The sequence below is a fragment of the Bos mutus genome, chromosome 21, assembly GCF_027580195.1.
Source record: "Bos mutus isolate GX-2022 chromosome 21, NWIPB_WYAK_1.1, whole genome shotgun sequence".
Lineage (NCBI taxonomy): Eukaryota > Metazoa > Chordata > Mammalia > Artiodactyla > Bovidae > Bos > Bos mutus.
The window spans coordinates 20498700-20567077 of NC_091637.1; the positions used below are offsets into that span (position 1 = coordinate 20498700).

A 68378-nucleotide genomic window follows, 5' to 3' on the forward strand; every position below is an offset into this window, starting at 1 on the left:
AGACTCAAATTAGACAGTGGTCAAGCCTTACCTCCTGTGGCAAAGTCGTCAGGGCAGTGTATCAGAGCCGTTTCTAAACAGTCTGCCTTCCACCACCCTGACCTTTCATGTATCCAGCAAAGAATTCTTTTCAGGAGCATCAGTCACCCCAAGAGGTAGTCCAATTCATTGCACTGGTGGGAGCTTGCACCAATAGGAGCTTGCTGTCTATTTATCTTAGGCAACATAAGTTGAGAGGGACCACAGCTATGCGTCCCAGTAGGATAATCAGACCCACTTGCAGGTTAGACCACAGCCAGTCTCCTTATCTGTAGCCAAACCACTGTATCCCAGATGCTACTGGGGATCAACCGTAGAGCCTCCCTATTTATGTCTCTATCAAGAGATAGAGTTAGGACTTTCCTGGTGGTCCAGTGGTTAAGGGTCTGCCTGCTGGTGCAGGGGGTACTCACTGCATCCCTGGTCTGGGAAGATTCCACACGCTGCAGGGCAACTAAGCCTGTGCACCACAGCTACTGAAGCCTGCGCATCCGAGAGCCCGTGCTCTGCAGCAAGAGAAGCCACCACATTTCCCTGCCTTGGGTAGGTATTGGGCTATCCTGTCTAGGGCAGTTTGAACTAGTTAGTTTTTCTAATGAGGAAGTCATCGATAGAATAATACCAAGGTGCTTCTAATGGGATTCCAGGCTACTCCATGTCTTGGTCTATCCACTGGTGGCAAATCACAGGGGAATTCAGGTAGACCTGTGACAGCACTGAAAAGGTGTATTGTAACCCAAGCCAATAAAGACAAGCTGATTTTCATTATTTGGGTATAATGGAATGTTTAAAAAGACATTAGCAAGGTCTGTCCTCTCAGAGCCCAGTAATGAGAGAGAGTTTTCAGAGGTCCTGGTGGTCCAGGGGTTGAGAATCTGCCTTGCAATACATGGCTCATGGGTTAGGGTTCCCATGTGCTCTGGAGCACCTAAGACCCCTTATGCTGCAGCCAAATGAACAACTAAATATTCAAAAACAAAACAAAAAAACAAGAGAGTTTCTCTTTATGGAAAAACTATCACTTTCCTCTTTTGGGACCCCTTGTATAATAACCAAACCCACGCAGCCTTATGGCAGCTTTCTCTCCTTACCCTGGCCTGTAATGTGTTACCTTGACCTTTGCCGAGGTTTCCATTCTAGGAAAATGATTGCACGGTAGCTGAAGAGTTTCGCAGAGACATCCCCAAGAGCAAGAGAAGATTTGGTTTCAGCCTTGGGCTGCCAGGGTTGAGCAAACGTTCAATCTGAATTTGGGGTGGCAATTTCATCATCTACATTTTACCGCAGTTTTTTTAAAATTAATGGATAGGAAAATCTGCCATACAAAAAGAGTTTCTGTGGAACAACCAGTTAACGTATTTAGGAGTATACAACTTCACTCCCTGAAAGATTTGAGACAGCTTTCAAAAATATGTGTAGTACTAAAAGATCAGGGCCTTCCAGATGAACGAGCAGGTAAAGAGTCTGCCTGCAATGCCGGAGACACAGGAGACTAAGGTTCAGTCCCAGAGTCAGGAAGATCCCCTGGAGGAAGGCATGGCAACCTACTCCAATATTCTTGCCTGAAAAACCCCATGGACAGAAAAACCCCATGGTCCAGTCCCCCCTGGACCACGGACAGGAGCCTGGCGAGCTACAGTCCAAAGGGTCGCAAAGAGTTGGACACGACTGAACAACTAAGAACACAGGTTTCATCATCTGGGTATGCATGTCTCCATAATGAATCCAGACTGAGGTCACAGCGGACCAAAAGGAAGTGACTACTTGGCCACGCTGGCACTCAGCGTGGGGCCGAAAAGATCACATCCCCTTTTTGGAGCAAAGACAGGGCTCCGTGGGCTGTCAGGTTAAGTGTGGGCTAGAACTCTGGCGCAAGGATCCAGACAGCTCATTACTCACACGGACAGCAAAACCATGACCAGCATGGTGTCAAGTTCTCACCTCCCTAGTGCTATAGGCTGACACTGAACTGGAGGGACAGATGGCAGGAGGCTTGGTGTTAGGCCACTCTGCAGCTGTGGAGCCAACTCTAAACTATGGCCAAGCAGTTGGAGGGCCTCGGGCCTTACTCCGTGAAGGGAGGGGGCCAGATAGAAAAACCTGCACTCAACTGAAACTAGAAAGATGGATGGGAAATGGTCTCCCACAATATAGGAAGGCTCCTCTCTAGGTTGCTATGTCCTCTTGCTCCAGGAATAATAGTGGTATGTTCTGTCAAGACTCCAGTCACCATGCACAAACCTTGCCCACGTGGTCAGTGTAGAGACATGCAAGATTATAACGACACCAAGGCAGTGCTGACCACTTCTGCTGGTACCCCTCAGACAACCACTGTTTTCATTTCTCTATAGCTTAGTTTTGCCTGTGCTTGAACTTCCTGAAATGGAATCACAAGCACTGCTTCACGCAGAGTTTCTTTACTCTACCTGTCTTTGAGATTCATCAGCGTTTGGTGCATATACTTATAGTTTGTTCTTTTTTATTGCTATATAGATATTTGGGTGATCTCTAGTTTACTCTGGTTCTAGCTTCTCTCTCTCCTGAAACTTCAGTTACCTTGGAGTCCCACATGTTTCTTAGGCTCTGTTCTATTTCTTCTTCTCTCTTTATTAGATTAAAAGTGAAACTATTAATTGCTCAGTCATGTTGGACTTTTTGCAACCCCATGGACTGCAGCGCTCCAGGCTCCTCTGTCCATGGGATTTTCCAGATATGAATACTGGTGGTGGTGGTTTAGTTGCTAAGTCATGTCTGACTCTCGGCAACCCCCGGGACTGTAGCCTGCCAGGCTCCTCTGTCCATGGGATTCTCCAGGCAAGAATACTGGAGTGGGTTGCCATTCCCTTCTCCAGGAATCTTTCTGATCCAGGGATCAAACCCACGTCTCCTGCATTACAGGCAGATTACTGTCTGAGCCACCAGGGAAGCCCTTAGTTTAGATGCTATAAATCTGACTTTAAGTTCACTAACTGTCTTTTGGTTAGGGAACAAATCCTGGGACTGTGTGTTTAGTCTGTATATGATTTTATCCTTTAGTTCTATGAATTTTTAAAATTTGTAATTTCAGAGATGACATTTTTCAGTTCTACCTGCTCCTTTGATTTTTTTAAAATAGATTCCATCCCTGTTGAAATTCTCTGTATTTGCATCTATTTTGTCCACTTTTTTCTCTGTTTAACATATTAAGCACAGTTATTTTGAAATCCTTACCTGCCAAATCCAATATTTGGATCATTTGTGGGTCTGCTTCTATTGTTTTTCTCTTGTATATTGGTCCCGTTTTTCTTCCTTTTTGCCTGTTTTATAATGTTTATCATATGTTGCATTTTGGGTATAAAAGAAGGGTAAAATATTATGTTATTCCTTTCCCCAACTTCTCCCTGAGGGTTCCCAAAGGAGCTAGTTACCTTGATGTGATCAAGCATTGAGCTGAGTTGGGGCAGAGTTACAGTTCTGATAAACCTCAGATCTGGGAAAGCCTGGCCAGTCTCTGTCTCTCCAAATCTTTCAAATTCTGCTCTAAAGAGATTTTAAAGTTAGCTCTTTAGCCTCCCGCAGTTTCAAAACCTGGCCAGTATCTTGAGGGAGAAATCAGTTTGTTTCAGGGCCCCTCCCTCTAAACCTCTGCCTTTCCAGCCCAGCCCCTGCCTGGTTGCCCACACTGCTCCAGAATGTTCCATGGGGGAAACTGGCTTTGTATTTTGGTTCCTCTAGGTGCCAATCCATAGCACAGTCCCTGTAAGCACCTTTTCTCCCCCTGCTCCCCAACAGCACTTCTTAATTCTGATCATCAGAGATGTCCCAGATCAGCAAATGTCTCAGGGAATAGAATACCTGTGCATCATCAGTTCACCTTGGAGGGGCTTTCTCCTCCTTGAAATTTTTATTCATATAGTCTTCAATTTCTTAACACTACTTGCCATTATCTTTAAAAACTGCTATCTTCGTCTGATGTTTCCTCTTCGCTGTTGCAATGGGAGTGGGGGCTGTGAGGACCTACCACATCCTACCCTGAAGCAGAAGTTCTTCATTTCCACTTTTCACCACTTCTAATGGAGACACAGTTTGAATTTTCACTTAGTCACACTCTAACTCGATTTCCTCTTGTTTAAACAAGTATTAGGCCTTTCACCTTTCAACCCTTTGAAACTGGATATCAACGGCTTGTTGAACTTTCTTGAAAGATGGTCATTTTTACCTCAAAATTCTTACTGCTTTGTCCTTTGGAGCTAAAAGTCTTCCTAGTTTCTGTTTTTCTGTTTGTTTATACTTCTTCTTTTTCTTTTTTTGGCTGCACCGCACAACATGCAGGATCTTAGTTCCTCAACCAGGGATTGAACCCACTTCAGGAGAAGCACACAGTCTTAACTGCTGGACCACCAGGAAAGTCCCTCTTTGTCTTTTTTACCTTCACCGTTGCTGCTAGAAAAGTTTCAAATAACCTTTTAGGTTTCGGGGGACATAAGGGAGGAAGTGAGGGCCCCTCATTGCTCGGTAAACTTGTCTTGAGAGATGCAAAGCATTTTCTTTCTCTCCAGCCACTCCCTCCGCTCTGGGTGGAGCTCCAACTTTCCCTGACACTCTCCTCTTCCCTCCTGTATCTCATCTGACTGTGGGACACAGACTCAGGGTCTGTAAACATTTATAAGCTAATGACTTCCCTGGTGGCTCAGCTGGTAAAGAATCCACCTGCAATGTGAGAGACCTGGTTCAATCCCTGGGTTGGGAAGATCCCCTGGAGAAGGGAAAGGCTACTCACTCCAGTATTCTGGCCCAGAGAATTCCATGGACTATATAGTCCATAGGTTTGCAAAGAGTCGGACACGACTGAGCAACTTTCACTTTCACAAACCTCAGCTGCCAGCCTTTACTTCACTCTGAGCTTCCAGACTTACATGTCGCACTTAGATCCCCACAGGCCCCTCAAATGCTTCTCCTAACTCGCCATCGTTCCCATAGCTCTGATCCTCTGCCTGGGCTCCTAGTTCAGAAATAACACCTCCATCTGGTCTGAAGCCTGCACATTGTCCTGGTCTCTCTCCCTCCTCCCCAAGTCTCACGTCCAACAGCTACCAACCACACCACGTCGGTTCCACCCTGGGAACACTGCCCGTCCTCCTCCTTCCCCACGGCCACGGTACAGGCCCTCTGGTCCTCCTAAGACCTGCCCTCCAGAGGACTGCACATGCTGAGAGCACCTGATGAGCACAAATGGATTTATTATTTCTGCCTGGAAGAGGAAGCCCTGGAAGGAGCAGGGATGCAGGGCAGGCCAGGAGCTGCAGCCCTGCTCACAGCATAGAATCCAGAGGCTGGAGTCCAGGACGTCGAAGAGCTGTCCAGCAGGGTGAGCTGGAGCCCCGTTGAGGAGGTATGATGTTGCCCGCAGGGGCCGCTGGCTTGAGCAGTGAGGCCCAGCCTCACCGGTGCCGCTTTCGGATGCTCTGTAACTCCTGGTAGATGACGCTGAAGGTGGGCCGCTGCCCTGGCTCGTAGGCCCAGCACTGCTCCATGAGTCTGAACACAGCGTCAGGGCACAGCTCAGGGCAGGGCAGACGGCCCCCTGTGAGGACAAGCACAGCATACCAGGCATAAGGAGGGGGTCTGAGGGCCCCTGGCAGCCCCTGGGGACATGGCAGCTTAAGCTGCAAAGTTCTCCTTTTTTTTTCTTGCAGCATTTTTAAGGAGCCCCCTGTTCTTTCCCAGAAACACAGAGATTCTAATCTCAAGTCACTGTGTGCTAGCTGTGTGACTCTTGTGAAATCTCAATTTCCGTCTGTAAAAGAGACCTTTTAATCCTGACCTCACATGTTATGAAGAGTAAATGAGGGGCTTCCCTGGTGGCTCAGTGGTAAAGAATCCACCTGCCAACGCAGGAGACATGGGTTCAATCCCTGGTCCGGGAAGATCCCACGTGCTGCAGAGCAATTAAGCCCGTGTGCCACAACTACTGAGCCTGTGCTCTAGAGCCTGGGAGCTGCAGCTACTGAAGCCTGCGTGCCTAGAGCCCATGCTCCCCAACAAGAGAAACCACCACAATGAGAAGCCCAAGCACTGCAACTACAGAGTAGCTCCCGCTCGCTGCAACTAGAAAAAAGCCCACACAGCCGCGAGGATCCAGAGCAGCCGAAAATAATTGAATACATAAAAATTTTCAAAAAAGAGTAAATGAAATAAAGGTATAGCCTGGCACATAACAGGGGTTCCCTGGATGGTACCTCAAGAATTGTCCTTACTGTGCCCCAGTGGGGAAGATAGACAGGAGACCTGGAAGAGTCCAGCTGGAGAGCCAGGAAGAGGGCCTGGCTCTGGGGCCACTGTCAGGCCACCGGTTCCCTTACCCTTTTCCACGAACTCCCGGGTCTGCTGATTGCTGAGGTTGGGGTAGGGGGAGGCCCCCAGGCTGAAGGTCTCCCAGAGCAAGATGCCAAAGCTCCACACATCGCTCTCGGAGGAGTAGCGGCCTGCGAGGAGGTGAGGCAGCGTGAGTGGGCTGCGCCCACCGGCCACAGAGGGGCAGGCGGTGGCACCCGTGCCCGGCCTCGGGCCTTGTGGCCAGCGTGGATCAGGCCCAGGTACCGTAGTTAAGGGCCTCCGGTGCAGTCCACTTCACGGGGACTTGTCTGAGACCCCCTGAGGCCGCGTAGATCCCGTCGGCTTCCTCCCGGGACATCCCGAAGTCGCTGATTTTCAGGACATTCTTCTCTGTCACCAGGCAGTTCCGAGCAGCCAGGTCCCTGGGCAAAGCAGGACACAGGGCTTGTGTGGCCAATGTCCGTGTGGCATCTGCCAGCTGCCTGGCCAGGGCGCACTCGACACAGCCATGGGCCAGAGCTGCCCCTGCAACGATGCCTGGTCCCTTTGAGGCACACCCCACCTCTGGAGCTGGTGGCTGCTGGTGAAGGGGCAGGGGTGGGGGAGGGGTGTTGGGATGGCCTGCCATGCCCACCCCTCACCCCCTCACCGGTGAATGCAGCATTTGCTCTCCAGGTACTCCATGCCCGCGGCTGCGTCCCCTACCATCTGCAGCAGTGTCTTCACCCGCAGGCGGGCTCCCTCCGTCCGAAGGAAGGTCAGGAAGTCGCCCCCTGGGAGTGGGCAGTGTTGGTGGGGAAAGCTCAGTGAGCCTTTGGATGGGGGGTTTGAGACGGAAGAGACCTAGCCCAGCTGAGTGCCCCACCCCCAGAAATCAGCCCCCTTGGCTCACCCTGCACAAGCTCCATGACGATGTAGATGGGCTGTTTTTGGGTGCAGACGCCAATGAGACGCACGATGTTTGGGTGGCTGTACTGCTTCAGGATCCTGCGGGGTTGGGGGTGCTGCTTATGCTCCGCCTCGGGCAGGGGTGGGAGGGATCTTACACATTCGCTTCCCTAGCCCCTGGAGCCCCAGGGAAGGCCAGGTGGCCCGAGGGAGAACAGAAGACAGGCAGCAGAGGAGAAGAGCAGCTGACCAGGACATGTGATTTCGGGTGGGTCCCCGAGCCTGGACCCTGCCAAGCTACGGGGGGGCCAGGACACTTAAACAACACGGCAGAAGTCAAGCCCTTTGGAGGTCAAACGTCCTGCCATGCACTGGGAAAGTTGTAGTATGGGGGACCTACAGGGATGGGTGTTCTATCACCCACCTCGCTTCCTGGAGAAACTTGGCCTTGAGGTCAGGAGGGAGTGTCTCGCGACAAGATTTCACCGCCACCAGGGTGTTGTCTGCTCGCAGGCGTCCGCTAAACACTTCGCCAAAGTTGCCCTGAAACAGTCTGGGGTTCCTACCTGTCTTCCCTGGACTGTGGGCCTCTCCTGCACCCAGGAGCGCAGCCCACCCTGTCCCTACCCGCCCTTGACTCAGCACCAACCCCCCTCCCCATGCTTAGTCCTGCTCATTTTGGCTCTCAGTTCAGGGGGCCAAGCAGACATAGGGGACAGGCGGAGAAAGTCACCTCTGATTGACTACAGTCACTGAGACTGTGACGTGGAGGGTTCAAAAATCACTTTTGCTTGGGTTGGAAAAGCATTCTGAGTTTTAGGACAGTGGCTTCTTTCCTAAGAACGTATTGTATGTATTTATATTCGTTTATATTTGTTTATCTATTTATTTTTGGCCATGCCATGCAGCAGGCAGGATCTTAGTTTCCCGATAGGAATCAAACTTGTGCCCCCTGCATGGGGAGCATGGAGTCTTCACCACTGGCCCGCCAGGCCACAAGCTGATATTTTATAGGTCACATGAATAGAGCGTGTCTCACCTCCTTGAGGTGGGCGGTGGGTGGGGGTGATGTGCGTGCGTGTGAGGGGAGTAGGGTGCGGAGCTGGCAAAAGAAGCGTCTCTGGGGAGTTGTCAGGGCAGGCACTCTCCCCTCGGTTTCTGGCAGGATGGTGTATGGCAGTGGATGGACGGTGGACAGGGGTGCAAGCTGGGAATCAGATTGAGGGTGGGAAGGCAGGCGGCCAGGAGCTGGCAGAGCACACTCGACTCACCCGTCCAATCTGCTCGCCTAGCACCAGGTCCTCGTGGCTTAGCGCCCACTTGTCCTGAGGAAGGGAGGTGGTTGGAGGGGTCGGAGGTCAGTGGCGGGCACACGTGCTGGGCCCTACAAAGGACTGAACACCCCCCACCAACGCTGTGTCTTTCATTGCTTGGCATCTTGGTTTGTTGCTCTGTAAAATGGGGACTGGACCCAGGATCACACCTAGATGACTCGGGGACCAGACAGGCGCACTGAGTGTGTGAGCACCAGCCTGGCATATGAGGCCCAGGAAACGGGAGTGATCTTGACGTTCCAAGCCTAGCGGGAGGCTGGCTGGGCTCCCTGTATGTATTAATATGCATCCTGTATGTGTGTGCTAAAGTCGCTTACAGTTGTGTCTGACTCTTTGTGACTCTATGGATGGTAGCCCCAACGGGCTTCTCTGTGCATGGGATTTTCCAGGCAAGAATACTGGGTGGGTTGCCATCTTCTTCACCAGGGGAATCTTCCCAACCCAGGGACTGAACCCACATTGCTCGCGTCTCCGGAACTGGCAGGTGGGTTCCTCCCACCTAGCACCACCTGGGAAGCCCACATATGTAGATGAATTGCTGGGGACCTGAAAAGCCCTCGGCGTTAGGATCCTCTGTGGGCCTAAACCTGAAGCCCCCAGCCCCTGCCCCAGGCTCACCTTGGGCACGGCCCTGTTCAGGATGATGCCACTCTTCTTGGTGAGGGGCTGCTGGGAGCGCAGCAGGTGGTCGATGAGCAGGGGGATGCTGGGAAAACCATCTCCTTCCAGTCGGTACAGGTTCTGCAGGGGTGGGGGGACCTGGGGTCAACGGCCTCCATTGCTGGGGGCAGGGAGTCACTGAGCCATGGGAGAGGAGAGGAAGGAAGAGCAATGGAGAGAAAGGGACTGCCTGGGGCGAGAGGCAGAGATCTGAGGGTGCACGACAAGCCTGCTCCCCCATCTTATGGGGGCATGCAGGCTGAAGGCTTAACTTCTGTTGGTTTTTGCAGGGATTGGGTGGTCTCTGCGGCCCCTTTCAGCTCTGCCGGGAGGCATCTAAGATATAGCAGCTCCTTTCTACCGCTTCAAGGTCATTCTCTGCTGAAGGGAAGGGGAGGGGAGGGGAGGAGAGGGAAGGGAAGGGGAGGCTGGGGTCCACTCACGTCAGCGGACTGGATGATGAAGTGCCGGGGCTGGCCGTCCCAGAGCACCGACAGCACATACTCCTGCTTGCCCTGGCTCTCCCGGACGAGGAAGTCCCCGGAATGTGTCAGGAGCTCAGCCACCTCTGTCCGCGGGATGGCCCCGTGGTACCACACCTGCTCATGCAGGGGTTTCTGCACCTCTGGAACGAGCTGCAGCGGAGGGGGGAGCTGGAAAGGCACGGGGGAGGAGCAAGGAGGAGTCGCTAGGCCAGCCAGTTGGTTGTGGGGGAGGCGTCTCTGGCTGTCTGCCTCTCACAGGCCTCCCGTCCTCACAAACCACCGAAGTGCCACATAGAGCCTCCTGCAACCCTCAGAACCAGCAATAAACTTGCCCAGGCTGGCCGACCTCAAACCAAGCTTTGCCTTGAACACCAGTCTGCAGCCTGCAACCACTCCAGGAGCAGGGAGAGTCCTGGGGTGACCGTGCCACACAACGTGGGTGATAGAGAAGAAGGGGTAGGCAGAGGTGACAGGATCTGGACTCCCAGGGAAGAGAGGGGTGCCCCAGTAAAAGTGGCCTGGGAGGAGCCTTCAGTAACTAAACTCCGGGACTAAACCTAGTGGCCTAGGGAGACATCCTTGAGAGCCCTGGCCTGGCCCACCCCTTAGGGAAGGGTGGAGCTGTGGATCCACTCACCGAGAACTTGGGACGGAAGATTCCCGAGATGTGGCTTTTGAGGATCTCCAGGGTGGGCGTCCTTCCCCCTTCTCGCTCCTGCTCCTGAGGCCAGGGACAGACGTCAGCGGGTGGCCGGGCTTGGGGAGGGAGGGGGAGGTGAAAATGAGGCGGGCAGCCCCTGGGGGTGGGCGGGCAGGGCTGGCGGCATGGGGGCAGCCGGTGGGCGGCTCACCGAGGAGGAGGTGGAGTGGCGGTCGTCCTGCAGAAGCAAGACGGGCTGGGGCTCGCCGGGGCCCAGCCACTCCAGCTTGGCCTGCAGCAGCTCCTGCTGGGCCTGCAGCTTGGCCTGCCTGCACAGCGCGACCTGCAGCCCCTGCAGTGCCTCCTGCAGTGCCTGCTTCTTGCCCAGCAGCTGCACCCTGCAGGCAGGGGCGGGCAGTGATGGAGGGGAGAGAGGGGGTCAGCCTGCAGCTGAAGGCTAGGGGTGAGCCAGGCAGGCTGGATGGAGGGCAGGGAGGACCAGGAGGCCGCTGTCAGCAGGCCCCACTCACCGCTCCCGGGGGTGGGTGGTCTGCTCCTCATTCCAGAGCTCTCGCTGCAGCTGAGTGACTGCTTCCTGCCGACTGAGCACCGTCTGGGTGGCTGCGGCCAGGTCATCTGTCACCGAGGTCAGCCTGTGCCCGGAGGAAGGGCAGTGTGAGAGCCATGCCCCTCGGCTGCCTCCCTGCCAAGCCGAGTAAGCCCGGCAGGCTGGCCGCAGCGCTGCATGGGCAGCATCTACCGCCCCCCTCGGTCCCCAGGAGAGCCCCCACACACGTGTGCTGCACGCTCTCCACTGTCAGTTCGTTCAGCTGCAGCTCCCCGGGCTCCAGCAGCTCAGTCTCCTCCAGCAGTGACTCGTCAAAGGTGACACAGGGTGGGATGTCAGGGGCGGACCTACGGCAACGGTGCCCGTCAGTGCCCGACAGTCCAGCCACCCAGGCGCCCAGCCCCCGCAAGGAGGGGCTTACCCGTACTGCTGCAGGAAGCCTTGGTACTCAGCCTCCGGCTGGATGCGGGCCACCGCTGCAGCCATCTCCCGGTGAATGGTCACCACCTCGTCTTGCACCAGGCTGCTAATCTCCAGGTACTCCTGCAGGGTCTCCTTCCTGCCCCCAGACCAGACCCTGGGTCAGGGAGACCTCAGGCTGGACGAGGCTAGAAGCTTGGGGCCCATGGCACTGGATATGGGCTCACCTCCCCCCTCCCCCATCACTGACCAATCAAATGACCACAGGCAAGTCACTTAGCATCTCCCGGAAGTCATAACAAGGCCCCAGTGACCGCAGATGAGTGGAGCGTTTGGTGTGAGGAAGTACTCGGGAAATGTGAGCTACAAATGTGTCTGCTCTGGGCAGTCAGCCCCACAGTGGGGCTCCGGGGGCTCTGATAACCCCCGAAGCCATCACTGTGCTGACCCCATATTGATACCTCCAGTCCCAACACCTCCCAGAGCTTCAGTTGTCTCATGTAACCATCCATCTATTCAACACATCCCATTGGACATCTCTTAGACACCCAGACTCCACCAGCTGAAAAATGAACTCCTCTGGCTGTCCTCTGAACCTGCTTCTCCCAGTGCCTTCTCCACGTGGCCTCTGCCTTCCAGGGGCTCTGGGCCAAGCCCCTGGAGCCATCCTTGACTGTTCTGTCCACACCCCGCTTCCAGTCCATGAGGAAATTCCACTGGCTCCACTTTCAAAGTACTTCCGAGACCGGACCACTTCTCCCCTCCATTGCTACTGCCTGGGTTTAGTGGCCGTAGTCTGTGGTCCGGATGACTGCAGTGGCTCCTGTCTGGTCTAATCCTGTCTTGCCCCCTTAAGTCTATTCTTAACTTGGCAGCCAGACTGACCTTAGTAAGACGGCTCAGATCCGGCCACTCTTCTGGTCCACTCGGAGCCAAAGTCCTCACAATGGCCTGCCGGACCCTCTATTATCCTCCTGCAGCCCCTCGTCTGACTTCCTGTGCTCTGCACAGGCTACCCTGGCTTCCTAGCTGTTCCTTGATTTCAGGCATTCTCCCACCTCGAGCCTGCGGTTCCCTCTTTCTAGTATGACCCTTCTCCAAACATCTGCCTGGCTCACCCTTGCACTTTTGAGGGTTTCCCAGACCATTCCCCTTAAAATAGTAAGCTCCCGGACTTCCCTGGTGGTCCAGTGCAGGTCTGCCAGTGCAGGGGACACAGGTGGTCCCACATGCCTCAGGGCGACTACTCCTGTGTGCTACAACTCCTAAAGCTTATGCTCTAGAGCCCGTGTTCCACCAGAGAAAAGCCCTCACAGCACAACTAGAGAGTAGCCCCTGATCGCTGCAACTAGAGAAAGCCCTTTGCACAGCAGTGAAAACCCAGTGCAGCCAAAACTAAGTAAGTAAAGATAAAAAATAAATACATATAAAGAACTGTCTCATAAAAAAATCCCAAAAAACAATAACCTCCTACCCTGCCCCCCTGCATCCCCATTTTCTTATTTTTCTCCATAACATCTATCACCTGTAACAGGCTTTCTGCTTTACTTGCTGATTTCCTTTTCTTTTTCCACAAATGAATAATCGTAGAGGACAGAATTTTGTCTCTATTTGAAAGTCTCTATTTGAAAGAATTTTGTCTCTATTCTCTGCTGGATTACCCAGGAGAGCCTAGAATGGTGTTCAATACATATAATGAAAGTGAAAGTGCTAATCACTCAGAAGAGTTTCGTCCGACTCTTCTGTGACCCCATGGACAGAGGAGCCTGTCCATGGGATTCTCCAGGCATGAATACTGAAGTGGGTTGCCATTCCCTTCTCCAGGGGAATCTTCCTGACCCAGGGATCAAACCCAGGTCTCCCGCATTGCAGGCAGATTCTTTACCATCTGAGCCACCAGGGAAGAGCCCATACACATAATAGAACCCTGCAATAAGGGCCCCAGAATAATATAATTTGGATGTCAACTGACTGGCCCAGGGCTCATTTGCACGTGATTACAAGACTGTCAGTTTCACAGGGTGGGGTTTTCTGGACCCTGCCTCTGGGCGTTAGGGCTGTGGCGGGCTAGGTGGGAGCAGGGATGGGCGGGGCTGTGGGCTCACAGGATGCAGGCCATCTCCTGGTGCAGGTCTTGCAGGGACTGAAGCAGGCTGGGCAGCATGAGCCGGTGGTGGTGCTGGTGATGCAACTGTGCTGCCCGCACGCCCAGCACGTAGCGGTTGTGGTGAGCAAAGAGCTTCCACAGGCTGCGCACATACTTGTCCTTGGCCTTGTCACGGTCCTTGTCTACCAGATCGGGGGAAGGAAGTGAGGGTTACCCAGAGCAGAGGCCTGGGCAGCACCCGCTGCCCCGTGATACCTGTGGAAGGGCCTGGGCTGAATCCCCACCCTTTTCAGGGAGGGAAGCCTCGGACCTTTGCCGGCCTCCTGGTACTTGCGCCGGGCCTGGGCGCTGTCCCGTGCCAGGGCTCGGTACTGGCTTTTCAGCTTCTCAATGTCCTGGCTGTGACTCTGGAGAGAGAGGAGGGATCGGTGTAATTCAGCAGGTCCCTGGAGGATTCCTGCCTAAGGTGCAGCCCTGGATGGGGCCTGTGGTCCAGGTGGGCAAGTGCTCCAAGCCCATACTTCAGGAAGGACCTGGAGACCCCTGGGACTTAGCCGTTGTTGTTGAGGTTAAAGTCAGAGGAGCTAGGCTAAGGACAGGGAGGCTCTGGGGGTGGCAGAGAGCTGGACTGGGCAGGCGACAACTGTCCCTCCTTGGCCTAGAGTGGTATCAGGTGGCAGGCGTGTGTGTGGGCTGTGCAGAGCTCCACGCTTAGAAGGACCTGTGCTTGGCTGAACGCCGTTGATGCCATCTTGAAATTCTTAATTATTTGTTGACAAGGAGCCCTGTGTTTTCCTTTTGTACTGGGTCCCCAATTATGTTCCTGGTGGCAGGAACAACAGATGGTCAAGATTGGATGAAGACCCTAGTTCCCTGCTGATGCGCTGGGATACTCAGAACAAACTCCACCCCTCTCCTCTGAACCTCAGCTTCCTCATCTGCCACAGAGCGAAGTGCACAGACTAGATCAGCCTTTTCCTTCAGGGCCAGAGCGGAAACATTTTAGGCTTATAGGCTGTGCAGTCTCTGTTAAAATTGCTCGGCTCTGGCATTTTAGCTCTTCAGTGCTATTGTTTAGTCGCTAAGTCACGTCCGACTCTTTTGTGACCCCCATGGACTGTAACCTGCCAGGCTCCTTCTGTCCATGGGATTCTCCAGGCAAGAATACAGGAGGGGGTGGCCATTCCCTTCTCCAGGGTATCTTCCTGACCCAGAGATCCCATCCGCAAATGCAGGCGGATTCTCTACCACTGAACCACCAGGGAAGCCCTAGCTCTTTAGTAGCCATAGTATGACAAACATATGGGCAAGTCTGTGTTCTGCTTACACTGCTTACAAAAAGCAGGCTGACACCTGAATTAGGTGATCTCCTGGAGAGAGGGATGACTGGGTGAAGACTGGCCACCAGGGGCCGCTGTGGGGCCACTGCAAAGCTGGGGTTTGCGCTGGGAAAAGGGGTGTGGTGCAGACGGCTGCCCAGCACATTGAAAAAGGCTAAAGCCTCCACGTAAATAGCTCCTATCAAACAGCCTCTAGACCGAGGAGCTGGGCAGGATTCAAATGCGGGCAGGCCCACTTCACAGCCCCAGTCCTTAACCTCCGAGTCAGGGGACCACGCTGCTGCCTCGTGGAGTCCCTGAGTCCCTGGGAGGAGTGAGCCTTGGGCCAAGTGCCATCCCTCTCTGTCTCTCTCAAGGGCCAGCTGGTGCAGTGCAGGAGATGAGCACCCCGCCTTGGTCCTGAGCTCCTCCCAGGCGATGGCTGGATCACTCATCCTTGTGCTTCCCAGTGCTCCTCTGCCCTGGCACACAGTAGGGGGACAGAAAAAAGAACAGAGGGGCCCCCCGCCAAAGGCCAGTCCTAGCTGCAGCGGGAAGGAGGGAAGGAAGCTGGACCTTGCTCTGGGGGCAGGCCTGTGGTCAGACACTTCCACTTCTTCAGGAAATCCAGGGGTTCCTTGCAAAACCAGCCCTCTGAGGCTCAAAATGTAGGCAGGGAAGACAGAAGCCCACCCACCTTGGTGAACTCCTGCTGCAGCTGCTGCCACTGCTCGTTGTAGGTTTTGCGCAGTTGCTGGCGCTCCCGGATCAGCAGGCTCAGCTTGCTCAGGGGCCCTGAGTTCAGGTCCTCCGCGTGCTGCCTCAGCACCCGGCTCAGGCCCTCCGTCTGGCTGGTGAGCTCTGTCCAGGACTGCAGTGGGGAGGGGCAGGCAAGGCAGGGAGTGGGGAACCTAGCTTCCAAGGTGGGCCTGCCAAATCTCCAACCCTCCCCAGCGGGGGACTCCAGGAAATGGAAGGGGCAGGCGGACCTACCCAGGCACCCATGGGAATTTGCTGGTGGAGGGCGGGAAGAGGGGGGGAGTCTAGAATCCCACCTGACTGATGAGGCTGTGCGGGCCGATGCCCCGGCTCTGGCCCCCGCTATCCTGCAGCGACATGTGGTGAAGCAGCCCGGCATATTCCCTGTCGCTCTTGACCCGCTGGGCCATCCATTTCCTCATGCCCTCCAGCAGCCGGAGCTCGGCCTCCTGCATCTGCTGCACGGCCCCGTGGCCCTGGGGGTTGCACAGCTCCGAAGAGAAGCCCATAGTGTCGTCCTGGGGACGGAGAGAGGAGAGGCCACCACTGGGGGTGAGTAGCTGGAGATGGATGGGGCGGGGGTGGCGGGACAGAGAGGCGAGGGGCTGAAGAGCCACAGACAGGCAGAAGGTAGACGCTTGTCCCCCTGGAACGCAGCGATGGGTATGAAACACCGCCTGGCCTGGGAAAGCTGTCGGTGCTTCCCGTCCTGCCCCTCCCCACTGCAGTCCCAGGTGGAGGCCTGATGCCGGAGGTCTCCTCCCCAGGCCTGGAACAGAAACCTCCCCCAGTCTGCCTCCCTGGATCCTTCCACCCAGCTCCTGCTGCAGGTGCAAGATGTGCACTGGGCCCTCGATAGGGCCAAGGCTGCCCCGGCAGGCACCCCAGGCGGCCACCCCCCACCCCCACCCCCAGCCCCTACCCTCCCGCGGCCCCTGTTCCACCCTGTCCCATGTCCCTCTCTCTGATCGCCCGCCAGGCCCCTGCCCAACCACCTCGCGGGTTGGCCGCCACCTCCCGGGCCTCGGTACAGGTAGGTACAGGCATTACCGGTGCGGGCAGCTGCTCCTGGGCCGCCGAGGACCGACTTACACTCAGGCCCCACACCGCCCGGCCAGTTCCTGATTCCGCGCTTCCTCCTCCTGTGGTTTCAGTTGGCCCAGGCCCCGGGGCGGGCCGGCCAAGGGGAAGGGGCGGGCGGGAGCCCCGACGCCTGCCCGCCCCCCCTGCCCAGCGCAGGCCGCTGTCTCAGCTGCCGGCCACACGGGCCCCGCGGAAACGGAAGGGAGGAGGGGGCTGGGAAAGAATGGCCCAGAAGAGAGCAGTTTGCGCCCGGCACTCCCCAGGGCCCAGATAGCACCCCGGGGAACAGCAGAGGGTGCTTGGGGAGCGCTAGCACAGGGCAGGGCTGTGGCCTTTGCAGTGGCCGGGAGGGCCCGGGGGCCCAGAACCTAAGGAAGGGCAGGCGGGCAATTTGAGCAGCAGGCCAGGGACGCCCCAAAGAGGCAGGGGGAAGGCTAGTCCAGGCCTTTCCCACCCCACTGGATTCCCCAAGGAGGGCTCAGGCGCCAGCCTCTATTTGAATAAAATTTCCTAGTAAATATCCCGAGGAGAGGCCTACTTCTCAGGCATGGATCCTCGTGGAACTGGCCTGGCTCCTCTCCCCACCACAGGCAGGGGTTTCCTGTCCCACGGGAGACCTGGGGCAGGAGAGGGGCCTGGGCCAGAGTGTGTGTGTCAGGGGTGGGGTGGGGGGTATGGCACTTTCAGTGTGGGACTCAGGTTCTCCCCAGCAAAGCCTATCTTGATTCAGTTAGGCCCCACCAGAGGCCTCAGCCCTACAGCTGCTGGCCTAGGTGCTTCAGCCAAGGGACACCCTGAGCAACTGGACCCCGGGGCCATCGCTCTCCACCCAGCCGCAGCCAAGGCCTATGGCGGAGGAAGTAAGTGCTCAGCTGCTTCCACTCTGGGGCTTCATCTGTCCCACCCCTGGGGCTTGTTGCCAGCTACTGTCCCTTCCACACCTCCTAAACCCCTCGGGAGATTGCCTTTGGGCAGCTAGAGCAGGCAGGACATCATGTGGGCACATAACTCTCCCCATCCTTCACCCCCGCCCCATCCTGGATGCAGCCCCGCAGTCCTAGGAAGAATATCACACACTGGAGACCAGGTCTGGTTTGCATAGTCTGCACGTTTAATCACTTTAAAACCTCTAACATTATCTCGTGTCCATTAAATAGAACCAACAATGCTGGGCCTGTTTAAATTACAAGAAAAAAAAAATCACTGTGCACCAACCCAGTATCTTACAAAACCAGCTGGGCTGGCCACGGGAGGGTGGGGGTAGGTGTGGGAAGAGGAGGGGGCACCTCTGGGCAGGTGGCTGGGTGCCAGGAGGGGCTGGGGGAGAGAAAGAAAAGGGAGCTCCCAAATGGGAGGGGACTGATTGTCCTAATGGGAGGGGTGCAAAAGGCACGTCAGAAGAGGGAGACATGGGGGGCAGGACAGGTCAGTGCTTTCTCCACCAGGGCACAGTGTTGGAGGGGGCTCGGTGCCACTGCCTGCCCACCCCTGGCACTTGGAGAACTAGTGACCCATGAGCCCTTGGCACGACGAGCCCCATCTCAAATGGACGACAGCCTGCCCCTTCTACCGTGATCCTCCTTCCCTAGGGCCCACTTGGCCTGGCATGCCTCGTCAGTATCCTGGGCTCAGCTGCAGCCCACCCCCCACACCTCAGGCCCAGGGCAGCCGAGGGCAACAGCAGGGTGGACAGTGGGTGTGGGAGGGTGGATGGTCCAGCTGCTGCTACCACTGTTAAAAAAAAAAAAAAAAAAAAAAAAACAAACAGCATCTAAAGTGAAATAATCACAAAGTGAAAATATATCCTCAAACAGCCCCTGAGATCCCCACAGGGGAAAGCAGCATCGGGTGGGAGGCGGGAGAGGCCGGCTGGGCCACCGTCCCTCCCCACCACCCACCCAGGGGCTCCAGGGCTGTGAGTGCCAACAGCCCAGAAAGCCCCGGGCTCAGAAAACAGGGACTCGGGCCCTGGGGGGAGGGGAGAGTGTAGAGAGGGGAGGGTGGTCAGCACACCAGCCTGGGGCCGGGCCAGCCTTGCTAGGCAGGCAGCCCGCCCGCTGTAGTGGAGGTGGGCCAAGGGCCGAATGCACATGGGCACACATGTGCATGCCCCGGAAGTGCCTGCCCTGCCTTGGTCCCTTCCTTCGCTCACTGCTTTTGCCTGAGGCTCACCAGATATGCAGAACAGGGTCTGGACGCAGAAGCCCTTAGAGAGGTGGCCGCCTCCTTCCGATACCCCCTAGGCCAGTCTCCTGCTGCCTGGATGGGGCCCATTATTGCTTTAGAGGAACGGGGAGAGGCAGGAGCCGCAGCTCCGGTCAGGAATCCCGGGAGGGCCGCCCCTCTTCACCGGGGGCTCTGGCTGGGGCCTGGACCTTGGAAAGCTGCCCAAAGGTTTCATTCCTTTCTCCACATGGAGGGCTGCTGCGGGTGGGGACAGGCTCTCCCCCCATCCCCCCACCCCCAGCTGGCCCACCTCAGGCCGCCAGGGGGCCCAAGGGTAGGGTGGGAAGCCGTTTCTGCCCCTCTTGCCTCCCGGCTGGGCTCCAAACCCAGTCCCAAGATAAAAAAATACTTTGGTGAATTAAAAAGTGCCCAAGGAGGGGATGGGCTCGAAGGGGCGGGCAGTAGGCGCTCGTCAAAGGGCGCTCTGGTCTTTGATAAAGGCGGTCCTCTCGCCCCGGCCCTCGTCCTCCTCTGAGTCGGACGGGCACTCCTCCTGCCAGGCTTCAGGGGGTAGTCCCTTGTAGGAGATGAGGCCGCGGTCCATGGTGTACACTTTCACCCCTCGGAAGCTGAAGCCCGAGCGCAGCTGCAGGACCAGGAAGACGGTAACGAAGACCAGCACGATGAAGGCGCAGCTGAGGCCGGCCACCACCTCGGGCAGGTGCGAGGGCAGCAGGTCCGCCCGCAGCCGCGGCTCCGTCGCTACCTCCGCGGGCGGTGGCCGAGGGGGCGGCGGCGGCTGCTGCTGGTGCGACTCGCGGCTGCTCTGGCTCTGGCGCGAGCACGTCTGCTCCACCGGGTCCAGGGAGGCGTGGCTGGGGCAGCTGAGGCAGTCTGTGGGGGCGGGGCCCTGGCACGTGGCGCACGAGGCGTGGCAGGGCGTGCAGACGCTGGCCCGGATGATCTCCACGTCGTTCTCTGTGCTGTAGTGTGTGTCCAGGACTTGGGGAGCGAAGCCTGGGGGACAGTGCTGGACGCAGTTCTTCTGGTGCAAGGAGAAGCCTTCCTCGCACACTGCCGGGCCGGGGAGGGAGGGAAGGTGGGCGTCAGCCAGGCCGCCAAGGCTGCTAGGCCCTGCAGCCCTGGACACAGTCACTGCTGTCCCCAGGAGCTCCCAGACCCAGAACCCAACCCAGGGCCCCAGGATGTCCCTTCACACCCCCTTTCCTCCTTTAGGACAGGCACCCTCTATCCCCCCAAGTCTCAGGTCCCCAACACCCTACAGCGCCCACGACTCACCCACACAGGCCTGACTGGAAGTGAGGGTCTTACAGCCGATGCTCTCAGGGGGTGTGGGCAAACCCTCAGGGGCCGTGCCATAAAGCACGAGGGTGAACTTGGTCAGTGTCCCTATTGAGGGGCGTGGCAGAAGTCAGGAGGTACCAGGAGCATGCCTGCCCACCACCCCCAGACCCCGCCAGTTCTTCTCCTGGAACCCCAGCCCTCAAGCATCCCCCAATACCATAGTTGTTGGCTTCACTGGTGTTTTCAATCTCTAAGACCCACTCGCCAGAGGGATCCTCGTCCCAGGAATGGGTCGTCATGAAGGCCCAGTCGTTAAACCCATCTGCAGAGTAGTCATGTGGCCTGGGGAGGAATGTGCACATGGCTGCCTGAAGCATCTGGGGGACCCCAGCCAGGGGGTGCCAAGCCCATAGCACACGGACCACACACACTTCCCTGGTGCCACACCAACCCTGCTGGGCTAGAAATGCCTGCTGGTTGTTTCCCAGGAGGCCAAATGTTCTCAGCTGGAACATTCTGGAAACATGCAAGGGAAAACTACATGCAGACTACACATGGGGAGGCACACAGATGTGGCATGTCATGGGTAGACTCAGGGATTCCTGCAATATGGGACAATCCCATAGGACATAAACCATCCCTCCCAGAAACGTCAGCGTTTACCCCATGGAGAAGTATTTGTGGACCATCGGTGCTGTGTGAGTCCATGAGTGAGTGCACGTGGACCCAAGGGACAGGACAGGCTGGGCGGGAGAGAGGGCAAGTACCTGGCAGCCAGCAGGGTGGAGCGGGTGCCCATGGGGCTGACCAGGTGGATGGCAAGGTCACCGCGGCGGTTGTAGGACAGGGTGAGCCGTGCCTGAGCATGCTCCAGCCGCGTGATGTGGCTGGGCTCCCCCAGGCAGGCGGTCACGGTCTTCCGCACCTCCAGCCGCTTCCCGATGTCCCTGCAAGGAGCACGTGATGGGCTGTGAGAGGGGGGCCAGCAGGCACCACGGCGACCCTTGGGTCCACCCTGCCCCTCCTCCCAGCCGGGATCCAGCCCTCACTTGGGCTCAGTGAGGATGTCGATGGTGCATTTCCGCTGAGGGGCCACCGTCGTCCAGTTCTGGGCCAGAGCCACCATGGCGCCGGCGTCCAACAGCCCGTAGCCGTACGAATGGCTCACTGTGGGGCATGAGGGACGGGGTCAGCTGGGGGGCACAGAGCAGCCCCCCAGGACCCTCAATCCAGCCCAGGGAGCACGGTGCCCTCACCTTTGCGGCCCACACCATTGGTGGCCCAGTCGTTGGCGTTGAGGTGGGCTGGCTTTGAGGTCCGGACTACCAAGTGCTGCATGTCCCGCCAAGTGAGGTTCTTACTGCAAAGGAGGGACCGAAAGGCTCAGTCTCTTCAGAGACTCCGGCTGGAGTCCGAGGGCTGCCCTGCAGGGGGCGCTAGTGGGGACAGGCTCGCCCCTCGGTCCCCACCACTCACTTGGCCTCCAGGGTGAGAGCGATGATGCCTGCTGCCAGTGGGGCAGACGCAGAGGTGCCCGTGTGAGACTCTGTACACTTCTGCCGCAGGTCAGTGGTCACCTACAGGAGGATGATGACGTTGGGCATGTGACGTGGGGAGGACACCAGAGGGGCCACCTGGCTGCCCTCCCTCTGGCCACAGGCCCTGGGGAGCCAGGGCCAAGATGCCTCGTTCCCATTTGCTGCCTTGCTAACTCACTGCCAACAGGACAATGCCTGTTTCTTTCTGGGCCTCAGTTTCCCAAAGAATAAGAGGGCTGAACTAAAGGTTGGAGATCACTGAGAGCAATGCAGGGCTTCCCTGGTGGCTCAGTGGTATACAGAATCCGCCTGTAAATGCAGGAGACATGGGTTCAATCTCTGGGTCGAGAAGATCCCACATGCTGTGGAGCAACCAAGCCTGTGCACCACAAGTACTGAGCCCACATGCCAAAACTACTTAAGCCCAAGCACCCTAAAGCCCATGCACCACAAGAGAAGCCACCAAAATGAGAAGCCCTCCCATTGCAACTAGAAAGTAGTCCCCGCTTGTCACAACTAGAGAAAAGCCGGAGCAGCAACAAAGACCTAGGACAGCCAAAAATACATACATAAATGAAATTATAGGTCACTCAGTTGTGTCCAATTCTTTGCAACCCTATGGACTGTAGCCTGCCAGGCTCCTCTGTCCATGGCATTCTCCAGGCCAGAATGCTGGAGTGTGTTGCCATTCCCTTCTCCAGGGGATCTTCTCCACCCAGGGATCAAACTCATGTCTCCTGCATTGCAGGCAGATTCTTTACTGTCTGAGCCACCAGGGAAGCCCAAATAGATTGTTAAAATAAATAAAAAAGAGAGCGATGCATGTTTTTAGGGAGAGTCTTATCAAGGGCTTCACCAGTGGCTCCGTGACCCTCAAGAGTCTTAGAGAGGTCCCCTAGCTCCCATCCCATGATGCCTTCGCCACCACCGCCCAGCCACGTGTGGGTAGAAGGCAGATAGGGTCAGAAAGGCGGCCCCGGGCAGAGCCAGAAAGCGAGCAGCCCCATTTCCCCAGCCCCCTCCTGGGAAGAGACTCACGATCTGCTTCTCATTCTGGTTGCCACTACTGTAGGTGGTGGCCAGCGTGGACGAGCAGGCCTCACTGTACCAGGGCACGTTGCCGAACTGTGTGGCGCTGCTGATGGACAGCGTGTAGATGCTGTTGGTGTAGCCGTCGCAATTGCAGCTGTCATGTTCCCGGCCCCCGTTCCCCGAGGCCCAGACAAAGATGGAGCCCAGACCCCCGCGGCCCTGTGGACAGAACAGGTTGGGGTCACACAAGAACAGGACTTAGGGGAGGGAGGGCCTGGTGGGAAGATGCTGCTTGAGACTAGGAAGGCTGAAGCATCCTTCTCCAGCGACGCTCTATCCAGCCCCTTCCCCCAAGGAGACCCCTGGTAGATCTCTCTCATCTCTCTTTACACAGAGACCCAGTCCACTACCAAAATCTTCAGAGTAGTGATTCTGGAGAGTGATGCTGCGTGCTATGTTTAGTCACTCTGTTGTGTGTGACTCCATGCACTGTCTCCTCTGTCCATGAGGATTCTCCAGGCAAGAATACTGGAGTGGGAGTTATGGGCAATTAGCATTTACTTTTCTCTTCCTGTCCTTCACGTTTTAATAAACGTGCTTTGTATAAATTAAACACAAGAGTAAATAAATAGCAACAGAAAAACACAAAGGCGAAGCATGGCAAAGACAGTGCCTACTTTGCCCCCTGAGGCCGGGCCTGGTTTCCAGGGCTGGGACAGGACCCCCACCTCACCTGGCTGACCCCCCGGAAGAAGGCCTCCTCAGCCAGGTGGGCTGGCCCATCCACGGTCTTGCCGTCATCCTCGGGGCCCCAGCTGGCACTGTAGATGTGGATGTGGTTGGGGTTCAGGCCCAGCGAGCGTGCCTCCACGGCATCTGTCACTTCGCCATCCAGCATGCGCACCCCTGGCCACAGAGGGGGGCAGGGAGAGAGAGGCTGCGTGGGTCCAGCTGTCAGGGGCACCCCTAGGAGCACATCCAGCCCTGCACCCGGAAGGGGAGGGCAGAGGCTGGTGCTAAGAAACCCTGAGCCCCTGGCTTCTTGGGTGGCCTCTGCCTTTTGAAGACAAGACCCAGGGGAAAGGGGAGATCTCTCCAGCCCTCAACCACACATTTTGGACTAGGACAAATCTCTGGGGTCTCAAAGGAGCACGGAGCTCAAGGCCCTTCAGAGTGGAAGATGAGGTTTTGGGGCAACTCCTGCTAAGAAACGGTCCCCCCGGGACTTCCCTGGTGGTCCATTGGTTCAGAACTCGCCTTGCAATGCAGGGGACATGAGTTTGATCCCTGGTCGGGGAACTAAGATCCCACATGCCACAGCCCAACTAAGCCAGCGCTGCACACCCACTGGGCCAGTCCACCACAACTAGAGTCTGTGTGCAGCAGTGAAACATCCGGTGTGCCACAATTAAGATCTGATGCAGTCAAATAAATATTAAAAACAAATAAACACTCCTCCCGCCCTGCAGCACAGGGCCACCAGCAGAAGACGATGCCTTCAGCTCTTTGAACTGCAACTCTTCGTGGCCCTGTGGCCCTCCCAGGCTCCTCTGTCCATGGGATTCTCCAGGCGAGAATACTAGAGTGGCTTGCCATGCCCTCCTCTGTGGGGGGTTGCGGGGAGAGTGGCCTTCCCCACCCAGGGATCGAACCTGAGTCTCCCACATCTTCTGCATTGGCAGGCAGATTCTTTACCCGCTGAGCCACCTGGGAAGCCCCTCTGAGTTGCTAAGAACCCTCTATAGAAGAGCCATGTGGTCAGAAGGATGTACGGCAGGAAAGTGAGGACACGGGTTGGATGGGAAGTGAATACAGAAGAATCCACCAGAAAGGGTGGTCCTGAAGACAGGGTGGCTAAGGCCCACACCCACCTCCAATGCGGGCATTGTAGGCCACGCCTACGCCACAGACACCATTGTTGGCCACCGCAGCCACCTCTCCTGCACACCGTGTGCCATGCCTGCCGGGGTCAAGAGCACAGCATTAGCAGCGGACCGAGCATGGCAGGGGCAGCCTGAAGAGCAGGAGGGGCCACACGCCCCTCCACCTTAGCCTGCTGTCCCACGTCTGTGCACAGACAACCCCCCACCCCCACACACATACATAGACACTCTCCACTCTGACCAGACCCTCCCGCAGCGCCCCAGCTAGACCAGGACTGCGGAAAAGACTTCAGCCTCTCGGACGGGGCTCGTCTGCTTCCTTGATGGAAATGAGAAGGGAGACAGAGGCCAGGGACCGGTTCTTACCTGTTGTCATTCATCTGTGTGTACCGGGGCTGGGGGTCAGGGTCCTGATCATTGACATCGAAGCTGGCCCCAGGATCCTGGAAGGGAGGTGGCCATCATAGGGTCAGCCTGGACACTCCAGCAGAGCAGGACCGTCCCTGGACTCCCCTCCCCGCCTCCTCACATAATTGCCTGCCAAGTCTGGATGGTTCTTCTCGATGCCGTCGTCCAGGATAGAGACCACAATGCCACGCCCCGTGTAGCCCTGGGCCCAGGCCTCCTTCACATTCAGGTCCCGCTGGGTGACGCCAGACTGCAGAGACACCCACCCCCATTACCCAGCACTTAGGAGACGAGGTTGGTTGCTAGGTAAGGTCCCTTTGCCGTTCCACAAGCCCCTTCTCCACCTGCCCCTGCTCCTGAGATGCCACCACTGGGCTCCCTGGAATTATCAAGAACTCTGGGAGGGCACTCCCCAAGGCTTAGCAGGATGGGCAAGAAAAAGACAGAGGAAGCAGACAGAGGAAGACTGACAGGAGGCCTCAGAGTCAGCCTTGCCTGCTCATGGAACCCTGAGTGGACAGATGGACGGGTGGAGGCAGCCGGGGAGGCCACGTACCAGGTACCACTGCTGGGGAAACTTGGGGTCCGTGGGCTCCTGGTATATGTCCCGTTTGGCCCGTCGCTTTGCCACCTGCTGCTCCAGCCACTTAACCTGTGAGGCAGTGAGGGGAAGACGGTGTGGGAGGAGGACGAGGGAAGGGGAAAGCTGGCGGCGGGAGGGGCTGGGGCTGCACTCACTTGAGGTTCCCGCTGCAGCCGGTTGTGCCGCAGGCGGTGAGGAGACAGGGACCGCTTTGTCACCGCTCGATGCCAGAAGTGGTAATAGTCACCGAAGATCTGTAACAAAGCAGGGAGACTGAGCTGGGCTTTCCATCTGTCAGTTCCCGGGGAGGCGAGGGGTGGGGGTGGACAACCAGTTGCAAGGGGAGGCTCAGGATGGCAGGCTGGGTGGTGGGCATCCGGTCCCTGCCCAGGACCCAGTAAGAAGGTGCAGGGGGCTGAGGGGGCCTCACCCACCCCCACCTCCCGGGACGCACCAGTCCACTGAGCAACCTAAGCTAGAAGCCCAAGGGAAGGACGAGCCTCGTCTCTCTTCCACGCCAGGTGCAGGAACACCTGCCCCCACAGGCCCCACCCCCAGGTGACGTCCTGTGCCGAGGCCAGCCAGAGGGAGCAACACCTACCTGGCCCAGGTTGAGGAAGCCATGCTTGCGTGCCACACGGTCAGCGACGGCTGGGCCTCCAGGAATGTGCACGGCCCAGGTGTTGGTGAAGACCTTCTCTCCGCGGGCATCGGCCACCAGCAGGACCAAGGCTCCCGCTGCTGCTACCACCCAGAACAACCAGGGCCTCAGCTCCATGGGGGGGGACAGGTGGCCGGGACCCCGGAGCCCCCGTCTCCTTGGCCTGGTCACAGGGCCTGGGCTCCGGCGTACCTGCTCACTGCCTGTGGCCCGGGGCTGACTGGTGGGGGCATGGGGCCGGGACGGGCAGGGCTGTGCAGGAAGGAGGCAGGCTGCCGGCTCTGAGGGGAACAAGGGAGGGAAAGGCGGAGAGTCAGTCCCTCCCTGGGCATGCACTATGGCTGCCTTCCCACCCCTCAGCTCACTCCAGGCCTGAAAGGGCCTCTGGGGGGTGAGGAGTGAAAACCTGGCCCCCCAAGGTCAGCCAGATAGATGGAGCGATGGACCCCTTCCACACGCAGGAATACGGAAGTGGGAAGAAGAGGATCGAGGCTCGAGTCACTCCAAACCAGAAGCAACAACTGAATAAATGCTTCCCAGAATCTAAGTCCAAAAGGTGGGGTATAAAGCAGCAGGTACCCACAATCCTGTTTTTGTTTTGAAAGAAACTATTTATACACATACACGTATATTTATATAAAACCACAGGACATAATCTGGAAGGACACATGCTGACAATGGTTTTCTCAAGACAGTGATAATTACAAGTAACGGTTATTTTCTTCTTCGTGTCACTGTATATTTTCCAAATGACTCAGGTACATTTTGTAAAAGGATAAAATGTTGACTTTTAAAGTTTTTTAATCGGCGGCATCTACACAGCTCACTAGGGCTTCCTGGTTCAGACCCAGCCGTGGGGAGTTACCTGCAAAGACTCATAGCCTCTGGCAAGAAAGAGGGGGGCCGCCTAAGATGGGGTGTGGGCTCCGGGGGCTGAGCAAGGGAAAGGGGATCACAGTGGCTTCACCCTCCCTCTATGGCCCAGGCCATCAGCAAAGTCAGGGGGCCCAGGCTCTCTTTTTACACAGTTTCCTCGGAGATGACAGGGCCACCCAGCCCTGGCCTGGAGGCCTCCAGCAGCCCCCTTTGGTGGCTCCACGCCCACCAGCCTTGCATCATCCGAGCCCAGGCAGCCAGGGCAAACACTGGCTGCTGAGCCAGGAGTGCTAAGGTGAGGCTGAATCAATAGTCTGCGTGTTGTTTTTCCTCCTTCGGCAAACAGAGAGCGGGACCTCTCTGCCTGGGGCCACATAACTGTCCCCACACAGGGCCCCTGGCTAGCCAGAAGCCTACCCCTGGGGTGGGGAGAAGCTGGGGAAGGTCCTGGAGGTGTCCCGCCTCAATGCCAAGCTTGTCGAGACTGCCCACACAGCCCCGGATGCCCCCACCCCTCCTGGGGCCCGGCCCCACAGGACGTCACTCTGTTGGACAGCAGAGTGAAGCTCCCAGCCCATCCAGGGCCTAGGGAGGCGGACCAGAAGGCTCATCACTGGGAAAACTCACTTTGCCCGGGGCTGCCCTCAGCACCCCCAGCCTTCCTGCACGCTCCTCCTGCACTCCCACCCTGCAGGCTGGAGAGCTTCAACTCATAATTCCTGGAGTATTTTCAGTTTACACCAAAATAACCTGACAGCTGATGGCAGGAGGCATCCACAAGGCAGCTCCTCCTCACCCTCGATGGGCAGAGTCCATAGGGTTCCCGACGGGCCGGGAAGCCACTGCCCCATGATGCCTTGGGCGACCAAGTTCCAGAGAGCTGTCTGAGCAAAGGCTGGGCAGCCCTTGGGGAGGGTGAGGGTTGAGGGTGGCGGGCGCTGAAGGGGCCCCGTGCCCTCACTTAACAGAGGATGTAGAGCCCTAGGGGCAGGGCCTTACAGAAACAAGTTCTCGTCTCCCCTTTCTGACACAAGAGCTGCCTCTTGGGTTCAGATGTCAAGCAAGGCCACCTCCTGACCACAATGCTATGAGCCATACTGGAATCCCCCCATACACACATCAAGACTGGGTTCATCTGGGTCTAGCCCAAGTTCTGGCATATTGTGGGCGAACCGCAGCTGCTTGGTGATAAAGGTGATTATTTAATTACCTTGCAGGACCCAAAAAGGAAGCGGGCTTCAGGCACAACCAAACAATCCTCCAAGAAAGGACTGGCCTCCATCTGCTCATCATCCCCAGACACGCTGAGCCGTGGATATGGCTTCCACGGAGCCTGAAGCCCCAGACAGCCCTGCCTCAGCATCCTGGAAGCAGGGAGGATGGCCCCCACCTCAAAGAACAGGCGCTGAGAACAATAAATGAATGGGCTTCTTCTCCCCACCCCCATCCTAGACTCTGACTCACCCTCTGAGTCCCTGTTCAGCTCAAACTGGTAGGCTTGCCGTATTTCCAGCCTCCTGTGAAGCCCTCTATGGGGCTCCACTCCAGGCTTGGCCACAGAGAGACCTGTGGGTGCTTCTCCTGGCTGTGTTCTCTTCTCCCGCCCCAGGAACCTCCCGACGCAGCCAGCCTCTCCAAGGCATCCGAACTGAACCTCACCCAGGTCCAGCTGCTGTTTCCCAGGCATCAGGGGTCTGGCGTGGTCAGGGCTGCCTGGGAAAACTGGTTCCTTCCTTCCAGCAGAGACACCAAACCAGCTCCTGTGGCAGGAGCTGATGGCTCTGCTGAAATTCTGAATCCCAGCCTTTGCTCAGCTACTCATTTGCTGTGTGATCTTAGGTCACTTCCTCTCTCTGTCTGGGCCTCAGTTTTCCTAGGTGGTAAAAACTGCTAGACCAGAGGTTTTCAAACTTTTTTTGAAAGCCACAGAATCCTCTTAAAAAAAAAAAAAATTAAATCTTATGTGGAAGCCCAATATAGGACATCGTAAAACTTGGGCGGCTCTAGAACAGGAGTCAGAGTCAAGCTTGGCTCCTCTCCTCGGTTGTCTCCACACCTGGCCAGCGGCTGCCCAGCCCTCACTAGGCCACATCACCTGGGTTTCCCTCCCATTTCCCGAGGCAGAAAGAATTTCGACACCCTCCTGTGGAGGAGGGTCTTCATCCCCGGGGTAAGGGGTGAGCGGACGGCGGGAAGGAGGCACTGACCTGACAACCGACTGCTGTTAAGACCTGTCTGGCACGCAGGCCACCCCACGGGGGCAGCAGGGGCCTCGGCCAGGCCTTCGCGGGAGCCAGCCTCCCCACTCCCGCAGACCCCGCACCTGAGTGTCTCGCCGCCCAGGTGTGCGAGCGGGGACGAGGCCCCGGCGGCGAATAATCCCCTCCGCCGCGAGCAGCCGCTCCACCCCCCCACCCCCTCAGCCACGGAGTGGGCGAGCCGGCGGTGGCTGCCCCCAAGGACGGCGGGGAGGCGGGAGCACCCGGCGCCTCTGGAATCCTCTCCCCATCCCGCCCCCGGCGGGGCCCCCGCGGGCGCTTCCTGGGGTCAGAGGGCTCGCCCCCGCCCCAAGCGGAAGAGCACCGGCACCCGCGGGGGCCCGGCGCGCTCAGGTGGGCTGCGGGATGCCCTTCCTGCTCCCCGCGGCTCCACCCTCCGCGCCGGCCCGCGGGCCAGTTCCAAAAGCCGGGCGGGCATCGGGGCCCGGGCTGCCTCCGCGCCAGCGACCCCGACCCTCCCCCGGCCTGGGCGCTCGGGCCGCGGAGCCTGCTCCTCCGGCAGAGCGGCCCAGTCTCCTCGGGCCCGGCTCCCGGCGCGCTGCCTCCCCCCGGGGCCCCGCGCCCTAGCTGCTTACCCTAGGGAACCCGGGCGGGGAAACTTTTCCAGGCGAGCGCCGGGGCGGCTCAGGCGCCCCTCGGCCGAGCGGAGAGCCCGGCTCCGGGGGGCCTGGGCTCGGCGCGGTCCCCGCGCCCGGCAGCAGCGTCACCGCGCAGAGGCGGGGAGGCGCGGCGGCGCGGCCTCGGCCGGGCCGGCGACCAGGGCAGGGCTCGGCCTCGGCTCCGGCTCCGGCTCCGGCGCGGGCGGGGGCAGCGGCCGGGCCGCGGCGGCGCGGCTTGTTTACTCGGGCCGCTGTCAGCGGCTGCGGCGGCCCGGGCTCCTCCTCCTCCGCCGCCGCGCCCCTCCCCCTCGCGGCGCCACCTCCGCGCTCCAGGCCGCCGCCGCCCCGCCGGCCCGGCCCGCCGCGCCGCCCATGCCGCCCGGGCCCTGGCCCGCGTTCCGAGCAGGAGCGCCGGGGCCCCGAGGCCTTCCGGGGCGCCTGCCGCCTCCGGCTGCAGCTTGGGGCAGAGGTAGGAAGTGGGGCCGGCGATCCCAGAGCCCTCGCAGCCGCTCGGCGGGTCCCCCAGGCCGCACTGCCAGCGCCCCCGCCCCCCGGGCTCCGCTGTTAGCCCCGCGAGCTCCCTGGGCCGGCGGCGGAGACCTGAACTCGGCACCCGGGGCAGGGTTTGGGAAGGACTCGAGGCGTCACTCTGAGCCCAGTCTCGGCCTAATTCTGGGGGAGTTGGGCTTCTCCCCCACCCCCCGCCACTTCCCCACACCTAAGCCACGAGTTTGGGCACGACCGGGTTAAGTGCCCTGGGATGACGCACCTGGAGTACCCTCCTTGAGGTCGGGCTTCACCGCGTCTGGGCAAACTTCCTCGTGGCCTACAGTTAGAAGACTCACTACTTTATTTGCATTTATATAGACAGGTGGATGAGCAGAACAACTAGCCCATCCCCTTTTAATTTTTTTAAACTTTTTTTTTTTTTCAACTCCAACTGCCTGCCAGGCACCAGGTCAATCACTTTATATTATTTCCTTCTTATGTACATTATTTAATCCGCTTAATCCTTTCAGGCTGACATTATTAATCCCATTTTACAGATAAGAAAACTGAGGCACACAAGGTTTAAATAATTTGCTGAAGGTCCCACAACTAACAGGCCTCAGATCCCAGAAGAGATCTGGAGCTTTGGCAGAGCCTGCATCTGAGCTCTTTGCAATATACCAACCGGCTCCTCTCCCTCCCTGGGTCCCTGCCCTAGAAAACGTCTGTGCTACTTGGCTGAGGCCATCACTGCTTGAGCTGAGAAAGAAAAGAGGGGAAGTGTGGCCAAGAGCTCCACAGGCTGGGTTATTTTAAGGTCACAGAGCAGTAGCTGCCCATCCCTTCCTGTCCTCGTTGAGATAACCTGGCAGAACAGTGTTATCCTGTGACCTCTTCAGTACAGGTTTGGGGATGATGAGGAAAATGGATTAGGATATTCTGAGCTCTTTCCCATGTGTTAACTTGCTCCATGCTTACCATGGATCCTGCAAGGTGGATATAGTTTTCCTTTAGGCAGCTTTCATGTATCACTATCTGTGCTTTACACAGGAGGAAACTGAGGCCCAGAGAAGTTAGTAGCATTTGTAAAGTAACTCAGTAGGTGACAGTCAACCCCCAAACCTGAGTTCAAGTCGTAGTGGCCCTATTTTAAACTGTGCCAACCTTAGACAATGATTTGAGCAAACTCTGGGAGATAGTAGGGAGACAGAATAGGAAATGTTGATCTACTCCAGTATTCTTGCCTGGGAAACTCCATGGACAAAGGAGCCTGGTGGGCTACAGTCCACGGGGTCGCAAACAGATACGACTGAGCACATAACACTTTTACTTTTCGGGAGATAATGTAGTTCAGAGGAACCTGGCATGCTGCAGTCCATGGGATCGAGAAGAGTTGGACTTAGCAACTGAACAACAGTGACAACACCTTAATTCTCAGAGCCTCAATTTACCCCTCTGTAAAATGGAAATAATATTGAACCAGTGAGATAACATATGATTTGGGTACCTATACAAACAGCACAAAACCTAGAAACTCGGGGAAGAATGTGGGGTTCAGAAATTTGAGCGGGAAGGTGAGTCCGGTTGGCCCTCTTTCTGAATGGGAACTGCTCTTCCCACCACAGTCATCAGGGAGCAGAGATTCCTCAGGGCCACCCCAGGGTAGCCCCAACCAGCAGCCCCAGCTACAGTTGGGAAAACAATGCTTCTGCAGTCAGAACTAGGCAGGAAGTGAGTCACGGTTCTTCCTAAGTCTGTGAGCAAGAGAGCCCTGTTGAGGGGAAACAGGGACTGAGCTGGCCCCACCTAGCCTCTGAGTCCCTCTGTGCCCTTCCCACTCGTCCCCTGGCCTACAAGAAAAGTCAGCCCGGAAAGAAAGCAGGGCTGTCTGCCTCTCGGTGCCCCACCCGTCCTGGAGGCTGGCCCAGGGAAGCTGCAGTGGGTCTGGGGAGGAGGAAGGGGCATTGAAGCCCCAGTTTCTCCCACCAGCCTGTGCCTCCAACACTGCCTTTGGGATAAGGAGGATTCTTTAAACTGTTATTCAGAGGGGCATCACCGAGGGGAGGAGAGGACTGAGAGCCTGTCCCAGGGCATCCCCACCTTAGTCTTGCTCCTATTTTAGGGTTGTATTTTACAGCAATTCGGTTGTTAAAAAAGAATGTGGAGGGACTTCCCTGTGCTTCCACTGCAGGGGACACAGGTTCGATCCCTGGTCAGGGAACTTAAGATGTCCTGCAAGCTGCTCGGCCAGGCCAAAAAAAAAAAAAAGAATGGAAGCCACTCCCCTTGAAAAAAACCCTCTGGAGAGAATCCCGCCTTGCCACAGCTGGTGACTGCTAGTCAACTTCTTCCTTTATCTCCTGGAGCAAGTCCTAAAGGCAGGTTTTGTTCTCTTTATCACTCCCAAGAATTTATCTGAGGCTTAAGGCCTGAAGGACCTAAACTGCCTGCCCAGGTCCCCTGACTTGGGGCCTCAGTAAGCTCACGGGCCTCTGGACAAGTTATCAGTTTTACACAGCAGTTATTAGGACAGGGACACCAAGTGACAGAAGCCTGGCAGTGGGGGGTGGGGGGTGGGGGGGACAACCTGTGGGGTTGAACAGGACCTAGTGGGTAAGGCCAGAAGGAGGAACGGGCTGTGAGCAGTTCCCACCTTCCTAGCAGGGGGCCGGAAGAAGGGTCCAACCAGGCCTTTCTTTATCCCTGGATTTGAGGCTAACCAGCCAGGTGGCTTGACTTCCCAGGTGGCTCACTGGGTAAAGAATCTGCCTGCAATGCAGGAGACACAGGAGATTCGGGTTCGATCCCTTGGCCAGGAAGATCCCCTAGAGAAGGGCATGGCAACCCACTCCAGTATTCTTGCCTGGAGAATCCCATGGACAGAGGAACCTGGAAAGCTATAGCCCATACAGTCACAAAGAGTTGGAGATGACTGAGTACACATATACAGCCAGGTGGCTCAGACAGTAAAGAATCTGCCTGCAATACAGAAGACAGGATTTGATTCCTGGGCCAGAAGGATCCCCTGGAGAAGGGAATGGTTACCCACTACAGTATTCTTGCCTGGAGAATCCCATGTACAGAGGAGCCTGATGGGCTAAAGTCCTTGGGGGTCACAAAAAGTCAGACACGACTAAGCAATCTGGGGAGACCTCCAAGAGCAACTGGTGTCCTATGATAAAATCCACCCATTCACCCTTACCTCAGGCACTCCCATTGTCCCCTTAGAGTGCTCCGGGGTGTCCCTTCCTCTCAAAATCTCTTCCTCCCTCTCTCAGACACCTCAAACAAAGTCTTCAGGATCAAACAAAGCATCCAGGATCTTAGTTCCCCAACCAGGGATGGAACGCTCACCCCCTGCGGAAGCTCAGAGTCTTAACCACTGGATGGACAGGGAAGTCCACCTCCACCAACACCCGGTACATCCACACATGCCTGGAAGAGCAGACAACAACATTTAATTGGGGTTTTCTCTAAAAGACCGGGAGTTGAAAGCTTTCTGTTGTTTTCTTTTTGCTTACCTGCATGCTCAGAAATTCCTGCAATAACTTTTAGAATAAGATAATTAAAATATTTAAGTCATGCAAAACTGAATAAAGCATGCCCATACTTCACCAACTAGCTCCAGAACACCTGGGGTCCATCCTGAGCGCTGCTGAGACAATAGTCAGGCTCCTCCTGTCCCGTCACAGGGCAGGGTCCTTCCAGTTCTAGCTAAACCGCTTTGGGAAAACCTCCTTTATACGACAGGCAAACTGGATGTCTGTGTGGGAGGGGGGAGGAGTGAGGAGTGATCTGGCGGTGATGTATCTGGTCACGCTGGGACAGGATCGCAGCTCGACCAGCCCTTCTCCTATTCCTAATTATTAGGCTAGGTCCACGCTTACCTTTTACCTGCAGGTTCTGCCGCATCCCCAAGTCACTGCTCAGCTTAAAGGTTCCCTTCTGCCGGCTCTGTGTCTCTGCTTTGCCCTCACTGCCCAGCCAGTGCTGCCCACGATTGGGCAACAAATAGGTGCTTTGGGTGCAGTCTGAATGCTAAGCCCTGGGACCTCAAGCCGAGCCCCTTAGGACTTGCCTTTAGGAAGCCAGTGACCACCCCTGGGGAAGATAGAAGGATACGCACCAGGAGCTTCCTGAAGCTTCGCCTTCCCTCTTGCCTTGCAGCTCCAAAAAGCTCTGCCCTTCCTTCTCTCTCTTGATACAACAATGTAAAAACAATCAGTTAACATGACTTCTTATTGAATTTTCCTATCAGTTTTATTATCAGAACAGGATTTCTCTACCTCGACACTATTGACATCTTGAGCCAGATTATCTTTGTTTGGGAAACTGTCCTGTGCATGCTAGGGTGGTTTAGCAACATCCCTGGTCTCTGAACACTAGGGGCCAGTAGCACCCCCACCCCCATTATTGTTAGGGGAAGCACACCGACTGAAACCGCCCACCCTGGCCAGGCACCATAGTAACCATTTGCGTGAGTTATTTTACAACAGGAGGTCCTACTAAGGAACACAGAACTAATAAGCCACCACCAACAAGAAGCGTTCGGGAAAGGGTCAAAGGAGATGCCACATGTCCTTCCATCTGCCAGAAGCCTCCTCGCTGGCATCCATCTTGGCTGAGCAAAGCATGTGCGACCAGGAAGGACCCTGAGTCAGAGTGACTGGCCAGAGACAACCCGGAAACTAATCCCATCACCATAAAACCTGAGACAGCGAGCCACGCGGCAGAGCAGTTCTCCTGGCTTCCCTCACCCTCCTGCTCTCCACCTGGCCTCCTCTTCCCAATATAGCCTCTTGCTTTGACAGCTCGTGTGTCTCCTTGGACAATTCATTTCCGAGTGTTAGACAGGAACCCTCTCTCAGGCCCTGGAATGGGTCCCCCTTCCTGCAACATTATGACAACCAAAAATGTCTCATGTGTGTTTAGTCGCTCAGTCGTGTCCGACTGTTTGCGACCCCATGGACTTAACTTTCCCCTATGGAGCCCGCCAGGCTCCTCTATCCATGGGCTTCTCCAGGCAAGAATACTGGAGAGGGTTGCCATTTCCTTCTCCATAAAATGTTTTGAGACATTGTCAAATGTCCCCACAGCGGGGTACAAAACTGCCCCTGACTGAGAACCACTGGTTCAGAGTGAGGAGTGGGAGGACTCGGGAGAGGGTTGGTGTGCCAGGGTTCCGGGCGGCATGGGCTGTGTACCAGGAACTGCACCGAGACAGCTGGCAGCAAGAGAGAAAACTCCCAACCCCAAACCACCTGGCAGGGAAGGGCAACAATGGGGCCGTTTAGTGTTCAGGGCAAACAATCTTATGTATCTCCCCAGCATCTGAGGACATGGCTCTCAAGAACGTTAATGATAATGCTGAATTGAGGAGAGGAACCATCACGTCGATCACACTCTGTTTACTGAGGTGGGGAAGCGGGTGAGACAGCTCTGCATTAAATATGTATTTGGAAAGCAGACAGAAGTGGTGGCTGAGGGAAGAAGGGTGGGGCGGAGGAGACTTTGGGGAGTGACAGATCTGTTCATTACCTGGATTGTGGTGATGATTCCAGGGTATTCACAAATGTCAAAGTGGATCAAGTCATCAGAATAAAAAAAGAAAAACAAAAATAACAAACAAAAATGGATCAAGTCGCATGTCTTAAATATATGCAGTTTATCATGTGTCAATTATATGTCAATAAAGTTATTTTTAAAATGTATTTCAGGACTTCCCTGGTGGCTCAGTGGATAAGAATCCACCTGTCAATCCAGGGGACATGTGTTCAATTCTTGGTCTGGGAAAATTCCTCTTGCCACAGAGCAGCTAAGCCAGGTTGCACAACTACTGAGCCCACGTGCTGCCAACTACCGAAGCCTGAGCACTCGAGAGCCCGTGCTCCCCAACAAGAGAAGCCACGGCAACGCGAAGCCTGAGCGCTGCAGCTAGAGAGTAGCCCCTGCTCACCTCAACTAGAGAAGAGTCCATGCACAGCAACGAATACCCAATAAAAAATAAATAAAATGTGTTCATTGTTTAACATTTTAGTGCTTGAAAAGCATTATTTTGGAAGTGTGCTACCATGAAGTAGTCATTTCTTGACTGTGCCAGATGAATGGTGGGGTGGAACAGTCACTGTAGTCCTTAAAAAGGAAACGGAAAACAGGAGAAAATGATCATGGACCTCCAGGCATATCTAAGAAGGAGGGGAAAATGATGGCAAGAACATTCAGCTCCAGTGTCTTTCCATGAAGCCAGCGAGAGTCTGTCCGCTGGCTTAGAGGAAACACTGGAGAGTTTTTCTGTTGGATGATGCTATCAGACCAACGTGTCTGGAACGGTATTATCAGGGGCTTGGGGAAAAGAAATAACAACTCTAGTGCTGGCTGCCAGGAAAGGAACAGATGAATCTGGAAATTACAGGCTCCTCCACTGCCTTTAATCCCTAAAACAAACATTGCTGGGGGAAAAGCCAGTTAATACCTGGAGGAGGGCCGGTGTTATCCCTCAGTGGGGCTGCCGCAGCTGGGGAGCAGAGAGCCTTTACAGGAGTTGGCTGCACAGGAAAGGTGCCAGCAGCCACTGTGCCCAGGGGGTGTCCTCTGCAGGGAGGGGTGCCAAGGTGCCCAGGAAGAAGAGCTGGGGATGGCCAACAGTGAGGGGCATCTCGGCAACAGTTCAAGTGCCTTTCTTATTTTAAAAACCAAAATGTATTTATTGACTTGGCTGCATCGGGTCTTAGTTGCGGCACGCGAGATTTTTGGTCTTCCTTGCAGTATGGGGAATATTTTTAGTTGCAGCGTGTGGGATCTAGTTCCCTGACCAAGGGTTGAACCATGGGCCCTTTGAACTGGGAGCATGGAGTTTTAGCCACTGGACCACCAGGGAAGTCCCTGAGCTTCTCTTATAAACTGGTTTAGTTAGCCTGCTGTCTGCCGCCCTCACAAGTGGAACCCTGGAGGAGATCCTGCACCCAGCAGGTGCTCAATCAATGTCCGAGGATTGAAGGAAGGAAATGCCCAGAGCACAATCAACCCTGCACAAACGGAGATTTTTATGGTCACACATAACATCCCTGTCACAAAGGTCTGAACCTTGCTCCCCCTCTTCACTCTAGGCTCCTGAGAACTTCAGTGGAGGCTTCAGTGGAGACTTCCCTGCTGGCCCAGTGGCTAAGACTCTGAATTCCCAATGCAGCGGGCCCAGGGTTTGATCCCTGTTCGGGGAGCTAGATCCCACACACTGCAGCTGAAGATTTTGAGTGCTGCAATGAAGATGGAAGATTCAGCATGCCACAACTAAGACCCAGCACAGCTCAGTAAGCAAATAAGAAGTTCAGATCATGGTGAGTACTCTGAAACAAAATAACAGAGGGTGGTGTAGTAGTACCTGGAGGACGGGAAGGTACTATCCCTGGGGCGGTCTTCTTTGAGGGAAGGCTTCTCTGAGAAGGTGATATTTGAGCAGAAGCTCAAATAAGAGATAAAGGTGTGACGATCTGGCAAGAGGGCATCCCAGGCAGTTAGTGGAGGAAAATAGTGCACGAGCCTGGTGAGTAAGCTTGTGCACTTGGAGAGCAGACACTTCTCCGGAGCACTGGGGGAGAGGGTGACAGAAGGAAGAGAGGGATGAGAGTGGTCAGCTAGGCTAGACCACGCTGCGTGTAGCAGGCTGGGTGGGACACTGAACTGAACAGTGGGAAATTTTACTAATTTACCTTTTTCAAAGACCCTCTGACTACCGTAGGAGAGAAGACACATCAGGGCAGGTGGGTAAGAATGGGAGCCCAGGGACTTCCCTGGTGGTTCAGTAGCTAAGACTGTGCTGCCAAAGCAGGGGGCCCAGGTTCTGGTCAAGAAGCTAGATCCCACTTGCCGCAACTAAAGATCCTGCATGCTGAAATGAAGATCAAAGATACCGAGTGCCGAAACTAAGACCTGGGGTGCTGCCAAATAAATAAATATATATATAACGAGTGGGAGCCCCATGACAGTCCTGTGCAGGAGGCACCATTCGTGACCCTCCCATGTTACAGCTGCGTGAGGGTCTGGGGATGTCAGAAGACTCTCATAACCCAGTAATCCGGTTTGTGGGCTCTTGAGCCATCAGCAGGTCTAGGAAGGATGGACAGGAGCCATAACACGTGTCTGCCCTGGGAAGGCAGAGCCTCCTCAGGCCAAAAGCTGGCCCTGGGCGGCCAGGCCTGGAACCCCACTGCCCGACCCCTTTGGTGGTTCAGGTGCTTCTCCCTGAATCACATCCCTGTCAGCATCTTTAGCTGCAGCCTTGGCAACAAGGGATGCCCGAGTTCCCAGCCAGGACTCCCAGAGCACCCCCCACTCACTCCCCGGCAGGCACCCTGCCAAGTGCTTTCCTCTCACTGCCTCCTGTATTTGTCTTGGCCACCCTGGCCCGGGCACCGGTGTTAGTCCCATTTTATTTATTTCTTTTTTAATTGAAATGGCCCATGTTTAAGCCATATCATCTTATTTATCCATTTATTTTTGGCTGCACTGGGTCTTCGTGGCTGTGCAGAGGCTTTCTCTAGTTGCAGCGAGTGGGGCTCTTTTCTAGTTGTGGTGCTTGGGCTTCTCATTGCAGTGGCTTTTCTTGTTGCAGACCACGGGCTGTAGACTTTGGGCTCAGTAGTTTTGGCACACAGGCTTAGTTGCCCCATGGCACATGGAATCTTCCCTGACCAGGGATCGAACCCATGTCCCCTGCACTGACAGGTAGACTCCCAACCACTGGACCACCAGGGAAGTCCTGTTATTCCCATTTTACAGATGAGGAACCTGAGGCCCAGAGAGCCTGCTTGGAGTCAGTTAGGAAGAAGAGGATCCAGGATTTGAACCTGGGGAACACACACACTTCAGCCTCTCAGCTTTCTGCTTCTAGAAGAGGGAGACTCTGATTCCCCAGGCACTGTCATGTGGGTGGCTCAGCCATGGTTCACCTTTGACTTTTCTTGGAGGAAGCTTGTATACCTGCCCTCTCCCAGCTGTGATTTTTTTAATTAATTTGTTTTACATTAATCCATTCTCAACTTTTGAAAAAAAAAAAATTGGGGGCTGGGTCTTCATTGCTGCTTGCAGGCTTTCTTTAGTTAAGGTGAGCAGGGGCTACTCTCTAGCTGCGGTTCTCGGGCTTCTACTTGTGGTAGCTTTTCTTATTGTGTAGCACAGACTCTAGGTTCTTGGACTAGTAGTTATGGAACACAGGCTTTAGCTGCCTGTAGCCTGTGAGGCTTTCCCGGACCGGCAATCAGACCCATGTCCCCTGCGCTGGTAGGTGGACTTCTATACACTGTATGATGAGAGAATTCCTCCCCCACCCCTTCTTGTCTTGTCCCCCCCAACCCCTCGTCATAATGATGTTTCTATAACATGTGCACTGCAGAACCAGAGCTGTTCTTCCCCCAACCAGCCCAGCTGTGGGCTCAAATGCAGCCCTAACGCTGGCTTGAGTGCCACCCCCAGTCCCTGGGCAAATTACTTAACCTCTCAGGGACTCCATTCCCTCATTTGTAAACTGGGCTGAAAACTGCCCAGCCCATCAGGCGTTAAGTGTATTAAGTCCTCACTTAGTGCAGCGTCTGGTCTGAAGCGGTGTCTGCTGTGAGTAAATTCCATCCTCCTCTCTGAGGCAGGCACCCTCTTCCAGTGGGCTGGCCCTGGAGGCTTCTAACTGTTCCGCATTGGCCCAAACCCAGGCATTCGTGGGTGAAATCTCTGCTCTCCCTGTGGTCCTTCTTTGGTGCCGTTGGCTTATTTTTTTCCTCGGAGGAGAGCGGCGGGCCTCCTTGCCTTGCTGCGGTGTGCAAAGCAGCCTTTGGTGTGGCCTGGTCCCTGGGTGGCCCATGAGATGCCTTGTAACCATTCTGCAAGATGCTGGCTCCTTTGACCTCTTGCCTTTGAGGTTGAAGATCAGCAGACGGTCCTCTGAGGCAGTGTTTCTCAACATGGTTACATGCAGAGAATGTGAGTAGTCCTGGGGCCAAGGGACCAGGCAGATGACGTTGATGGGGTCCTTCTGGCAGCTGCCACTGCACACCCTGATGCCCACCTGGGGGCCGAAGGCTGTAGAACCCATTTCAGGCACATGAGTCGGCAGTGCTCTCTAAGGGGAGGCTGGCATTCTGGCCACGTCCGGGACAAGTGGCTAGATTGTCCCACCACCTGCCACATCACTGTGTTGCTAAGTTCTCTCCTCATAGAGTCCTGGGCAGGGCTGGTCTTCCTGACGTTCTTGTTTTTAGAAAGAAGAAATGTTTTCCAGAGAGCATTCTTAGAAGGTCGTTACCCTGGGAAGCAATAAGGCTCTTTATCATGGACACGGGTCTCTAATCTGAGTCTTGTACATTCCCTTTATGGGAAAGACACCTGAGCAACCTCCCCAGTGCTCATGGAGATAAATTATTTTTGTTTTATTAGATATCTCCTTCTTATAGTTCTCATGCAACCACCAGGCCAAAACCATTCAAAGTGAAAACTATGTGGAAAAATACACATAAAGCAATCTTGCTTCTACCTCTGTCCCTTCTGTTCAACCCCCTTCCACACTTGGGTGCCAATTTTTATTAGATCTGATTTATCCCCCCAATATTTCTTTCTGCCAAAAAAAAAGGAACATAAATTATATGCACATAAGCATTTATCTCTCTCTCTATTCTTCTAAGATTTTTTTTGATGGGGACCATTTTTAAAGTCTTTATTGAATTTGTTACAGTATTGCTTGTTTTACACTTTGGTTTTTTGGACAAGAGGCATGTGGGATCTTAACTCCCTGACCAGGGATTGAACCCAAATCCCTTGTGTTGGAAGGTGAAATGTTAACCACTGGACCACCAGAGAAGTCCCCTCTCTATTCTTGTACTTTCTTTTTTTCTTAATCAAAAGGGAGTATATTACTTTTTTTTTTTTTTTTTTGCTTAGCAGTACATTCTGGAGAAGTTTACATAATAAAAATAAGCAAAGGATTAAAATATACACACTACTATATATAAAATCCCTGGGTCGGAAAGATCCCCTGGAGGAGGAAATGGCAACCCACTGCAGTATTCTTGCCTGGAAAATTCCATGTACTGAGGAGTCTGGCAGGCTACAGTCCATGGGGTCGCAAAGAGCTGGACATGACTGAGTGACTGAGCATGCACACACACATATATAAAATAGATAACCAACAAGGACCTAATGAATAGCACAGGGAAATATACTTACAATCTTTGAATAATCTATAATGGAAAAGAATTTTTAAAAGAACATATATATATATGTATATATATACATATATATATGTAATTGAATCACTTTGCTGTATACCTGAAACTAATACAACATTGCAAATTAACTATGTTTCAATTAAAAAGTTTTTTAAAGGGCAAAGAACACAAAAGTAAATAAACCAAACTACAAACCTAATGCAATTCAAAGTGAAAACTTTAGCTTGATGGGAGGGGTGATGCTGCTTGGCTGAAATAAAATTGCTGCTTGCCGTGATTTGGGACTGACCAATAGAGTAGGTCTCCTTTCGAGTTTGTCATACCTATGGATGCTCCATGTGCTGGGGATGACTCAGTTCTCCCAGTCCTTTTCTCTATTTGAATTGCTGCAATACTTCTGTTTGCATAGTGGGCTGTTACATCATTTGGCCTCCACTTGGCTTCAATGCATCATTTACGCATTAAATCCGCCTCTGTTCTTTTCTTGTTAGCCAGCAGCAATCCAAAACGGCTGCTTGATGCCAACGCCATCATAAACACAAATGCAAACTCAGGCAGTGAAATCCTGTGTCAACAGTAGATGATAAGGTGGTCATGCCGGCAGGAATGATGATGAAAATAATCATAATGACCAACATTTACTGAGTACTTGCTCTGAGCTGGCACCCTGCTGAGTGCTTTACATGCTGAGTCTTATGTAATCTTCCAAACAACCCTATAAAGTAAGCACTACCCATTTTACAGACGAGAACATTTAGGCTAAGAGGGATTAAATAATTTGCTCAAGGTCACATGTATGGGAAATGGGACAGTCAGAATTTGAACCTGTGTCAGTCTGGCCCCAGTAATCATCACAAGGGCTGGGAGCTGGGGCAGGGACCTTACTAACCTCTTTGCCATTAGATGCTGGCCATAACTGCTCACCCGGCTAGGTGTTCCTGGGCCGGGCAGGTAGGACGTGTAGGGTCTGGGGCAGAAGGTGGAAGGGGAGGTGTGGGTGGCAGTCCCTGTGGGGGCCTAGACTCTCTGGGATCCTCTCCCTGAGTCGTGGGTGAGAGTGTGTTGAGCCTGTTACTTCCCTCTCAGTATCAAAATGAATAAACACACACACACGCCAGAAACACCATTTCGAAGATAATGCTCTGTGTCCATGACCGGTGACTGTGACAGTGACAATTTGTCAGGTTCTGGCAAAGGACTGAGAGTTCCGAATGTTCTTCTACAGTCCTTGGCTGGCTGCGCTGGCCTGGGGTTGGGCCAGGCTCAGGGCGAAAGAGCAGACTCTGTAGCCATCCCGCCCCAGGGCCTCCTCAAGGCCTTCCACTTCCCCTCGACTCCTGCCCTGTCTCACTTTCTCTCCCAGTCCTTGTCCCACCCATTCCCCCTCTCCTATCCATGCTCATTTCCTGCCCTGGGTCTGCCCTTGTTCCCTGTTGCAGCCTCAGCCTGTACCCCCCAAGTCCGGGAGAAACAGGGCCGGTCAGGTAGGCCTGGAGCAGAGACCTCAGCTCAAACCCCAGCACGGGTGACGGAGCGTGTCTGAGCTTCACCGGCTTCCTGGACAACGGAAGTGGTGTACTAGTTCAGTGACGAAGATGGTGACCCAGTGGAGTCCTATTGGTGGCTGGCTGCCACCGTTTTGAATGGCAGCCCAGGGAAGGGGTTTGGCCCTCAAGAATCGGGACATTCCCCCCCAGGCATACCAGGCTGCTGGGGCTGACTCACCCCAAGGCTTACATAACAAATGCCTGAGCCCTGAAAACCTGGGCACTCCTACTGCCTGCCCGAGACCCTCTCCTGCTGAAGGTCCTAGGAGGCATACATAGGCCCAAGGATGCAGGGGCAGGCACCATTCCACACCCACCTTGTATCCAGGTCTGAGACCCCAAACACCCTTACCCTTTACCCTGTATTAGGCCCCAGGAAGCCCAGCCCTCTCTGATTTGCTTCTCACCCTGCCTGGTAGTTTGGTTTCTGTTTTCCTAGAACAAAATGACGGTAGAAACTAAACCTGCCCCTGTGGCTCCAGGTGACACCCCAGGCATTGTTAGAGCTCCTGAAATGCTGGTCCGCTTCCATAGTTCCCAGTGTGGTCTTTGATGGGCTTACCATGATTGGATATCGGTAGCCTTCTTTTCATCTGGGTTTGAATGTCTACTAGAGTTTGTTGTTTTTTTTTTGGTTGCATGGAATGTGGGATCTTAGTTCCCTGACTGGGGATCAAACCCACGTGCCCTGCAGTGGAAGCCCCGAGACTTAACCACTGGACCACTGAGGAATTCCCCTGTACTTCTACTAGAATCTAACCCTTTCCTGTTAAAAATTTTGGTTTCTTGCACTTCAAAAAGAGTACATACATAAGCACCATCCATCTCGTCCATTCCGACCTCATCTCATCTACTCCAGTCCTCTCCTGGCTCCCTCAGCTCCAGCATAGGGCCTCCCTGCTATGTCTCTTCTGTCCATGGGATTTCCCAGGCAACAATACTGGGGCTGGTTGCCGTTTCCTCCTCCAGGGGATCTCCCCAACCCAGAAAATATGCGTCTCTTAAGTCTGTGGCACTGGGAGGTGGGTTCTTTACCACTAGCATCGCTTGGGAGGCCCATGGACAGAGGAGGCTGGTGGGCTGCCATCCACAGAGTTGCAGAGTCAGACGTGACTGAAGTGACTAACACTTTCACTCTGTCACTTTCTTGCCATCTCAGCCGCATAAACTAGGTCTGAATTTGCCTGGCAGCCGAGGATGGGTCACCAGGGGGAGTAAGTTTTGGTAATGGGGGCATTTAGAAGCAGGGTCACTGCCAGGAAAGTAGGAAGCCTACAAAAGCTGTTCTCCATGACAGGAGTCCTCAGAATCGGAGAGCTCAAGACAGCAGTGACCTCACAGATAAACCCCAGTGCAGGCATTGGAGCTGGTTATCTGGGACAGGAAGTGGCTATGGAAGCGCTGAACCAACTCAAAATCCCCTTGCAACGGCTGCATAATTTCTCCAAGGACTCAGTCTTCACAGAAATGAGGTTATTGGGGCACCTCACCTGTGGGGAACGTTTGGGGAACTCCTTGCGGGTTCACTTGGGATGGACACTTGCAGGATCACGTTATGGCAAACACCCATCACTTCTTTGTCCGAGCCTTTAGCAGACATTGCTAATCCATCCCCACATGGCTGTGGACTCCTTGTTTCCGCAGTGCTCCAGGCAGTCACTGTTAATCTATCAGAATTCACCCAGGAGGTGAGATGTAATATCTGTTGCTGATAGAAGAGCCATTCTTGAGTGTGGGGCAAAAGAAATGCATCTGCAAACATCACAAGGTTAGGATTCCTCAGATAAGGAGACCAAGGGTCTGAAGGAATGAGACCTTGCTGAGGTCACGTGGGGCACTCATGGCAGAAGGGTCTGGAGCTCTGGTCTTCCCACTCCTGGCCAAGAAGCCTTGGTCTGTAACTGGACAGATGGTCTGGGAATCAGAGCACATATGTGTGTCCCTGTGCCCACATGTCCACCAGAGGCAGACCATTATATTAACAGCCCCTCATGCTGATAAGCGCAGGGGGTGAAATCCCAGGGTGGTTGGGTTGATCTGATGACCTTTGAACATTCTGGGCTCCAGTGGGGCAGCAGTGCACAGATGGCCAGGAGGCTCAGTGCCTAGAACACAGCTGCGGGCCAGACAGGTTCATTTGACGCTTAGTCTGTGGCCAGTGTCCAAGGCAATCTCAGCAGGACTCTCCGACACAGGTGTCCAAGGGACAAGACTTGCTTTAGGCCAGTTCCCACTCTGGGCAGGTTACCTCTGCCCTCTTGGCCTCTGAGGCCTGATGCATCCATAAGGAAGCTGACCTGTGGCTTAATCTGGCTGAGCCTAAGTTTCTTCATCCATTAAATGGGGATAATGATACCTTCCCTGCTGAAATGTCTCAAGAATGGGATGAACTAATTCTATGAAATGCTCAGCATGAGGACCTGCACACACACGGCGACTCAGGGAGGGCAGCTGGAATCACCCGAGGACTTCTCCAGCTCTAAAAGGCCCAGCCTGTGACCCACCCACACCTTCCTGCAGAAAGCTGGCTGTCCCGTCTTCTGCTGGCTCTGTAGTCACCAGAACTCAAATGCCTTGGCCAACCTGGAAGGGTGAGAAAATTGATTTCTCCTCAATGGAAGAAAGGGCAAGAGGGATGAAGAACAGCCCAGAAGTTCCCAAACAGCAGTCCCAGGTGCCCATGTCCTGTGGCCTCTTTTGTGTGTTAGCTGGGGGAGCTACAAACAGAGACCCCTCCTAATGGAGGGAATTCCCTGTGTGGTGGGGGGCTTTCAATCAGCAAATCTCCAGCTTGGAAATAGGTTCTGGCAAGAAGTGCCCGCCTCTGACTTTCTAGGGGCCATTGCCGGGGACCACTGCTCTCTGTGCCCACGCACGTCACATGGGTTGATGCCAGAGAAGGGGACTCTGGTGGCACCAGGTAGGAGGAGAAAGAGCTGGCATTGACTGATCTTTAGCGGGCTTGTATTTTTCTTGGCCATGCTGTGCCAAATCTTAGTTCCCCGATCAGGGATGGAACCCATGGCCCCTTCATTTGGAGCAGAAAGCCTTACCTACTGGACTGCTAGGGAAGTCACTGCTCTAGTGTTTTGAAATAAAAATAGTGTAGTTTTAAATTTTAAAAAGGAGCTAATTATAAAATAGTACCTAAAATGAAGCTTACACTCACACGGAAAAAAAAACTGGAAGGAAGTATACCACCAGGCTGAGAATTGTTGTCTTGGGTAACCAATGGACTGGAGGCTGGATTTTTCACTTTCTTCTCTGTGCCTATCAAACTTTTCCACAGCAAGCACGATTTGGATTTGCTTTTATCATCATCAGAATAATGACAACAATGTCCACTATCTTTAAACAAAGGTACACAAAGCCTAAGGGTTAGGGCTCCAGCTGTGCAGGTTGGACTGACTTCCTGACCCGCGCCCCGGGGTGGGGTGGTGACTCCCAGGCTGGGGTGAGGCTAGGTCCAGTCCCCGGGAATGGTGAGATCTGGCCCTCGGGGTGCCGGGGCTGGGGAGGGGGCAGAGGGAACACAACTTCCTCCCCAGACCTCTTCATCCCCCCACCCCACCCCCCACCCCCATCCCGTCCTGAAGGCAGCGTGTGTCCTGCCAATCCTGGCCCGCTGGCAGCGGGGCTGTGGCTTCAGCCCACACACACCAGGGGCCTGCTGACTCCCTGCCTACCGGGAACTGGGCCAGCGGACGGACGTGGTGACAGGCAGCAGTGACGTTTCCCCCCACTTCCTTTTACCTGCCCTACTTTGTCTGGTGCTGAGTCAGGGTCCCTTTGGGGACCGATGGTGGGATGTGGCATGACACAGAAGGATGTGGTGGGAGGCTCTGGGTAGGCCCCGGAGGGCAAGGCAGGCTTCAAAGAGAAGCCAGGAGCTCCAAGGGAAATCAGAGAACATGAGCCAAGAAGCTGTGTCCCCACGTGTGTGCGCCTCCTCATTCTGTGGTGGGTTCTTTGCAGTCTCTTGGCCCCTGCAGCTCTGGTCTCACAGGGCTTCATCTGCAGTCTCTCAGCTCTCAGGGGACCCCAACATTTGCACCTTGACCTGAGCACTTACCTGTGTGCCTCATGGCAGCCTATAAGGTGGAAGTGAGTGGTGGCCAGTGCCCTGAGCTGAGTGACCCGCCTGCATTCCCCAGCTGCCCTTCTTCCTTGCCTTTGCAATGGAGACCAGAGGAGCTTCTGAGTTTTTCAAAGGGGAATGTTTTGGGCACAGGGTGGGGAATAATTCTTCATGTAAAATGCTCCATGAAATGCAGATGTGCGATCATGGTGGGCACCCGAAATGTCCTCCCTCGTCTCCAATCATCCCTTCAAGCTGACAACCACTGAGCTGATGCTCCATCCATCACCCTCACTCAGGTAGGGGCTCACGTGGCTCCATTCTGGACAACGAGATCAAGGGCAGGTCTTCAGGGCAAAGGGACTTTTAAAAAATTGAGGTATAGTTGATTTACAGGGATTCTCAGGTGATGCTAGTGATAAAGAATCCGCCTGCCAATGCAGGAGATGCAAGACTCTCAGGTTTGATCCCTGGGTCAGGAAGATCCCCTGGAGGAGGAAATGGCAACCCTCTCCAGGATTCTTGCCTGGAGAATTACATGGGGACTGGAGCCCGGTAGGTTACAGTCCATGGGGTTTGCAAAGAGTTGGACATGACTGAGCACACCCTACATTCCACAGAGTTGATTTACAATATTGTGTTAGTTTCAGGTGTAAAGCAAAGTGATTCAATTATATATACATTTTTTTTTCAGATTCTTTCTTTTTGGCTTTACTGTGCTGTGTGTGGGATCTTAGTTCCTTGACTAGGGACTGAACCTGTGCCCCTTGCATTGGAGTGTGGAGTCTTAATCACCAGTGTGCATGCATGCCCAGTCACTCAGTCGCATCCAACTCTTTGTGACCCCATGGACAGTAGCCCACCAGGCTCTTCTTTCCATGGGATTCTCCAGGCAAGAATACTGGAGGGGGTTGCCATTTCCTCCTCCATTTCTTCCTGACTCAGGAATCGAACCCAAGTCTCCAGTGTCTCCCGCTTTGGCAGGCAGATTCTTTACCACTGTGCCACCCGGGAAGCCCCTTAAGCACCGGACCACCAGGAAATCCCTCAAAGTCTTTTCTATTGTAGGTTATTACAAGATAGTGAATGTAATTCCCTGTGCTATACAGTACATCCTTGCTGTTTATTTATTTTATATATAGTGGTGTGTATCTGGTAATCCCACAATCCTAATTTATCCCTTCTCCCCTCTGAGACTTACTAAGGGACAGAAACCTTCTGTCTGAGCTCCCCAAATGACAACCACCACCACACATCCGGGTTTTCCCAGATCAGAGAAACGAAGGCTCCATTTTGCCAAAAGCACTGAACATTAGGGTCCTCAGTTATTTACCATCAAACGCATTTCCAGCTGCTGCAAACGGAGAAGCACAGAGAGGTTGGGTCACTCACCCAGGTTCTCTCCCCTGGTGAGGAGTGGAGGGAGGATTTATATCCACACATTCTGGGTCCAGCAGCCCCACCTTATCCACCGAGCTGGCTGACTCTGAGCCCCACAGACACTCCGCTCCATTTCACAGACAGGTGCCTGAGTGTTTTTCTTTCCCTGAGGAGAGAATCCATTCCATTCATCAGATTCTCAAAGGGCCCATGATATGAATAAGAGACCTCTTCCTTGTGTTTGCTTATTTTACAGGTTATGAAGGTAAACTCCATAAAGGGGAATGGCTTGCCATGTTGGCAACCAAGCTGAGATGGTAACTGCGTTTCATGACTTAAAAAAAAAACGCACGACATGAGAGGTGTGAATTAAGTTTTATTTGGGGCAGAATGGGGACTGCAGCCCGGGAGACAGCACCTCAGAGAGCTCGGAGAGACTGCTCCCAAGAGGCAGGAAGGAAAGGTCAACACAGATGTGATTTTGGTGAAGGGAGACTGTATACAATCAAGCACATATTTTCCCACTAGGTTTCTGCTAGTCTTGAGCAGCCTTCACTAGTCACAAGAAACAGTCATCACCGTGAAGGATTTCAGTGATCTTCTAGATATGAGCAGATACAAGAACTGGGCTCATAAAACTGACTCCTGAAAATATCTATCTGAAGACCTGTTCAGCTAGTCCCCCACCCCCACCCGCCGCTGAGCACAGAGTGGGTTTCCATTTCCTTCTCCAATTCATGAAAGTGAAAAGTGAAAGTGAAGTCGCTCAGTCGTGTCCGACCCTCAGCGACCCCATGGACTGCAGCCCACCAGGCTCCTCCGTCCATGGGATTTTCCAGGCAAGGGTACTGGAGAATAATTTCCTCTGCTGCTGCTGCTGCTGCTAAGTCGCTTCAGTCGTCTCTGACTCTGTGCGACCCCATAATTTCCTCTACCTACTATCAAAAATGGCCACAGAAATATTTCTGGTCCCACATGGTCTTCTAAAACCTTACTGCTCCCTCCCAGGAGGTGGAGTCAATTTCTCCTCTCCTTGAGCTACAGACCTTTGTAGATACTTTGATGAAGAAAACAGCAGAAGTGATGCAATGTGGCCTCCAAGGCGAGGTCATGAAAAGTGGTAAATCTTCTGCCTCTCTCTCTCCTTCTCTGTCTCTTTTTATTTCAGTATTTATTCATTCATTTATTTGTTTGGCTGTGCCAGGTCTTAGCGGCAGCACTCAAGATCCTTGATCTTCACTGTGGCATGTAGGATCTTTTTAAATTGTGGCATCAGAACGCTGGTGGCTCAGTGGTGCAGAATCTGCCTGCCCATGCAGGAGATGAGGGTTCGATCCCTGAGTCGGTAAGATCCCCTGGAGGAGGAAATGGCAACCCACTCCAGTATTCTTGCCTGGAGAATCCCATGGGCAGGGGAGCCTGGAGGGCTACAGTCCTCGGGGCTACATAGAGTCAAACCTGACTGAAGTGACTTAGCAGGCTTAGCGAGGCTCAGCCTGTGCCTCATTTCTCCAGGGTCAGCTCCGTCAGGTAGCCTCTATCTCTCCTCCCAAAGGCTCTGGTTTAGGTCCCACTTCTGATGTCTCACCTTGCACACGTCCTGTTTGCTGTGTCTAACTGATCATCCACTTCTATTTTGCTTTTTTTTTTTTTTTTTAATTTTGCTTCTTTTATTTTAATTGCCAGGCCAGGGAATTCCTGGCGATCCAGAGATTAGGACTCTGCACTCTCATGATGGAGGGCCTGGTTTCAGTCTTCGGTCCAGGAACTAAGATCCCACAAACTGCATGGTGTGGCAAAATGAATTAATAAATACCTAAAAGTAAAAATAAAAATTATTGCCCAGGGCCATTTCTACTGCATGACTGTCTCCTCCTTTGATGATGTTCCCAGTTTCCCTCCCAGGACACTCAGATGAGAGTTTACTGTAGAGTCTGTACTGGGGAGGAAGGGCTAGGTCATAAATACACTTGCCCTCAACCTGGCAAGATGCCACATCATGCAAGTGTCAAATGGCCATATCTGTTCCTCCATCAGCCATGGGGTCTGCTTTGGGTAGCACTAGCTTTTTTTTTTTTTTTTAATTTTTGCCAATTTGAAGGCAATATCTCATGGTTGTTTTAATCTACATTTCTCTGATACTGGCAAGGTAGCACCTCTTTTCTTATATGGTTATTGTGCTTCTCTGGTGGCTCAGATGGTAAAGAATCTGCCTGCAATGCAGGTAGACCTGGGTTCCATCCCTGGGTCAGGAAGATTCCCTGGAGGAGGGAACGGCACCCACTTCAGTATTCTTGCCTGGAGAATTCCATGGACAGAGGAGCCTGGCTGACTACAGTCTGTGGGGTGGCAAAGAGTCAGACACAACTGAGTGACTAACACTTACTGGCCATACAGGTTTCTTTTCCTAGGAGGTATTTGTTGACAACTTCTGCTGAAATTTTTGTTGGGTTGGTTGTCTTCTTGATTTGCAGAAGTCCTTTATATATTCTGGAAACAAATCTCCTGCTGGTCGTGTATATTGCAAATATCTCCTCCCAGATTGTGGCATATCTTTTAATCTTGTTTATGATATTTTTTGTTGAACTGATGATTTGAATGTTAATGTCATCAGACTCATTATATTTTCCTTCACAGCTGATGCTTTTTTGCACCTAAGATGTTCTTCCCTGTCAAGACGCACAGGGAGGCTTTTTCTGAGCTGCTGGTTGCATCCTGTTTCTTGGTGTGGGTGCGGGGTACAAAGCCAGGTTCACTTTGTGAAATTTTATGGAGCGGCTCAATTATAATGTGCACTTTCAAAATGCATATTGTAATTAACAAAAGGTTTGTTTAAAAAAGAAATCTTTCCTTACCCTTAGGTCATAAAAATATTCTCTTAGATTTTCTCCTAAATGTGTTAAACATTTTGTTTTTCACATGAAGCCTGGAATCCACCTGGAGTTGTGTGTGTGTGGTGTTAGTTGGGGATCTAATTTTACTTTTTCCATATGGATCACCACTTGTCCCAACACCATTTATAAAAGAGTCTGTCTTTTCCCCTCTGGCTAGTGATGCCTCCTTGTCATATAGCAAGTTCTCATTTATGCACAGTCCTGCCTCTGGGCCCTTCTTCTGTTCATTTCATCTCTTTATAGCCCGATGCCAAAGCTGGTATCCTTAATTTCCTTTAAAAGGTTAAATATTCAGTAGGACCCCTCAGAGGGTTTGAGGACAGGAAATGGTGGAGTCAGAATGATGCTGTGTCGAGGTCACTCTGAGGAGTGGAGAATGGATTTTAGGCCAAGGCCAAGGGGTCAGGAGTCCAGTTGGTGGCTGCTGCAGTGTCCAAGCCAGAGGACAGCAGCAAGGCTAAGGAATGGACTGATATTGGATCTAGAGAGGACGGGATCTGCTGACGGGTAACGACTCCTTGTTTTTTGGCCACAGTGGCTAGTGATGTCATTGGCTGAGATGGGAAGGTCTGGGGTGCAGCTGAGAGGTGGGGCCTTAGAAAGTGCTTGATAATTGACTGAATGAATGAATGAGTGGGGCAGGTAGGAGGTGTGAACTGGCAGGGCCGCCCCACCTGCTACAGCTTTGCCATCGGATTCCTTGGGGAGGATGAAGCACCACCCTCTTTGTTTTTCACATGCTTTGGCTACCAGACCCTGAGGCTGGGAAAAGATTGAGGGCAGAAGAAGGGGATGACAGAGGATGAGATGGTTGGATGGCATCACGGCCTCAATGGACTTGGGTCTGAGCAAACTTCAGGAGACAGTGAAGGACAGGGAAGCCTGGTGTGCTGTAGCCCATGGTATTGCAAAGAGCTGGACACGACTGAGTGACTGAACAAGTTTTTTCAGCACGTGTGTCATTTCCCCCAAGCAGGACTCTCATTGCCGGGGCAAGGGGCGGAGGGAGGGTCATCTTCCTCCCCACCCCCATCCTGGCTCAGCGCGGGGCCCTTGGATTCTTGGTCCCAGGATACTGGCTTCCAGACTCAGTGAACAGAGGCACCCGAAGGACTGAGCTGCGTCTGAGGCTGTAGGACCGACTTTGTTACTCACCTCCCTCCTCAGTTAAGGAAGTGGCCTGGATGAGTCTCCATGTAATTTTTGGGGGCGTGGGGGTAGGGAGTTTGTGTTATTATTTGCCAGGATGGAGGAGAAGCTTACAGCCTGGGAGGCCCTTGTGTGGGTGGGGCCTCAAACCAGGGCCATTTTTTTTTTTTGCTCTGTTTACAGCCTGCTATTGATTCATCAACGCCGGCTGTTGTGAAAATACCTTTAGTCCATAAAACGTGGAAAATTGCATCTGAGCACTCATGCTGAGTCATTTCTCTGAGCATGTATTCAGCCAGGACAGCTTTCTTGAGGCCAGGCCCAGGGTGAGGCCTCTGTGTGGGTCTGTGTTTATTATTTTTTCTTTAAAATTTTTTTATTTATTTCTTAAAAAATTATTTATTTATTTGGCTAGGCCAGGTCTCAGTTGCAGCTTGGGGATCTTTTACGTTTTGGCATGTGGATCTAGTTCCCAGACCAGGGATCGAACCCAGGCCCCCTGCATTGGGCACACAGAGTCTTAGCCTGTGAGCCACCAGGAAAGTCGCTGTGTCTATGTTTAGCCTGTAGGCAGCCCCCGGTGGCCCCATCAGCCAGCTCACAGCACACAGGCTTCACTCATTCATTGAGTCAAGAATGATTTTAAGCCCTTTGTGTGTTGAGAGTGAAGCTGTGTCACCAAGATGGGGAAGAGCATGGAGGGACTCCTGGGGGTTCTCAAGTCTCCAAATAACTTCAGGGGTGTGTCAAGGGGTGGGGTGTGGGCAGGATGAAGAAGAGAAAGTGAAGGTAGCATCTCAGTTGTGGGGTGGGGAGGAAGCCTAGGCTTAGCCTGAGTCCTGCGGAACCCTTGGCCTGAGCACTGTCCACTCCATCACAGCCCTGGCCAGGGGCGACCTAGACGCTGGGGCCTGGCATGACTCTCGGCTGGTAGGGAAGGAGGGAGGAAGGCAGGAGATGAGAAACCAGTCTTTCTTAAGCAACTACTTCATGCCAAGTCCTCGCCTGAGCTTGTTCTTAAAGTCTCGTGCCTGGTCCAGGAGCGCTGGTGGCTGGGGCTACAAGGCCCTGGGCCAGGGACTTCACCCCTCAAGTCTTTTATCCTCGTCTGCCTCATCTTTCTCATCTGGCCTCAGGCTTGTTGTGAGGCTCAAGTGAGGCGATGCAAAGGCACAATCAATAAATGGCCCTTCGTGGTTTTATAAATAATAATGACACGGTTCACATTTATTGAGTACACCCTGTCCAGGCTCTATGCTAAGTGTTTTCCTTGCAGTAAATAATTTAACCCGCCCCCCTGCTGCAACTCTGAGGCGAGTTTAGTCCCATTGTACAGATGAAAACATCAAAGTGTAGAGACATTAACTTGTCCGAGGCCACAGGAACACTAACGGTGGAGCCAGGATTCTGACCCAGGTGATAATGATTTATATCTTGTTCAATACATCAAGCCAGTTGAATTAAATTGGTGTTTCTCAATGTGAATTCTCCAGAACCCTCACCTTTGCCCCATCTAAAAAATTCGCTTCACTATCTGATAAGCATGAAAAATGCTGGAACACTGCATTCTCTGGCACTCTGATATATCAGAGGCTCTCAGACATGTTGTGACGAAAAAGGAAAAAGCAAAGAACCTGTTTATGTGTAACCCAGCATTTCGAAGCTTGTTCGCTCTTGGTGTCCTACTTCTGAGTCTTACTTCTTACTTCTGGGATGCCCTTACTAAGATCAAGATGGAGACTTACACATTTTCCCTGACTTTCGCCTGCTGCATTGGGAGTCTTTTACTTTCTTAAAGGGGTGGGGGGCATCCTGTGGACCACCTGGTTTCTGTTGTTGTTTAGTTGCTCAGTTGTATCTGACTCCTTAGCGACCCTCATGGACTGTGGCCTGCCAGGTTCCTCTGTCCATGGGATTTCCCAGGCAAGAATACTGCAGTGGGTTGCCATTTCCTTCTCCAGGGGATCTTCCTGACTCAGGGATCAAACCTGGGTCTCCTGCGATGGCAGGTGGATTCCTTACCACTGAGCCACCAGTAAAGCCACCCTGATTTTAGGATGCTGTCTTTTTGCTTTGTTCTCTCATTCATTTTACTTATTCATTCAACAAACGTATCTTGAGTTCTCACAGGCACAATGAGAGCTGGAGAAGACGCAACTTCTCTTTTGAGAATCGCGTGGTCCGACGGAGGAGATAGTGTGACCAGAAGTTGCACGGACGGGGCTTCCCCAGTGGCTCAGTAGTAAAGAGTCCTCCTGCCAATGCAAGAGACACGGGTCCCATCCCTGGTCCAGGAAGATCCCACATGCCTTGGAGCAACTAAGCCTGTAGGCCACAGCTAGTGAGCCTGTGTTCAGGGCCCGGGAACCACAGCTACTGAGCCCACGTGCCTAGAGTCCATACTGTGTGACCCCATAAGTCCCCAAGCTGCAGTAAAAAGTAGCCCCCACTCTAGACAGCTGGAGAAAAAGCCCTCTCAGCAACGAAGATCCAGCACAGCCAAAAATAAATACATAAATAAAATTAGATATTAAAAAAAAAGGAGTTGCAGGGGCTAGGGAAGCAGGATGGATAATACCCACCCTGTCTGAAGCCAGGGAGGGCATTCTAGGGGAGGCGTGGCCTCAGCAGGTCAGGTGAAGGGCTTTGGGTGCTCAGGGTGGTGGGCAAATCATTGTACTATCTATGGAGAAGCCCTGCATTACTTCAACTCTGCAGAACTCCCCTGGGGTTATCGGATTCCATTTTATGAAGGCTGTTTTACAGCTCCGCAGATCCTAGGTAACTGATGGTGACGCAAACCAACTTCGGTCTATACTGTGGATTCAGAGCCCGCCTGTGGAACATGGACTGACTGCCCCTCCCGGGTTTTGCCTCCATGTCTACATTCACTTCAGTAGTCCCGATCAATAAGTGTGTTTGTTCTTCACCTTCTCTTTTGAACTGGTTATATCTCCTAATTTTCCTATGGATTTAGGAGTGTAATAAACTCTTTAACACATGTTCATTTTTACATACGTGTGACAGTCATGATTTGACCTCTTTTTCAAAGGATAGTAGCTAGAGGCTTCTCAGGTACAGACCCAAAGGCTTGCTGTCAGCACTAGGCATTGAGTAGCAGGTGGCCCGACCCAGATCCTCACCCGACCAAACCGTTGGGAGCAACTGAAATGGGCTGTTTTTTCAGCCTCCACTCATGAAGAGTTGTCGTTCAGTTGCTAAATCGTATCTGACTCTTTGCGACCCCCATGGACTGCAGTACACCAGGCTTCCCTGTCCTTCACTATCTCCCAGAGTTTGCTCAAACTCATGTCCATTGAGTCAGTGATGCCATCCAACCATCTCATCCTCTGTCGTCCCTTTCTCCTCTTGCCTTCAATCTTTCCCAGCATCAGAGTCTTTTCCAATGAACAATCCCTCTGCATCAGATGGTCAAAGTATTGGAGCTTTAGCATCAGTCCTTCCAATGAATATTCAGGGTTGATTTCCTCTAGGATTGACTGGTTTGATCTCCTTGCAGTTCAATGGACTCTCAAGAGTCTTCTCCAGCACAACAATTTAAAAGCATCAATTCTTTGGCGCTCAACCTTCTTTATGGTTCAACACCCCCCGCCTCCAACCACCACCCCGGGTCTCCTGCATTGCAGGCAGATTCTTTACCATCTGAGCCACCAGGGAAGCCATGGGGGCAGCTAGAATAAAACAAAAACATTGTTGTTTAGTCACAACAATGTTGTGTTTGACTCTTTTGTGACCCCATGGTCTGAAGCCCGCCAGGCTCCTTTGTCCATGGAATTCTCCAGGCAAGAACACTGGAATGGTTTGCCATTTCCTTCTCTGGCAAATCTTCCCAACCCAGGGATTGAATCCAGGTCTCCTGCATTGTGGTGGATTCTTTACCACTGAGCCACCAGGGAAGCCCAGAACAAAAAACATGCTAATGATCGATTGACAGGCATCGATGTGCATGGAAACTGAATATTGCTTGGCTCCGTGTCACCTCCCAATTGGCATGTCTGCAGAGGAGCTGAACATGACTCTTCTCTGGTGAGATCCATAGCATCTTCTGATGCTGCCATCTATTCCTCAACAACAGTCAGGGAGCAGACAACAGACACAGCTAATTTGTTTAATGAGCTTGCCCTGAGCATAGATGCAGGCAAAACTCACCAAGAACAGAGGTGAGCAGGGACACCTGAAGCCTGCGTCTGAAACGAGGCTTGTTAGAATCGCCAATCTAGGCACCAGAGCCCTTAAGATAATTAGCCAAAAAACAATTCCTGAAATGCGCCAAAGAAGGTGAGAGAAACGACTCTATCTAGGAACGTCATGTAATATAGGCATTATTTGAAGGAAGCTGGCCTGGGCTCTTCCAGCCTCACCCCACAGGCCTCGGGCTCCAGGAAAGGATTTCTTCATTTCTCTTCCTCCTCCCTCTTCTTCATTTGTTGCTAGTACCTCTGGCCGGAGAGCTGATGGGGCCCCATTTCTTGTCCTCCCTGGGGCCGGGCCCTGCTTGGGGGCCGTCAGCCAGACACGACTTTGCCCCACTCTCTGTCAGTGTGGGATTGGGAGGGTTTCCAGTGGGCCAGAGCACTGGGCATGTATGATGTACCCAGGCTCTGTGCCGGTGCCCATGACCTAGACCCATTCACTGTGCAGAAGGGTCAGGACTGTGGGCACAGGGGCGCCCCCATCAAATATTCCTGCAATACCCAGGGACTCTGTAGGCATCTGAGGAGCCAGAATTGGCAAAGGGCAAGGAAACGGCCACACAGTCTCAGCACCCACCCAGACTGGCTTCTGAGCTCTCTGGAGGGATTCCAGGAACGCAGGAGCTGGGGTGATGGCTGGACCCGTTTCCCTGTGTCCGGGTGGTCACTGTACCTTCCTTGAACCCCTCAGGACTCCTGCAGGGGTGGAGTCCCTAAGGTCCCCTTCCTCCCTGGCAGGCAACCCAGCAGGAAAGTGCCCCTGATCCCCAAGCTTGGCTTCCTCATCTGATTTGCTTAACAATCTGCCCAGACCAGCTCTGTCCATTGAGCACCCAGGGCCGGAGCCCAGCACTGCCCTTTGGCCAAAACCCCAACCAGCCAAACAAACAAACCTCTGATGTAAGGACAGGCTATCGGTGGTTCCTGGGCAGTCTTTCTGGGGAGCTGTCTCCTGGGGACTGGCTGGCTTTGGAGTAAGCTTGGGTCAGTCCCAAGTGAGGGGCCCTCCTGGAAACTGCATCCTCCTGGCGAGAGGCCCACCATCCCATCTGTGGGACCCAGATGGGGGGTTCCCACATCGACCCAGGGGCTGGAGGGAGCCCTGGGAGAATCTGTCACACACACACACAGACACACACACACACACGCAGGCAGACACACACAGAGGCACGGAGAGGGATGTCATCACAGTGCTACCTGTCTTAGCAAGACTAGAAATAACCTCCTCTGTGTCCACGAGTGGGGGAAGGGATCAAGGATTCTGGGCTTCCCTGGCAACTCAGTGGTAAAGAATCCCCTGGCCAACGCAGGAGATGTAGATTCGACTCCTGGGTCCGGAAGATCCCCTGGAGAAGGAAATGGCAACCCACTCCAGTATTTTTGCATGAAAATTCCATAGACAGTGGAGCCTGGTGGGCTACATACAGTCCATGGGGTCGCAAAGAGTAGAACATGACGTAGCACGCAAGCACACGTTTCCGTGGAGTACTGCAAGCCCAGAAAAGGAATGAGGGTCTCCAGAGTGTGCTCACAAGGGGAGAGGGTAGCTTCTTCGCGCCCATCCCCTCAGTGCACTCAGCAGCTCAGTCATGCCCAACTCTTTGTGACCCATTGACTATAGCTCTCTAGGCTCCTCTGTCCATGAGATTCTCCAGGCAAGAATACTGGAGTGTGTTGCCATTTCCTCCTCCAGGGGATCTTCCCGACCCAGGGATAGAACCTGCATCTCTTGCATCTCCTGCATTGGCAGGTGGATTCTTTACCACTGAGCCACCTGGGGAGCCCCCCATTTCCTCAGAGGCTGCCATAAACCCTGTAGCCAGGCTCCCATGTCCCTCAGAGACCCCACTCCCCCTGCAGCCTCACTCAGTGCTCCCTGTGTCTCACCACCCTGTTTCTGCCCAGCCCTGGGACTGGGGCAGAAGAGTGAGGCAGAAGAACTCAGAGCCGGGTAGGCCTGCCAATCTCATCTGGGTGACCTAGAGCAACCCAGAGCCTGCTCTTTGCCTCAGTCTCCCTACCTGTAGAATGGGGACAATCTCCCCAGCTCGCAGGTGAGATGAGCTCCTGGTTCACAGAGTAGGAGTCCAATAGGGGTGAATGTGACTTAAGTTTTGCTCCCTGGGAACTATGGGGGTGCAGACCAGAGGCTGGGGGGATTGGGAAGGTGGGGGAGCTGTGGGCAGGGGTGGGGCAGGGGCTCAGACGGCGGCCTTGCCTGTCACATGCTCTGCGTGTGTGTCAGGGGTGCTGAGCCCAGCTCCTCGGGCCGCCCCCACAGCAGACGAGGGGAAGAGCTCACGCCACCGTTTCCTGGCGGAGCGGGGAGGAGGCACATCAGGCGACACAGGATGACGGCCCCAGCCCTCCCGCCCGCCCCCGGCCTGCTCCAAGAGTCACTCGGCGCTGCTGGAGCGGGGAGACCTCAGTTCACCCGCGGGCGCTGAGGGCTTTATCCCAGAGCCACGTTTGCTCGGCGAGCTCACTACATGGATAGAGACAGCGGTTTTAGGGAACTTCTTGGGGAGCTGATGGACGCTGTGTGGGGTGATAATTCCCGGGGCTCTGAACGGGGCTGAGCTAGAAAAGCTGGGAGTCTGAGAATGAAGTTCCCACTGGGTCTGCAGGCAGGGATGCCCAGCCCTGCCCGTGATCTTCCATGAGCCTGACGGCATCCAACCCCTGGACCTGCAGACCGGCAGTGCGCTTTGGAGGGATTCTCTGTCCCCTCTGGAAAGTTAGACTTTTTTTTTCCCAATTAAACCTTTCCAACTTGATGATTTACTTTCCCCTTTCACTTTCCCCTCCTCCTTTAAGTGCATATCTCATTGCTATTCTTGCAACAGACCTTAAAATAAAGCAATATGAATTATATTCTTTATTCCCTTCGAGCGCCCCATGAGGAAGACTTGACAATGTCCTTGTTTTTCAGATGAGGAAACAGTCAGCAAGGACCAGGGACCTCGCTGAGGTCACCCAGATGGTAAGGGGCCAAGGCCCAGTCTCACCCACATGCTTTCCTGCCTCCCGGACAGCAGGCCCGGCTGGCACTGGGCTGTCCCAGGGGGCACTCAGCCCACAGCCAGAGGGCAGGGGCCTGACCTGAGGGGTTGGGAGGTATGTCAGGGAGGCTTCCAGAGGAAGGGGTCTGGGGATCTAGGGGCAAGGGAAGAAGGCAGGAAGAGGGTTCTGGTGGAGGAAAAAAGTGTGTGCAAAGGCAGGGTGGTGTGGGGAGGGTGGACTTAGGTTGGGGTGGCTAGAGTGAGGGGACAAACGGAGAAGGGCGGGGTCAGGGCTCCGCTCAAGAGGTGGGAGTGGGGAACTTCCTTGGAGGTCCAGTGACTAAGAATCCACCTTCCGGGCTTCCCTGGTGGCTCAGTGGTAGAGAATCTGCCTGCCAGTGAAGAGGACACAGGTTGGATCCCTGGTCCAGGATGATCCCACATGCCTCGGAGCAACTAAGCCCCTGCACTACAGCCACTGAGCCTGTGCTCTAGAGCCCAGGAGCCACAACTTCTGAAGCCACCCTAGAGCCTGAGCTCCACAAGAGAAGCCACTGCAGTTTGAACCCCATGCTCCGCAACTAGCAAGTAACCCCCACTCCCTGCAACTAGAGAAAAGCCTGTGCAGCAACAAAGACCCGGCACAGCCAAAAATGAATAAAATTAAGAAAAAAAAGAAACGCCCTTCCAATGCAGGGACATGGATTCAATTCCTGGTTGGGGAGCTAAGATCCTGCCTGCCTCAAAGTGTGGCCAAAAATTAAAAAAAAGAAAAAAGAAAAAGAGGTGGGAGTGGGAGGTGAGGGCAGTGGAGTCAGATGGGGCTCAGGCATCCCCAGGGCTGAGGGAGGAGAACCCTGGCTGGGCACTTCCCAGACACTTAGCAAGACTGGGCTGGGCCCCCAGCTGCCTGGTTCCGGTGCCTGGTAGAGTGGGCATCTGTCTCATAGGCTTAGGATCCCAGGGCAAGGATGGGGTAGAGTGGGCGTCTGTCTCATAGGCTTAGGATCCCAGGGCAAGGATGGGAACCTCTGGCTGAGGGGCTCAGGAGACAAGCTCAGAGATTCTTTCAGCTGAGGGGGTCTGAAGACCTCGGGACCACCTCCCCTCTTCAGCTCTTCCCAGGAGTCAGGTTCCCCAGGTCAGGATCTGCAGAGACTCTGGGTCCTCATGCTGACTTTCTAAAAACCTTATTTACACTAAAGTGTTAATGACTCATATTGCTCACAAGGTAGTGGGTCTCAACTCTGACTGTTCAGAAAAGTCATCTGAGGTGTGTGTGAAGGTAATGACTGCTGTTTTTATAAGAATGATACACGCTCCTTCTCAGACAAAATAAGCAAGTTAGAAAAGTACAAAGAAGGAAGCCATAAATCCCCTGGCTAGAATGCCAACTTCCTGAGCGCAGGAGCTTTATCTCTTCTGTTCTGTACTGTGTTCCCAGATCCTAGAACTTTCTGGCATGGAGTAGATGCTTAATACAGCCAATTATCCACTGCTAACATTTGGTGAATGTCAACTGTACACAGAGAGCTTGGGGGAGATAATGAGGTACTGGTAGAAAGGTAAATTGGTGGTTGTCATTTAGTGGCTAAGTCGAGTCCGACTCTTTGTGACCCCATAAACTGTAGCCCATCAGGGTTCTCTGTCCATGGGTTTCTCCAGACAAGAATATTGGAGTGGGTTGGCATTTACTCCTCCAGGGATCGAACCCTATGTCTCCTGCCTTGCAGGCAGATTCTTCACCACTGAGCCACCTGGGAAGCCGAAATAATTTTAAAACGTGGGATTGTATCACACCTGCTCTATTTTAAACAAAAAGTATTTAATTTTTATTGAGTTTAATGGAAAGAAAATGAAAAAATTGCTGAATCTTAAATAAACTTCTATTTTCCACAGAGATATTCGTTCATAATGAATTTATGAAACATTAAGAAAAAAATCATGAAACCCATTAAGAGATTGGAGTCCTGGGGAAAAAGAATAAACCCTTCACTTTGGGCAGGCTCAGTATGTCCTGGGATTGCTTCTTCCTTTCCCACTCCCCACAGCTCCTGGTTTTGATGTTAATATTTTCACTTTGTCAGGGTTTATAACACTTATACTCTGTTCTGCATCTATAATTCTCCTAGTATTTTGGCTTAGTTCTGTACTTAAATAGATTTCATTCTTTCTTTTGAGCACATCGTGTCCCTGAATTTTGCGTTTGGAGTCATCTCCCGGTTGAATCAGTAAAACCTGTGAAAGACTTTGAATTTGGACCAACAAAAACAACAAAAGACTGGTGGGTGTCCTGTATCTAGAAATGCAAATTGGTTTTGTCCAGTGGAATGCAATTGACTGCTGTCTGTGGCCGTTGAGCAGTTCCTGCTCATACATGTAAATTCATTTCAGTATTTATCTGCCTATATATGTGTGTGTGTTGTTCCAATTTTCCTTTGAACTAGTTGGAAAGTATTGCTTGTTCTTCATTACTTAATGAGTTTAATAAAAATTTCGACATGTGTTCATTTTATATTGTCTGAGAGTCATGATTTTACCCTTTTTAAAAAATAAAAAAATATTTATTTATTTGGTCGTTTCGGGTCTTAGTCGTGGCGCACTGACTCTAGTTGTGGTGTGGGGGCTCAGATGGCGTGGGGGATCGAACCGGCGTGCCCTGCATTGTGAGGCAGATTCTTAACCACTGGACCACAAGGGAAATCCTTGATTTTACCTTTGGAAAAAATGGACACTTTTTTTGGGTGGGGGTATCACTCTGCATGGCTGGTAGGATCTTAGTTCTCCAGCCAGGGATTGAACCCCGGGCCACGGCAGTGGAAGCACTGAGCCCTAACCACTGGACTGCCAGGGAATTCCCCAAAATGAACACTTCTAACAGTTAGCTGGATTCATGACTACGTTTTTTTTTTTTTTTTCCCTTCAAAAAAAAGGCTCAAGGATACTATTTCCATGGTGTCTACAAATCGAAACAACCCCAGCGGGTGTAACATTCTTGGTTTCCCCTTTCCATACCACTGTGAACACTCAGCTCTCTTGTCTTCTGGTCTTGAACGTTGCTGTGGAAGAATCTGAGGTTGTCAACCAAAAAAAAAAAAAACAAAAAAAACCAGGGAAGACTACAAGTAAGAAAAGAGTTTATTTGGGGTCTTAAGAAGCTTAAGTCAGAAGAGATAGACTTGGGTAAAACTGAGTGTTCAGGAAAGAGGAAGAGTTGGGGGCTTGTAAAGACAAAAGCCACAAGGCTGGACTCTGACACAAGAAAGGAAATTATTTATACTTAAGGGATGGGCTGTCATGAGTTATTTTAGGGTAAGTAGTTATTTTAGGGTAACAAGTATCTGGAGTTTCTGGAACACGGGCAGATGTGTTGAGTAGATTCCATTTGGGCCGTGTGTGGGTGCTTGGTTGCTCAGTCGTGTCTGCCTCTTTTCAACCCCATGCACTGCAGCCCAGGGCTTCCCACATGGTCCTAGTACTAAAGAACCCGCCTGCCAATGCAGAAGACATGAAAGATACAAGTTCGATCCCTGAGTGGGGAAGATCCCCTGGAGGAGGGCACTCAAGTGTTCTTGTCTGGAGAATCTCCATGGACAGAGGAGCTTGGCCAGCTACAGTCCATGGGGTCGCAAAGAGTCGGACGAGACTGAAGAGACTTAGCACACATGCACAGACTGTTGCCTGCCAGGCTCCTCTGTCTATGGGATTTTTTTTTTTTTGTCTATGGGATTTTCCAGGCAAGAATACTGGAGTGAGTTGCCATTCCCTTCTCCAGGGGATCTTCCCAACCCAGGGATCAAACTCTGTCTCTGCATTGGCAGGCAGATTCTTTACCACTGTGCCGCCAATTAACAACGCTGTGGTAGTTTTAGGTGAAGAGTGAAGGGACTCAGCCACACATATACATGTATCTATTCTCCCCCAAACTCCCCTCCCATCCAGGCTGCCACACAACATTGAGCAGAATTCCCTGTAGTTCAATAGTAGGTCCTTGTTAGTTATCCATTTAAAATGTAGCAGTGTGTACCTGTCCATCCCAAACTCACTAATTGTCGCCTCCTCCCCTCTCCCCCAGCATCCTCCACCATAATGACATGCCTTAAAGGTGGAATTCAAAAAGAAGTGATACAAATGAGCTTCATTACAAAACAGAAAGAGACTCACAGACTGGAGAACGAACTCCTGTGCTCTTTTTCCACTCCACTCATCTTACTGACGTTTCTCTATCCTGAAGCTATTAGTTTCAAGGAAGCTGCCTTTGATCCTCGGCCCCATCCCCTTCCAACCATGCCCTCATGTGATTTCCTTCCCTTTCCTGGTGGTTGGCAGGGTGGCCTTGCAAGTTCTTTTCATCTTGCTCAGTTAATTCAAGCATCTCCTGCAAATGGTCCACTTCTCACTCGGGAACCTCGCTGCCTTCCCCTGGAAGGATGGTTTTGAGGGCTGTGTTGTTCTCAGTTTTTTGGGAGCCCCAAGTGTGCAGGGGTTGGGGGAGAGGCCCCCCTTGCTCAAGGCACGGGTCTTCTGTTTCTTGCCCATCACATACCCTGCACCCCAGACCCCCTCTGGCCAGCCAGGCCTGTGTCCTCCTCCTGGGATCCATGAGATCGGGGGGCCCTGGAGTCCTCTGCTGGAGACTGTTTTCTTAGCGTGTTGATTCATCTCTCATAATCTGTCATTCTTGTTCACGTTGTCAGGTACTGGGGTAGGGAGAGTCTGTGTTCTCCTCTCAGTCTGCCATCTAAAGCCTGAACTCCTCTCCTAGGCAGTCTCTTTGAAAGCAATTTAAAAAATATATATTTTTATTTTATTCTTTACCATCTGAGCCACCAGGGAAACTTCAGATGGAAAAGAATCCACCTGCAATGCATGAGACCTGGGTTTGATCCCTGGGTTGGGAAGATCCCCTGGAGAAGGGAATGGCAGCCCACTCCAGTACTGTTGCCTGGGAAATTCCAAGGACAGAGGAGCCTGACAGGCTACAGTCCATGGGGTCGCAAAGAGTTGGACACGACTGAGTGACTAACACTGTTATTTTATTTATTTTTCTGGCTGCCTCGGGTCTTAGTTGCATCATGCAGGATCTAGTTCCCTGACCAGGGATGGGTCCCCTGTGTTGGGAGCGAGGAGTCTTAGCCACTGGACCACCAGGGAGGTCCCTGGGCGGCCTCTTAACACAGATCTCCAGGCCCTGCTCACCCAGAGGCCCAGAGCCTCAGATTCTGTGAGTCTGGGTGGGACCTCTCCCTCTCCACTCCGAGAGAAATGGGTGGACAGGCCAGGGTTGAGGACTGCTGAGTCATCTACCGGGGTCATTTGCATTTTTGTCAAGTTAAAAGAATGTGGCTCTGATTATGTAAAATCACATATCTATAAACATATCACAGTTTTGGAATGTCCTAACAGATGGGCATATTGGATCATTCGTTCTAATGATGAGGCCACTGAGGCTCAGAGAGGGGAAGTGACTTGCCCAAGGTCACCCAGCATGTCAACAACAGGTCTGAAGACATGGAAATGCCAATCCCAGATGTGGGACCTCGGGATGAGGGTAGCCCACCTCGAGGGCAGGAAGGTCTCTGCCTGTAGCAAGAGCAGCTCCCTGCCCACCTCGGGGCCTTGGAGAGAAGATATGGGTGTGGCTCTTCCCTGGGGGCATCGCTGGCGAGGGTGGCCAGGCCAGGAGGCACACCGCCAGTCCAGGAAGAGTGACCCCACTTCTCCTCCTGCCTGCCTCACCCCATCACCCACTGCCCCAAAGCCACGCTCTGCACATGAGTCCCAGATCTGGTCAGGACCATGGGCCGGGTGGCAGGTTGAGCCGTCCTGGTGAGAAAGCAGCCTCAGAACAAGTGGGGAACCTGGGATGAGGGCTGGAGAGGGGCTGGTCAGGCCTTTCTGGGAGGGATGCCTGCTTGCCCAGGGAAGGGGCTGCCGGCGCAGTTGGGCCATGACCAGGCAACACGGCTTGACCATCCATCAAGAGGATGGGCCTGGCAGTCCAGTGGTTAAGACTCTGTGCTTCTACTGGAGGGGGCACAGGTTCGATTCCTGGTCAGGGAAGGTTCCTGCCTGCTGAGTGGCTTGACTGAAAAAAAATATATACATAAGGATGGGACAGGACCCTCAGGCATTTAGGTCAGCCACACCGGGTGTCCTGGGTATTATCAGCCCCCGGCCTTTTTCCTCCCGGGCTTGCTGTAGAGCCAGGAAGCCCATGCACATGGTGATGTGGTTAAGGCTGGCTGCAGCAGCAGCTGTGTTGGTGCAGCCCGAGTTGGCACCTCCTCCCCGGGCGCCCTGTGTGTGATGGAGTCCTGCTACGGGGTTACGTCCCTGTACTTCCCAGAGCGCAGCGAGCGCAGTGCAAGCCCCGGCCTCCCTCATGATTCACATATTCCCTGGGACATTCGCATGCTCCCTGGGACTCTGGCCAGCCTGATGACATCGGGCAGCCTGGGGAGAATCTGGACCCAACCCTGCCTGCTTTGATGGTTCCACCGCCTGCCTCAGGGACAAGCAGGACTCTCTCGAAGGTGGTGGGGAGGGTAGATTTCTGTAAAGGTGCTCTCCTGAGCTCAGAACAGGAGTTCTGTTTTTTGTATTTTTGCGAGGAGTTGAAAAGGAATCTCGCCATTCACCATAATAGAGCTGCGGCTGAGTTTCTCTCTGGGATGTCTCTGCTCTTTCCTTGCTCAACACGCCCCCCACCCTGTCCTTTCCCACTCCCGTCTGACCTGGAGTCCCCTCTACTGTTCAGCTTCAGCCCTCTGTTTGCACAGCTCTTACCACAACTGGGGGTGCTGACAGTGGCCCCCCGAGGGTGCCCCAGGGAGTGTATGAATCACGAGGGCAGCTGGGGCTTGCATGGGGCTCGCTGCACTCTGGCAAGTACGGGGAAGTGACCCCGAGGCAGGACCAGAGACTGTGCGCACCTTGCTCTGCAACTCCTTGGGCGGTTTTAGTCTGACTGCACCACGGACTCCAAGCACCTCTCCACACCCGACCTCCCAGCTGTCCCAGCCAGCCTGCCTAGCTTGCCATCCGCTGGGTTTGTGACAGGGCAGCTCCACTCCCTCTTCTCCAAGTCTTGTCTCCTCCTTGACATCACAGGCAGCTGGTCATTATGCCCAATTGTCATCAGACATTTTTGCCTGGGGTTTTACACTTTCTAATTTGCTCACATTTTTAATTTTTTGGCTGCACCACAGCATGCTGTGTGCCAGTGGCAAGTGACTGAGCCCTTGAGCCTCAGTGTTCTCATCTGTAAAATAGGAGTATCCTATATAATAGCAGTATCCTAGGGCTTCATCGGAGAAGGCAATGGCACCCCACTCCAGTACTCTTGCCTGGAAAATCCCATGGATGGAGGAGCCTGGAAGGCTGCAGTCCATGGGGTCGCTGAGGGTCAGACACGACTGAGCGACTTCACTTTCACTTTTCACTTTCATGCATTGGAGAAGGAAATGGCAACCCACTCCAGTGTTCTTGCCTGGAGAATCCCAGGGACAGGGGAGCCTGGTAAGCTGCCGTCTATGGGGTCACACAGAGTCGGACACGACTGAAGTGACTTAGCAGCAGCAGCAGGGCTTCATAGGTGGCTCAGGGGTAAAGAATCTGCCTGCCAAGTAGGAGACACAGGTTCAACCACTGGGTCAGAAAGATCCCCTGGAGAAGGAAATGGCAATCCACTCCAGTATTCTTGCATGGAGAATCCCATGCACAGTGGAGCCTGGCAGGCTGCAGTCCATGGGGTCACAAAGAGTTGGACGTGACTTAGCGACTAAACTACAACAGTGCGTTGGATCTTAGTTCTCTGACCAGGGATCAAACCCACCCCCCCTGCATTGGAAGTGCCGAGTCTTAAGCACCAAACCACCAGGGAAGTCCCGCTCTCATCATTTTATAGTGGTGAGTCCTCTCCTCACTGTGAAGAAGGCTTGGTTCTCAGGGAAGGAGATGCAGAGCTGAGCTGCTCCCATATTCTTCCTGGGTCTTGGTTTCAGGGACTCCCTGTGTGTTCCTCGGAGGGGCTATACTGTCCAGGGAGTCTGCTGAGGACTTCTTCAGCCTCTGAGGCAGGGTCTCTGGACCTTCCAGGTGTGCTGGCCTCTCTGACCATCTGATGAAGGTCTTGGCCCCTCTCCCAGAAATCTGCACAGATATACAGAAATAATACATACACTTTAGGGGTTTATACATCCTCTGCCATCCATCCCTGGATCTTCCAAGGGCTCCTAGAGTCTGCATGGAGACCTCTTATGTTAGGAGGTGCTGTCTGCCACTCTCTAGAACCCAGAGTCTGGCTGCTTATGATGGTTAGAGGGCTGGATGCTTCCACACCTGAAGGAGCCTTCTTTTACTGAGAGAGCAATTTCAAAAAAAGAACAGGTTGCGGGGGGCTTCCCTGGTGGTCCAGTGGGTGAGAATCCACCTGCCAGTGCAGGGGACATGGGTGGGATCTCTGG

At 53.6% G+C, this 68378-nt stretch overlaps 3 protein-coding genes across 8 annotated transcripts; 1 reads left to right on the forward strand and 2 right to left on the reverse strand.

Moving 5' to 3' along the window:
- Positions 1 to 5225: 5225 nt before the first annotated feature.
- Positions 5226 to 16799, reverse strand: FES (FES proto-oncogene, tyrosine kinase). Of its 3 annotated transcripts, none has more exons than XM_070358316.1 (19): positions 16627 to 16799; positions 15831 to 16052; positions 15473 to 15646; positions 13767 to 13863; positions 13455 to 13638; positions 11351 to 11488; positions 11157 to 11276; positions 10892 to 11014; positions 10573 to 10759; positions 10359 to 10442; positions 9680 to 9889; positions 9195 to 9317; positions 8514 to 8567; positions 7667 to 7785; positions 7247 to 7341; positions 7004 to 7127; positions 6619 to 6776; positions 6381 to 6503; positions 5226 to 5602 (listed from the first exon to the last, which is right to left on the reverse strand). In XM_070358316.1, the coding sequence occupies exons 2-19, from the start codon at positions 16041 to 16043 to the stop codon at positions 5460 to 5462; spliced, it is 2469 nt and encodes an 822-aa protein (XP_070214417.1). In that variant the 5' UTR covers positions 16044 to 16052; positions 16627 to 16799; the 3' UTR covers positions 5226 to 5459. The 3 variants fall into 3 exon arrangements, with proteins under 3 accessions (XP_070214417.1, XP_070214416.1, XP_070214415.1); XM_070358315.1 differs by having other exon boundaries at positions 16530 to 16799; XM_070358314.1 differs by having other exon boundaries at positions 16585 to 16798.
- A 906-nt stretch (positions 16800 to 17705) lies between these two features.
- On the reverse strand, positions 17706 to 30829 carry FURIN (furin, paired basic amino acid cleaving enzyme). Of its 4 annotated transcripts, none has more exons than XM_070358319.1 (16): positions 30717 to 30829; positions 26134 to 26474; positions 25688 to 25786; positions 25506 to 25601; positions 25071 to 25199; positions 24908 to 24984; positions 24530 to 24618; positions 23392 to 23564; positions 22665 to 22877; positions 21565 to 21665; positions 21345 to 21448; positions 21138 to 21255; positions 20856 to 21035; positions 20306 to 20430; positions 20083 to 20193; positions 17706 to 19857 (listed from the first exon to the last, which is right to left on the reverse strand). In XM_070358319.1, the coding sequence occupies exons 2-16, from the start codon at positions 26308 to 26310 to the stop codon at positions 19256 to 19258; spliced, it is 2394 nt and encodes a 797-aa protein (XP_070214420.1). In that variant the 5' UTR covers positions 26311 to 26474; positions 30717 to 30829; the 3' UTR covers positions 17706 to 19255. The 4 variants fall into 4 exon arrangements, with proteins under 4 accessions (XP_070214420.1, XP_070214418.1, XP_070214419.1 ...); XM_070358317.1 differs by lacking the exon at positions 30717 to 30829 and adding an exon at positions 29924 to 30064; XM_070358318.1 differs by lacking the exon at positions 30717 to 30829 and adding an exon at positions 29277 to 29401.
- LOC138984363 (collagen alpha-1(I) chain-like) lies at positions 26634 to 36467 on the forward strand. The gene is made up of 6 exons (XM_070358192.1): positions 26634 to 26749; positions 29493 to 29859; positions 29916 to 30416; positions 33715 to 33855; positions 35765 to 35852; positions 36154 to 36467. The coding sequence occupies exons 1-5, from the start codon at positions 26634 to 26636 to the stop codon at positions 35810 to 35812; spliced, it is 1173 nt and encodes a 390-aa protein (XP_070214293.1). The 3' UTR covers positions 35813 to 35852; positions 36154 to 36467.
- Positions 36468 to 68378: the final 31911 nt, after the last annotated feature.

What these genes read in the sequence shown, in the direction of transcription:
- FURIN (XM_070358319.1), bottom strand. Translation starts at nt 26,310, where the DNA reads ATGGAGCTGAGGCCCTGGTTGTTCTGGGTGGTAGCAGCAGCGGGAGCC. An exon ending in GGCTGCAGCGGGAACCTCAA is followed by an intron (nt 25,602 to 25,687) that starts GTGAGTGCAGCC and finishes ACTGCCTCACAG; the next exon opens with GTTAAGTGGCTGGAGCAGCA. An exon ending in GCTCTCACCCTGGAGGCCAA is followed by an intron (nt 21,449 to 21,564) that starts GTGAGTGGTGGG and finishes CCTCCTTTGCAG; the next exon opens with TAAGAACCTCACTTGGCGGG.
- LOC138984363 (XM_070358192.1), top strand. Translation starts at nt 26,634, where the DNA reads ATGGACCCCTTCCACACGCAGGAATACGGAAGTGGGAAGAAGAGGATC. An exon ending in CCAGAATCTAAGTCCAAAAG is followed by an intron (nt 26,750 to 29,492) that starts GTGGGGTATAAA and finishes CCACCCCCTCAG; the next exon opens with CCACGGAGTGGGCGAGCCGG. An exon ending in TCCTCCGGCAGAGCGGCCCA is followed by an intron (nt 29,860 to 29,915) that starts GTCTCCTCGGGC and finishes CCCGCGCCCTAG; the next exon opens with CTGCTTACCCTAGGGAACCC.
- FES (XM_070358316.1), bottom strand. Translation starts at nt 16,043, where the DNA reads ATGGGCTTCTCTTCGGAGCTGTGCAACCCCCAGGGCCACGGGGCCGTG. An exon ending in TGCAGCAGGAGTTCACCAAG is followed by an intron (nt 13,864 to 15,472) that starts GTGGGTGGGCTT and finishes CTCTCTCTCCAG; the next exon opens with AGTCACAGCCAGGACATTGA. An exon ending in CGTCATGGAGCTTGTGCAGG is followed by an intron (nt 7,128 to 7,246) that starts GTGAGCCAAGGG and finishes GCCCACTCCCAG; the next exon opens with GGGGCGACTTCCTGACCTTC.